Source organism: Juglans regia, chromosome 6 (genome assembly GCF_001411555.2).
Source record: "Juglans regia cultivar Chandler chromosome 6, Walnut 2.0, whole genome shotgun sequence".
NCBI classification, from domain to species: Eukaryota; Viridiplantae; Streptophyta; class Magnoliopsida; order Fagales; family Juglandaceae; genus Juglans; species Juglans regia.
This window is the reverse complement of record NC_049906.1, coordinates 10,974,809-11,046,897: the sequence shown is the minus strand read 5'-3', so window position 1 is coordinate 11,046,897 and position 72,089 is coordinate 10,974,809. Positions and strand designations below refer to the sequence as shown.

At 37.1% G+C, this 72,089-nt stretch overlaps 2 protein-coding genes and 1 pseudogene across 3 annotated transcripts; all 3 read right to left on the bottom strand.

Moving 5' to 3' along the window:
- Positions 1 to 14,675: 14,675 nt before the first annotated feature.
- On the bottom strand, positions 14,676 to 15,242 carry LOC109019464. Its single transcript, XM_019001750.2, has one exon. It carries the CDS (start codon positions 15,240 to 15,242, stop codon positions 14,676 to 14,678), a length of 567 nt encoding a protein of 188 aa, XP_018857295.1.
- Positions 15,243 to 28,816: 13,574 nt separating this feature from the next.
- On the bottom strand, positions 28,817 to 31,876 carry LOC109019465 (cytochrome P450 CYP82D47-like). 2 transcript variants are annotated; one of them, XM_035691261.1, is made up of 3 exons: positions 30,832 to 31,821; positions 29,801 to 30,426; positions 28,817 to 28,875 (listed from the first exon to the last, which is right to left on the bottom strand). In XM_035691261.1, exons 1-3 carry the CDS (start codon positions 31,783 to 31,785, stop codon positions 28,872 to 28,874), a joined length of 1,584 nt encoding a protein of 527 aa, XP_035547154.1. In that variant the 5' UTR covers positions 31,786 to 31,821; the 3' UTR covers positions 28,817 to 28,871. The 2 variants fall into 2 exon arrangements, with proteins under 2 accessions (XP_035547154.1, XP_018857297.1); XM_019001752.2 differs by lacking the exon at positions 28,817 to 28,875 and having other exon boundaries at positions 29,604 to 30,426; positions 30,832 to 31,876.
- A 25,219-nt stretch (positions 31,877 to 57,095) lies between these two features.
- LOC109018164 lies at positions 57,096 to 59,467 on the bottom strand (annotated as a pseudogene).
- Between the last annotated feature and the right edge of the window lie 12,622 nt (positions 59,468 to 72,089).

Below are 72,089 nucleotides of genomic sequence, written 5' to 3'. Positions count from 1 at the left end.
GAATATGAGTGGATGCACAATCTCAAACTTGGATTTGACCTTCTTTTTCATTGTCACTAAGCATCTCGAACATCTATAGACATCATCGCCTTGCTTTCGACTCCGATCTACCACCACTTCAAGTTGGGTAAGGTACCCTCAAACGTTAGCCTCATAACCACTATTTAATTCTCTTGACTCTTGTGTTGGCGGCCTATGGGAAGTTTGGCTTGTCCTTCTTTTGTATGTTGGAATTTGTAGTCGGGTGATTTTTGGTTGCTTGATGTTTGGAGGGTCCGTTTTTTGTAATATTGTTGTGGACAAAGGAGGGAATAGATGTAAAATATTTGATTTGGTGTTCTGATGAGTCAGGAGTATGGCTATAAATGGTGACGTGCATTGTGGTGAAAGTTAAAGGAGGCTGGGCTAATCTACTGGTGGAGTATTGCGTTTGGACCTTGTACTTGGACCATTGTAAATTTGAGGCACTATGATATACTATTTGTTTATGGGCAGTTTTTGGGCTCATGGATTTTGACTCTTATTAAGCTATAGTTTGGTTTATAGAATTGTTTTAGTTAGGTAGGTTTGGTTTTGGTTGGAGTTATTAACATGCATTTGATATTTTTGGATTAGGTTGTGACATTGCTACTATTCGTGTTCAAAGCTGAAGTGGTATATTGCAAAAGTCAGGTAAAGGTACTCCTATACTAGATTTTGCCTAAAATACGTTGAGGTTGATTTTTGAGAAAACTTGCATATTTTTGTTACGAAACCAACAATGGTTATTTTCTGCACTTTTCTTTAAATAAAATATTTTATCATGACTGGTGTAGACATGTACAAACCTCTCGCCCGATTCTTCCTCAGCCCAGCCCAGCCCGGCGCCGCCCAGCCTCACCGCCGCCACCAACGACCTCCTTTCACGCCGATAAACACCTTCTCACTACCGGCGAACCCCACGTAGTGCTGTCTCTCCTCCTACGGTAGCTCCACCGAAATGAGTTTTACCCATTTCTCTCCCGTGCACCGCCGTACGTGGCTACCCAGGCCATAGTACCTCCACCACCTCACACCGACAACCACCTCTCACAAACCCAGCCTGTAATGCCCCATTACCAGAGGTCCGGAGAGTTAACTCTTAATACCTCAAATCAACTTAAATAGTACAACTATAAAATTCAGAAAATCTAATAAAATATTAATCAATTTAATCAATCCAAATATCTAAGTTTCTCCATGGGGACAATAAAGAAAATCTCAATAACATAAGTTAAAAACTCTCCAAAACTCAAAATTATCCTTAACTCATCAAATTAAAATATCCGAAAAATAAAATCAGTTTACTAACTACGACTCTCAAATAAGCACTTGTACCCTCGGACACTTATTTCACTCTGATCATCACACCTGCTAAAACTTCATACTCTCGTTCTCCAGCTGAACTATCAAAATTATCTGAAAAATATATGGAGATAAGGGGTGAGTTATCAACAACTCAGTAAGCAGAGAACATATACCAGTGTGTAAACATGAGCAGTTACAGAAATCAGAATGCAGAACAAAACATTTTCATTTTTAGAGTGCCGAAGCAAAACATGTTATCAAAATATCAGAGCGAAGATTTAGAAATAATTTCGTTCAAAAATATTCTTTGGCATAGTATAAATGATGATGATCATCAGAACATCATATCAGAACAGAGGCCATGTATAACCCCCGTGGTAGGGTTATGCATCTGCGGATAGCCAAGCATAACATAAATCACTTTGTCACCAAGGTGTGCACTCAAAATAGAGACCGCTACTATAATCCGTGGCAGGGCCGTATCCACTATAATTACCCGTGGTTCGACCGTGTCCACTATTATAACCTGTGATTGGGCCGTATCCACTATTATAACCCGTGGTTGGGCCGTATGCCACTATTATCACCCGTGGTAGGGCCGTAACTGAACAGAGCGAAAATAGAATCAAATTCAGAATCAGAGAGTCATGCCAAAGGTTTTCAGAAATCACGTCTTATCCAAACAGAGTAAGTACTGAACAAAATTTTCAGAACAGAACAAAATCATATCACAACATAATTTATGCACAAATTTCATATTCGCTCTCTTTTTAAAAGTTTAGAAACAAAATGTCAAAAATAAGCTCATGTCTACACTAGTCATGACAGAAAATACTTTATTCTTAAACAGAATCTCATGAGTAATGCAGAACAAATAACTGAGGTAGTTCAAATTTCTTTTCATAATCAGATATGTATATTTTCCAAAAATAACCTTAGCTCATTTTATTTTAATGCAAAGTCTAGCATTGGAATCCCGCTTACCTGAACTTGTTAGCTGTTTCAAAATTCCTCAAAAATGTTGAACAATAACAATCGTCACCTATAAAAATAATCAAGTATTTCCCGTAAAATTCAAATCAACCACTTATTTCGATATTTAAGCCTAAGCTTATAAAATAACCTATTTTAATTCTTCAAAACCTAAAATCCTCATAACCCCAAAATATATCATCCCTTTCTAAATCACTGATATTCATTCGATAACTTCGACCAAAAACATTTAAAAGTCTAACTTATTTATTAATGAAAACAACTTATAAAGTTTAATACTAGATAATATAAATATCCCAAAATATTTTAAAGTAAACCATAACTATTTTTTAAATAGACTAAATCATATCTAAAGTGTAAAAACAACATTACTCCAATATTATTTACTCTTAAAATAAATCTTTACTTAAATAACATATTAAAATACTTAGGTGATTTTCTGTAATCATAATTATATAAGAGTGTACCAATACATAATAAAAATTTTAAAGCACATTAATATAACACTTAGTAAAAGGGCACTAATGTAATTTCCTTCATTTCTTTGAAAACCAATAAAAACCTACGGAAAACAAATAATTTGCATGGCAGGGGCTTACTCACGGAGGAATCATGCGGCTGACTGGGTAGGCAGTGGCGACGCGGCTGGAGAGCAGGCGTGCGGCGGACATTCTGTCAAGCTGGGTTAAGCATGAGAGAGGGAGAAAATGGAGAGTGAGAGAGCGAGGGCCACAACGTGCGGAAAGGAACGAAATCAGACTGTGAAACGGGAAGGAGCTGCGACGGAGCTGGGTGGCTCGGGGTGACATGAGGTGGCCGAAGGAACTCTCTGTGGAAGTGGTGTCGAAGTGGAGGGGTTGGTGCCGTGGGGTTGCTGGGTTAACTCAGGGGGAAAATAAGAACTTGCTCTGTTTTTGGATGGATAAAACAGAGTATGGGGCTTGGGCTTTGGTGTTGCTCATTTATGGTGGAGAGAGGGGCTACGATGCAACTGGGTGGTCTGATTCAGGCTTTGTTTTGGGCTGTGGTTGGGGCTGGATGGCTTTTCCAAGGTGGTCCCGTGGCTGACACTAGGATGAGGGGAACAAAGCACGCGATGCTTGAGAGATGGTGGTCAATGTCCGTGAAGCAGTGCTAGTTTTGGTTGTCCACGGAGCAGCAGCGTGGAAAAGGAGGCTTGAATGGAGGTTTGCGGCAATACTAACGCTTGGTTGATAAAGTTTACCTATGTATATAAGGTGAAGGGAAAAACCCTAGGGAGGAAAGACGTGCATGTGACTAGCGGAAAGAACTATACGCCATTTTCATTTTTTTCTTTTTTTTTAAACAACTACTCACAGCGTCTCTCTGATTACAGCAAACGGGCATGGGCAAGTGATCGGGTAGAGCCCATTTTAAATATTTGGGTCCACATTTTGGATAATAAGAAAATCATAAAAGAAATGGATTTTTGGACCTCGACTCATCCTTAAAAAAAATGTACTTGTCCTATAAATTTTACGAGTGAAGATCCACTTGTTCCATTAACAGATTTTAAAACTAATTATCAAACCTATTGAAAAAAATTTATATTCTACCTAAAATATCTTAGGTTCGAACTCTCTTCCACAAAATTTTACTCTCAATCCCAAATGGGATTTCCATAACTATAAACCCAAGGATTTTGTAAAGTGGGCTTGGCTGGCCTGGGTGTTACACAGCTACCACGAACCTCCCTTTCCCTCTTTGTCGCATAGAAGCACACAACCCATAAATGGGTCTCACACGGGTTTCTTCCCTTTCCACTGCCGTATGCCACCTCCTGGCCACCGCACCTCCACCAGAGCCTTCCCTGGCCACTGGCAACCTCCCCTTGCCATCCCCATGTCCAGCTGAACCACCTAGCTCCCCCACTCTCTCACAGACTCTCCCTCCACCTCAAGGCTTAGATCCACCGCCGTGGGCCGCCGTGGCGCCACCCAAAACTCCACCACACCTCCCTCAGCTCCTCCATGGCCAGCCATGACCAGCCAAGCTCCCCCTCCAATTGCATGCTTTGAGACACACGGGTTTCACTTGGAAACCCACGGCTTCGCCATGTTCTGCCACCCTAGCCACCATGAAGACCACCCTCAAACTCCCTTGGCCTCCCCTAGCCTAGTCCTAAGCCCAAGCTACCACTTTACGTGGTGGACAGCCATTGTGCGTGGCTAACCGCCACTGTACATGGCTAGATACTTCATGTTACGCCCATCACCGTCACCACGAGGCCACCATGAGCCCTTCCAAGACCACACCTAACTATCCAAATGCCCAAACAGCCACTGTACGTGGGTTAGCCGCCACATACGACCCTTCCGACATCATCGATTGTGACGGTCAACGAGCAATGCACGAGTTACCCCGACGATGGTATAACCCTCTCTCCCTTGTTAATTGTGTTATATATTAGTTGGTTGGTTGGTTAAGTTGTGGACTATGCTGTCAGTATTTGTGAAGTTCGCTATGTAGTATGGAGATGTGATGTGCTGTGTATGTGAAGTATTGAGCATAGTTGGGAACTGTGCTGTGTAGTGTTGTGAACTGTGCTGTGAAGTGTGGATTGGGAATGGAGTGTACTTTGTGTGGCATAGCATGTGTGAAGGGAGTACACATGGAGTGTACTCCATGTGATGGAGTGATGCATCATATGGCGTGTACGCCATAGTGGTGATGTGGCATAGCGTGTGTGAAGGGAGTACACGTGGAGTGTACTCCATGAGGTGAAGCGACACATCGTGTGGCGTGTCACAGAGATAAGATGGTTATGTGGTTGATGGGCGTAGAGCATGGTGAGTAGTGTCGAAAACTATGGAACAGTGTCTCGAAGTAGCTGTGATGTGGCCTGTAGTTTGAGGTGACAAGTGTCACCTGTAGTTAACTTATGGCTTGGAGTATGTGTGAAATGATAGAACAAGTATAAGAGTATGCAACAGAAGCATGACTGGGGAATGTCACAAAGTGACATGGTTACTGGTAGTCGTACTTGTGATGTGTAAGGAGTTAGTGTAGGAATGGCATAGCAGGAACGTGACGAGATGTCACGATGTGACAGGAGAACGTGAGGGACCGTACTCTTGATGAGTTAGGAGTGGCATAGAAATGACGTAGCAAGATGTCAGATGATGTGATAAGGTCACGGTGTGGCTTGGGAGTAGTCTTGAGTTATATAATGTGACATAAGGCGTAGTTGTGAATAGAGTCTTTTCTTGTTAAGTGTTGGGATGAACTGTCAAAATGGACGGGTAGAATGAAGAGTCATGCTAGCCAGGATAAGAGAATTTTGGTATCGAAGTATGGCGCTTGTCCCTACGAGCATGTGATCAACGTGCTATATGTTGGTCTTAGGTGATAAAGGGGTAAAGTATATGTGTAATTTGGTGAGACACGTGTCAGACGGATTCACCATATGCAATGGGTAATCTATCCTAAGGATGGTTACACTGTGCTTAAGCCTCAGAGTTAGCTTAGAGCCCATGTGGCATGTATGGATGGGAATGCGGATTTAGTGTGAGCTAATGTGCATGGACGTAGTGATGGGTGTATTGTCTTGGATTGGGATGCGTGACTCTATCGGGATTAATCATGCATCGAAATGTGGTCAATAGGAAGAGTAAAATGAAGGTCTTAGTGACTTAATCCTAAGGTGAATTATGGGTTCACTTTAGTGGATGGGCACTCGAGATAAGACCTTGAGTTTGGAAGATGTAGCGACTTTAAGTGGATCCCGAAGGTTTTAGCATAGTAAAGGGCTCGTAAGAGCACGAGATAGAAGGAGAGTGTTCCAAGTGAAGTGTAACTTATGTCTTCTAAGTTTAGTTGCTTATGCACTAGATAGAAAATGACGCTAAGGTTATGTGTATGCATGTAGGTTGCCATCTGACACGCACATGAATGGACTGCATGATATGAAAGTAGCATGGAGTCCAGGTAAATATTATATTCATACTCTTCTAGAGTTTTTTAAAAGATATGAAAAATAAAATGAAATGCTTTTCCTTTATGATACCTTCCGAAACGACACGAAAGATGTTTTATGAAAGCATGCTAAGTGTTCAAAGGTATATGTATGTATGGACCTCCTTGGCAGCCCCTTTTTACACAACTAAAGTATTAATTGTACGCATGTAAATGGATGACTATACGCACTATCTATTGTATGTATTTTCCACGAAAAGAGATGTTGAGGCTTATGCCTCATGCTTTACTTTAAACGTCGCGAAGTAAGTGTTTTAAAAGGTCCATATGAACTGATGTTTTAAGGATGCCATGAACTGATGCTTTAAATGATGCCATGAAAGATGATGTTTAAGCTCATGCTCTTAAATGATATTTTTCCATGAATGAACTGCTAAATGAAAAGGACTGAAAAGGAAATGACTGAACTGAAAGAAAGGATTGAACTTTTAATGTATGAAAATACGTAACGGCCACATGAATGGATGAAAAGGGTACCAAAAGAATGGGCAGATTGCAATGCTGGGTAAGTAGAACTGGTAGTGCACCTAGTGCTGCCCCCTAACGGAAAAGGGATTCCCAACCCGTGGCCAAGGGCGGAATTCGGGTCCAAAAGACCGCTAACTCCAACACACGGGATGTAACAGTGTGTATGGACTAATGAAAGTGATAGGAAAGAATGTATGAATGCATCGAACTCTTGAAGAAATGAAGGCACTGATGGGAGATACGTTTCACAAAAAGAAAACCCTTTTTAAAGAAAAATCCCTACTAGTGATGTTTTCAAATGAACGCATGTATGCATGTACGTATAGTATGTATGGAATGATGAATGCATGACTGAAAACCTATGTTATTATATTTTAACTATATGAAGTAATGTTTACTGAGTATTCAGCTCGTTTTAGTTTTTACGTGTGCCCCTCCCCCACAGGAACTGAATGAGCAATATGCGTCAGGATGGACACGGCCCATGGGGAAGAGCACGAAAGTCTACGTATGAGAGTTTAATTGTATGATAGGCCTTTTTATCTTAAGATTTATGTTTTCTGCTGTAAACCTCTTTTATTCTCAAAGCACATTTTATTATATAACATAGAGTCCTGCACCCTGGGTATAGAAGTAAAAAGTTTTAAATCGAACGGTAATTCCCGTCGTCTTTTCTAAAATCATTTTATAAAAAGTCACACCACAAGGACGGACGTTACAACAATATATCTGAAACCATCATACTAAGGGGGTAACATGTAAAAACACTTAAAAAAAAGTTTGGGGTGTTTTACGGAAAAATCAAAGACCAATTGCATGATGGCATTTTCATAATTACCAGGAATATCATGACCATAAATTTTAAAACTATACGTTAATAATTTCAAAGAGTGCAAGGTTTCTACTTGTTTCTAGGAAAATATAAAACACAACAAAAAGGAAATGTTAAACCAAAAGAGAAAGAGGTGCGACAGAGGCTCACCATGAGGGAAAAGGCCGTGGCAGAGCTGGGCGAGAGAGGGGGTGGTTGTCCTGACGATGGGACACTAAGAGAGAGAAATAGATGAGAACAGAGAGAAGGAAAGAGAGCACAAATCTGAGTGAGAGAGAGAGAGAGAGAGAGAGAGAGAGAGAGAGAGAGAGAGAGAGAGAGGAGGGAAAGAAAGAAGAAGGTAAAGAAAGAAAGAGAGCAAAACAGGGGGTGCAGCGCTGGAAAAAAAAAACATAAGGGATAGGGTTTTCACCACTTGTTTACAAAACGACGCCGTTTAGGGGGGATTTAATGGGCTGGGTTGAAGGCTCACGGGTTGGGCTAGGCCTAAAAGAATATAAAACACATTGAAACAGGCGAAAATAGAACAGTCCAACAAAAGAATAGGGCACAATAAAAATAAATACGAACCAAATAAAAACACTACAGCTCAATATTAATAAAATAAAATAATTAAAATCCAACAATAAGATTATTCATTAAAGCAAAGAGCAATTTAAATGTAAACAATAATTAATATCAAGAAAGCACATCAAAATAAATTTCACAACTTAAAAATTATAAAATAAATCCAACGAGAAATCTAATAAATTTTAAACAAGAGAACCAATATTTAAAATAATTAAAATAATCATTCAATTAAAAAAAATATACTAAAATACAGGGTATCACAATGAAACATCCAAACATTCAAATTGAAAAAAAAAAAAAAAAAATCAAAGTTCCAGGTTGTAAACCCGGGTTCTAAAGCAAAAAAGAAAGCTATGCACTCACTGAAACTTGAAAGTTGAGGCAAAACTGGAAAACACTCACCACTCTCACTTGGTTTCTAATCAAGGAAAGGATTGTGTAGTTTAGTTGATGTGCGTGTGAGAGAAGAGGTAGCAGAAGCGAAATGGAGGATGTGTGTGGCGAGAAGAAATGAAGAAAAGAAAGGGGAATGCTTTCGCTTTTGCAGACCACATATTTGAAGGGGAAAGGAGTGTTATTCGGCTTAAGCTTTGTCCATACTCAAGCAAATCTAAATTTATTGACAAGTGTAGGCTTATGATCAAATGTATGGTGAAGGATGGAACCATGTGTTCTTGGGCATTCAAATTCAAGGGTCTAGCAGCCGGTGACGTGGCATTCTTCTAGTGGCCCAATTGGCATAAAACAATCAAGAAAACATTTTATCGCACCAAAAATTTCTAAAAATTCCAACTAAACTAATTTTGTGATTCCATTTTGCCTAATTATGATCCTAAGTATTAAAAAAAAAAAAAATCCACGAAGTTTCGAGTTGACTTAAAGATCATAAATCGACTTTGTTATTGAGATGAAAGTCTAACTAGTTTAATCTATTAAATTTCCTAGATCTTCATATTAGATCAGCATATCCAAAATTAAAGAAAATTTCCTAATCTAATTTTCTTTTGGGTATTACCAAGACAAATTCTCTAAACATGTTCCCAAGACCCTTTCTCTTAATATATTCCTTAAATGTTTTTAGTGGTAACCCTTTAATGTGAATGGATCTGCGACCATGAACTTTGTATTAATATGTTCTATAGACACCTGTTGTTTTTTAACTTCTTTCTTAAAGGAAAAATATTTTTTCTCCATATGTTTAGCACCATTAGAGTATTGGTCGTTCTTGGAAAAAAGCACCACTTAGAATTATTACAAGAAATTCTGAGCGGCTTGGCAATAGTGCCAACAACTCCAAGTCTTGAGATAAAGTTCAAAAACCATAAACCATTAATTTTTGTCTCAAAATAGGCCACAAACTCTGCTTCCATCGTGGATGCAACAATGATGGTTTGTTTTGCACTTTTCCATGACTAAAAGGAGCATATAACCAAAAGTTGATTTTTTGCTATCAACACATCTAGCAAAAGTTTGAATTTGAGTAGCCAATCACCTCTAAGTGACTATACGTCTTAAAAGCCTGCATAAAATCCTTTGTTCCTTACACCTACCGCGACACCTGGTAACTTTCCAATGATCCATTCTAGGATTACTTTGGTATTTGCCCAACATACCAACTACAAAATTAGTGATTCTCTGGTGGAAATTTGTACATACATCAAACTTCTTACCGCATTAGTATAAGGAATTATTTCCGTATGTTTAAGTTCCAATTCATTTTGTGGACGTTGCATAAGACTAAGGGCAGGTTTGGGGGTGAGATAAAATACAAAATTCTTATCTCATCTCATCTCATTATTACACATTTTTTAAATCTCCATACAAAATGTAATAAATAATTTAACTTTTTCAAATCCTAATACACTTTTTTCAAATCTCAAAATAATAATAATAATATTAAAATATAATATTTTAAATTTTAAAATAAAATATAAAATTCTTATCTCACTCCGCAAACCTATCCTAAGAGTTTGTTTGGACATAGAGATGAGACACAAAATTATAACTAAAGAAGCGAAATTATCCACAAGTCAAACTATCTCCACATTATAGTGTTTAATAGATTCGTACAGTTATCCACCATGTCATGAAATCAAGAAACTTGAAACAAAATAAATAAAAATAAAATAGGGACTATTACCAAGGGATACAAGCAACAGGTTATGAGCAAATACCAACCTTGTTTTTCTCGCCCAACATACCTACCTATGTCCTTTCTTGCCCGACGTGCCCTATTACTCATCATTACTTGCTTAGTTTCTCCCCACATGCTTGAGGTTATGAGCAAATACCAACATTGTTGCTCGCGCATCATACGTTTCTCCCCACATGCTTGAGGTTACGAGGTTTGTTTTTGCTCGAACAGATTCTCACAACAATAACATAAGCCCTCTCACCAATATCTTTAATTTCAAAATTGTTAGAGAGAAATCTTATGGTTTTGTGCAATAAATCAAGACCACTAATGGCAAGCTATATATAGTCAATATATCAAATAAAAAATATAAATTAGCTCTCACTAACCTTTAGGTATATACAATTATCAATGATGTTTTCTTAAATCTTAACGAAATAATAGTATCATTAAACTTAAGATATCATTGTCTAGAAAATTAAACATGTCCCTATATTGCCTTCTTTAATTTGCAAACTATGTATTCTTTTTCCCTTGTGGAGAAGCCTTCGGATTGATCTATATAGACATTTTCTTCTAAACTTCTATTCTGAACAACAGTTTTTATATCCATTTAGTGTATTTCTAAATCAAAATGGGCTATTAAAGCCATGATAATTCTGAGTCATCCTGGGATACAGAAGAGAATGTCTCTTTATAATCAATGCCTCCTTTCTGACAATGAATTTGACTTTATGACGTTCAATGTTGCTTTTAAAGTCTCGATCAGTCTTGAAGACCTACTTACAACTGACTATTTATGTCCTTTAGGCAATTCAACTAATTCCCAAACTTAATTTTGGTCCATTGATTTCAACTTATCATTCATGGCGTCAAACAACTTATCAGAATTACTATTACTAATGACTTGTGAAAATGAAACCAAGTCTTACTTTTCCTTATATTATAATGTGTTTCTTATAAATAAACCACATAATCATCATAAATAGCATATCTACGCTCTCTTTGACACCTCCTTAAAGTTATTTTTTGTTGTTCTTCCATAAGTGGTTCGTTGGTGATAACCTCATCATAGTGATTGATAATCAATTTGTTATTTAATAGTGTCAAATGATTCTACAACTATAGGAACAATAATTTCTTTGGAAGTTACGTGTAGTGAGACTCGCACCCTAACTTGAACGTTTTATATTTTGTGATTGAGAACTCCCATTGATTTTACCATTCTTAATGAATTTGGTATTACCTGTTTCAAGAATTTTCGTCTTATGAGTATCCTCTATTTATGTGAGCTATATAAAGTTTCTTGAAATATTTCTTTTATTTATTTTTTCATCTCAACAACTAAAGAAAAAAAAAATTAACATAAGATTTCTTGATTAAATAGTAACATAACATTTAACCAAATGGTGTCCAAAAAAATACATCCAATAAAAAAATCAAACAACTTCATGAAACAGCTAAAAAACAAAAAAGTTCATGAAAAACTTGGAATGTTTGTTTGTTTGTTTGTTTTTTTTTTAAGGAAACTTCTCATTAATAATAGAACTTGATCAAATACAGAGTTTGTCTAATAAGACATTGCCTGAGATGATCCTAGGACCCTCCTCGATCATTACAACATCATTCTCACATAAAAAACTCAGCTTAGCTAGTTGATGAGCTACATAGTTACTAGTTGTGGGTGTAAACACCACCTTCCAATCAATTATTCTCTTAAGCATCAATCTAATATCATCAACAATTTGACCATACCAAAGCCAATTTTCATCCACACTGTTAACAACCTTCGTAACTAACTCTTGACACAATACCATTACTCTCCACAAGGCCATGCATTCCGCTAGCATTGGTTTTGACTAAAAGGTCCTTTTAGCACTAAGTGAAACCTATATCTCCCTTTCCCTATCACGTACAATGATCCCAATCCCCATCTTGTTACCTTCATCCACTGCAACATCCCAGTTGGCCTCAATAAAACCATCTTCATGTTTTTTCCACCTTTGGGTGATACTTGTCTCTGATCTAGTATACTTAACATCCTTCCCTTTGGTTTGAGCACATTTGAAGTCTTCCAGTAAATCATCAGTGCCTCGTATTATTCACCTTGGATCTTCCATTTTGCCTTCAAACAAATATTTGTTCCTCCAAGCCAAATCTTCCTCATTGTTATTGCTACCCAAGTTAATTTTGGTTCTGTGAGTTCCTTTGTGCATCTCTTCCATAGCTCCATAAATCAGTCCCGTTTAAATTCCACTTTTGTACTAGACTAGTTACATCCACCCATACATCATTAGCTGCAATACATCTCCACAACACGAGCCACTGATTCTTCCTCTCTTTGACAAACCAAACATAAAGGACTGTCAAGGATATGCTTTTTATGCATATTTAGTCTAGTTGGTAACACATTTTGGCATACTTTCCAAATAAAGCTCTTAATGGCTCTTGGAACCTCCAAGCTCCATAGTTTTTCCAACATTTATCAGCCCACCCTTTATAGAGGAATCCCACTACTACATTTTCCTCATATATAAAGCAACATAATATGCACTCCTCACTGTAAAACTCTCATTTGACTTATACCCTCAATATCCCTTATTTGCCCCTCCAAGTCTGTTTATCGGGATACTACAAACCTACTATGCTTCATCCTCCTTGAATATTTCTGCAATTAATTCTCCCTTCCAACTATTATCGTCTTCATTGATCAGTTCCTTAACTTGTGCCTCTTGGTCCACCCTTTTATCTTGGGATTGTACATAGAAAGTTGATGGAGTATGCATCCATTTTTGTCCCTAGATCTTGATGTCTTTACAATCACCAACCCTCCATCTTAGTCCCTCTTTCAACAACTCAATTCCAGACCAAAGGCTCCTCCATATCAAGGATGGTAGACCCAATTTTGCCTCCAATATAGATTTCTTCTTAAAGTATTTTTCTTGAAAAATCTAAGAAACCAAAGTTGATGGACATTGCACCATTCTCCAACATTGTTTTGCTAGCATAGCCTCATTGAAACACTCAAAATCTTTGAAACCCATGCCTCCCTCAGCTTTTGAAATTCCCATCTTTTCCCAACTCCTCCAATGGATCCTTCTCTCACCTTCCTTGCTTCCCCACCATAATTTCAAAATCAAGCTTGATATCTCATGACACAAAGTCTTTGACAGTCGAAAGACGCTCATAGTATAGGTTGGTATGGCTTGTAAAACTAACTTGATAAACACTTTCCTCCCAGCTTGGGAAAGAAAAGCAATTTTCCAACTTCTGATCTTCTGCCAAATATGATCTTGATGCCCGTAATTGTTTTAAACTTTGACCTTCCCACCAATGCAGGTAATATATTTTGTAGAATTTCTTGAAGCTTCATCCATTCAGAGACCCTTGCTTTACAAAATAAAATGTAGTCATCAGCAAACATAAGGTGATTAATATCATTACCACATCTTGTCACTAACACTCCTCTAATGTCACCCCTATTCTCAGCTTCATATATCATGAAGCTCAACCTTTGAACACAGAGGATGAACAAATAAGGTGATTAATATCATTACCACATCTTGTCACTAACACTCCTCTAATGTCACCCCTATTCTCAGGTTCATATATCATCAACTCAACCTTTGAACACAGAGGATGAACAAATAAGGTGACAGTGGGTCCCCTTGCCTCAAACCCCTAGTTGGATAAATAACATCTCGAGGATTCCCATTGATGAGCACAGAGTAAGCAACTGATCTTACACACTCCATAATCAGTTTGATCCACTTCCCTCTAAAACCTAATTTTTCCATAACAACCTCCAAATACTCCCATTCTACCCTATCGTATGCTTTGGACATATCCAGTTTCATTTCTAAGCTCCAACCTTGCCTCGCTTTCATGTCTTCATGGAGTGGAGCACTTCATAAGTAGTCATTACATTATCCTCTCCATTCAGGAAGCTAACATTGCTTTGCTACATTCATCTCCAAGAATGTTCCAATGAGTCTGAAAGAAGCATGCACCAAATCCATCCAGGTTAGGAGATTTAAAAGTTCCCATTTGTTGAATTGCATCATCAATCTTTGTTCTTGTGAATGCAGCTTCTAGCTTGTTATTCATCTCTATTCTAACTCTAGCTTCCATAGAATGCAAACAATCTTTAATTGCCTCTGTAGATGAGTCTGAAGAGGTATAAATCTTGTCAAAATATCCCTTGAATGCATCTACAATAGCTACAGCCTTTGTCAATAACCTTTCAAAATCAACTTTAATTTGTTTCATGGTATTCTTTTTCTTCCTTTGTGTTGCACATGCATGAAAACATCGATTATATCTATCACCTTCCTCATACCAATTGCATCTTGCTCTTTATTTCCAGTTAATGTCTTCTTGTTCCATTAGAACCCCCAACTTCGATTGTAATTGTTTCACCTCATTTATCACATGCTCATCTTCATTTTCTTGTAACTTCTTCATCTGATTAGAAAGATCTTTAGTTTCCTTCCCCCTATTCTTGTCCTTTTGTCTACTCCATCTACCAAGTGCCTTTTCACAACTCTCAAGAAGGCCCTTCACCTTATATATAAGATCAACATGGTTTCCACCAAAGTTCCAAGTTTCTTGTACAACGCGACCACAATCCTCCTCAAATTCCCATTTTGCCTCATACCTAAACAGCTTCACACAATTTCTGGCTTTCTCCTTTTTCTCACTAAACCACATCAAAATAGGTCTGTGGTTAGAACTTCTAGCCACCAATCCTTCTACCCCACAATTCTTGAACATGGTTGTCCATAGTGGATTAGCTACTGCCTTATCCAACCTTTCCTTTGTGTATGTTCCATCCCCATGTTTATTACTCCATGTGAACTTGTCCCCTTTACAACTAAGATCATAAAGGTGGCAGACCTCTAACACTTCTCTAAAACTGGTCATATGTGCTTCATTCCTTGGCCTTCCTCCATTTTTTTCATTATTGAGTAGAATTTCCTTAAAATCCCCTATTACACACCATGCATATTGAGAAGATGGATTTAAATATGCCAATAACTGTAACACCCCGTATTTTAGTATATTTTTATTGAATGATTATTTTTATTAATTCAAAAATTTATTTTCTTGTTTTAAAATTATCGGATTTTTAGTGGGTTTATTTTTATGATTTTTAATTTTGTGAAAATTAATTTGATGTGCTTTCTTAATATTAATTATTGTTATGCATTTAAATTGTTCTTCATTTTTAAAATTAATTTATTGTTGGACTTAATTATTTTATTTTCACTTTATCATTATGTTTAAATTATTTTATTTAAACTGCTGTTTTGAATTTATTTTCGTTGCATCATTTTTGTGACCCATGATGTGGGGATTGGATCTCATTTCTTTCTCTTGATTTTTTTCTTTCCTCCCTTTTTCTTTTCTTTTTCTTCATTTTCGTTACAAGAAGCCGCGGCACCTCTTGTGTTCGCACGCCGCCGTCGCGCCACCTCCAGCCACCATTTCTTCACCACTTCATCCTCGACCTCCTAGCAATACAATGCACCCAACCCCAGCTCCGATTCGCTACCGGTGAAGTACTTCCAACTCCATGTCCGATTTGGGCATTTTAGCACTTCAACCACCCTCTACACTACCACCCACGGCCAACCACCACCACCACTAGTTTCACTGACATCCCTAAGCCATTCCCTATCAATCTCGGGTCTTCGTTTGCACCCGTTCAAAAGTGGTTCTTTGAGACCCACGGCCACAGTGCATTTGACACTATTTTCTAGCTATGTTGCCACTAGGGCTGAGCACCGACTGTTTCGGAGTCGGAGGGCCCAACCTCCGACTCCGACTCCGACTTTGTCGAAGGTCGAATCCGACCTCCAACTCTGACTCTGCGATCTACATAATCCGCTCCGACTTTGTCGGAGTCGGAAATCCTGTCAATCATGCCATGTGCATAAACTTTTGTTTTTAACTTTTCTTTTCCAACATTTTATTGGCAACCAAACGGAGTCCTTACTCAGACCCATTAACCAAAAACAAGGCCCAACACACAAATCCCATCATCTATTTCTTTGACCCACATTTTTCCCATCAACCAAACGCAGTGCACATCAATCAATGATAATTATTATAATACAAAAACTTCCACAGTAAAAACTGAAGAAGCAACAAACATATGTTCCCCAATTCAGACAAGAGGAAAAATAAAAAATAAAAAGATTACGGATTTACGAAGTTGGGAGAAACCCTACTGACCTTTCAAGTAATTGATCATGCAAGCATGGAAGCCGTCTGCTTGAGAGGAGGGCTGCGAGAGAGAGGGGCTCTGCGAGAGGAGCGGCGAGTCGGCGACTGAGGAGAGAGGGTTGCGCCTGCTCGAGAGAGAGGGCTGCGAGGGTTTAGTGAGTCTTCGATTCAGTTGGGAATGGGGATTGGGGAACCCGCACCTCGGCACCTGACCTAATTAGTTCAAACTTCAGTCCCCAGGTCCCCAACGAGTAACGACTAACGACACCGTATTATGTATTGTAAAGTAGTATTAACTGTATTAAGTATAGTTACTAATTAATATGAATCTATTTTATATTATATATATATATATATATATATATGAAGATTCATAAAAAAAATATATGATATATATTATTATAAATGACTATTAAAAAAAAGGGCACCGTATACGAAATACTAGTAATACACTAATATACTAATAGTTATTAATACTAATAGTGATATTAATACTATATATAGTTATAGTTATAGTCATTTAGTATAACTATATTAGTATAAGTTGTAGTGATGTAGTATAACTTTATAATATATTAGTATAAGTTATAGTGATTTAGTATAGTTATAATACTACAAGTTATAACTATAGTCTATATTAGTATTAGAATTAGTTATAGTGATTAGAATAACTATATATTAGTATTTGCTATAATGATTTTAATTTAGTATAACTATATAATAATATTAGTATAAATATTATACTAACTATATCACTAATAGTGTTAGTATACTAATACTAGTATATCGCTATAGTTAATAGTACCCTATAGTAATATAACTATATTAGTATTATAACTATATTAGTATTACTTATAGTGATTTAAATTTTAGTATAACTATATTAGTATAAGTTATAGTGATTTAGTATAGTTATAATACTATAAGTTATTACTATAGTCTATATTAGTATTAGTATTAGTTATAGTGATTAGCATAATTATATATTAGTATTTGCTATAGTGATTTTAATTTAGTATAACTATATAATTAATAATAGTATTAGTATAAATATTATACTGACTATATCACTGATTGTATTAGTACACTAATGTCTAATACTAGTATATCACTGATTCACTATAGTTAATAGTATCATAATAGTAATATAGTATTAGTAATTGATACTACAGTAATTTATATAGTAATTTATATATAGGCTTAAAGTGGTTTACTAATTTATATATAGTAATTAATACTATTAGACTATTAGTAATTTATATGAATAATACTTTAGTTATTATACATTAGTATTATATGTTATTATAATTTTATATATTAGTGTTTATACATTAGTATTACAATATTACATGTCGATGTTATTACTCATCTTAGTGTTTATAGTATATTATATATACATTAGTTATTAGTATTATATGCTATTATATTTATACATTAGTAATTTAGTGTTACATGGTAGTAATATTGTAAATTTGTAATAGTATGATATTTACATATAGTCATATACTAAACTATTATTAGTCAATTTAGTTTATATATTATAGTATAAAAATATTATTTAACTAGTATATTATTGAGTTTAACTAACTATATAAGATATAATTGTATAAAATTTAAATAATTAATATATAGAAAAACACATCTTTTTATAAAATATGTATAAAATCGGAGGCGGAGTCGGAGGCGGAGTCGGAGGGCCACGTCGGAGGTGGATTCGGAGTCGGAGGCGGAGGCAGAGGCGGAGGGTCGGAGTCGGATCGGAGCGGAGTCGGAGTCGGTCCATCAATGGCTTCGACTCCGACTCCGACTCCGACTGCCAAGAGGAAAAAACCTTCGACTCCGACTCCGACAAGTCGGAGCCGGAGCGGAGTCAGAGCGGAGCCGGTGCGGAGTCGGATTCGGAGTCGGATTGTTTGATTTTTGCTCAGCCCTAGTTGCCACTTCTTGCAGTTTTGTGATCCCTCAGAAATTATTATATAGCACTGTAAGTATTTTTCCAAATAACTTTCGTGATTTAAATGTATTTTTGCACTAACTCATTTCACTGTGATCTGGTTGGTTTTTACTGGACTGAGTCCTAGGAGTAAATGGGTCTGATGGATTGGTGGATAAAGTTGTTTGTGTGTTTGGGCTGTGTTGAGTGTTGTTGGATGTTCGTTATTGAGATGTTACATGTACATTGCATCTTTGCACGCATGATCATGTTTGTAAAGAAAAGCGGTTTTCGTGTAATTGCATTCATGTTCATGTGTTATTGAAAACTGGGTTTTAATGTAAGAAATGGTTTTGGGTGCATGTGTATCACGACCCCAAGTTGATATGGGGCATTATCTTGGTGGAGCTCCTCTGGTCACTCGGGAGCGGAATATATTGAGTGACGTCCCCTAGATTGTCACTAGGCGACAATGGGATCGGACGAGATGGTCTCGTGCCGACTCCGTGGCCCCTCTACTGGTGGGGGCTAGAGGATGCTTGACCATGAATACGCTGGGCACGGAACTGGGCATCGCTACGAAACCAAGACGTGCGTATGGTCCCTAGGGGAGATCATGGTGCATATGGTAATAATGGTTTAATGGACTATTTTCTGGAAAAATAGCGTGTGTTGGATATGGATTTTATGTGAATCATTTTCTGGAAAAATGTTTTACGGATATTTTGGGCCAAATGGGATTTTGGCGTATATTGGAAAATATTCATTTTCGGGAAAAATGATGTTTTGAGAATAATGCACATTTCATCATATGCATGCATGTTGGTTACATTAATGCATTTTTATCTCGTGGTTGTTTGGTTTATACTTACCTGCGGTATCGTTTATGGTAATGCAGATTTTGATGCAGATGATGCTAAGGGCGAGCTTGAGGTCGTGTATTGGACTTGTATTATATTTATTTTGGATGATTGTATAACTCTTTTAAACCATTTTTACTGATGTTTAAATTGTGTTAACAATTTTGGTACTTAATAGACTTAAATTATCCACTCCGTTATTTTTGTACATTGTTACATGTACACATACTTGGCACTATCGTTGGGATGGGTGACCGTGTTGTCACCATCCGGGTGTCTCGATTCCCGTATTCTTGTACATGGGGATCGGGGGCGCCATAGGTGGTGTCAGAGCAGTTTGGCTCTGGGTAAAACCACATGTCCCATAGGTGAAGTACCAGATAGTTTTAAAAGTTGTTATTTGAAATTATTTAATTTAAAGTATGTTGCTTTTATTGGTTTTTATTTATTTTATTGTATACTACTTTGTTTGTTTATTTATTTTGTTTCATTGTATGTTATTTTATTTTATTTGTTTTGTTTTATGGTAGGTTATTTTATTTGTTTTAATTATTATATTGTGAACTACTTCATTGGTTTTATTCATTTTGTCGTATGTTATTTTATTTATGAAATTTTATTTTATTTTGTTTTGTTTTGTTTTGTTTGGAATTGAAAGGCGAGTTAAGGGTTGTGATATGCCAGGAAGATGGTACGACTAAGAATGTCATTGTTAGGCTTGAACATTTTGTGTAGTAGGCTTGAACTCTTGGTGATTGGTTTGTTTTAATTTCGAGGATTGAAAGGAGCGACATGGTCTGGGTGAACTCTTTAGAGTAGGAACTCAAGTTGCTACTAAGGAGGGGAATAGTTTTAAATTGTTTAGGATAATTGAGGTCTTAGGTTCCATAGAATTTATGTAATGAGTCTATTGTGTAGGAGGTTGTAAGTTCAACGAACTTCAAGGTTTGATTTATGAGAAGTTCATCTAAGGTTTGAGGCCCAATAGTTTTTAGGAAATAGGTTTATGGGATTTAAGGTGGTAGGTTCAACAAGCAATTAAGGGATTACTTAGATTAGAAGTTTTCGATCTTGCCGACCTTGATAAGCAATTTGAAAACATTTGGGATTTTAGAATTTACAAGTTTTATAAGGTGAATGTTGTAGATTTAAGGTCATCGATCTTGAGGATTTTGGGAAATGATTCTTATCTGATTTTTGGTTTTAGAATTGCAGAGTTGAAGTGCTGAATTAAAATAGGATTGATCAGAGTTGAGTTTCTGATATGAGAATTTTTCAGAAGAGAATTTCTTTGCGGATGGAAGGTAATTATCTAGTTTGTGTATTTTTTTAGGATTGAAGATGTTGATCTAGTTCGAAAAATTATTGTTTTTAGCTCGAGGTTACAGTGACAGGTTAAAGATTTAATCCATATCAATTTTAAGGATAATAGATGGTACGGATTTAGGAAATAATTCTTGTTGATTTCGAGGATATAAGTCTAGATGATGGAAATGGTAGTGATGGACCACTTGCATGTTTGGAAGCTTTTTGGTTTTGGCTAAGGGTGCGTGAGATCGATGCGTAATAGTGGTGTGTGTTGATGGAATTCGGAGAGTACAGGTCCTAGTCTCATTTTTTTTTGGCTTGGAAGAAGTGGCTTTGTGGGTGTTGTAGATGAGTCGATACGACAGTACTAAATTCAAGAGACCTTGGCTTTGAGTTTTTGATAAGTTGATTAGAGTGTACAATTGAAGTTGGTTACCCAATGGAATGATGGTTGGGAATAATTGTTGTGATTACCTTCAAGAATTAATTGTGACTTGAGGTTACCTAGAAATTTAAATTTTTAAGGCTATACTTTCCTTTGGAGATTGAGCGTCCATTTGGTTGAATTAAGGAAATTGTTAATTAACTTGAAGAGAGATTGATGGGTTGCCATGTATTGTGTATGATAAGATCTTCGAAGTTGAAGTTTAGGCATCAACAGTGGATAATATGATCAAGTATGTGAGTTAATAAAATATTAGGATCCATGGGTGTTGTGTAATGGCTTTTGGTGGATTGAAGATTTGAGCAGTATGGCTTGCCTTGAGGTTTAATAGTGATGTGCTATTGAAGGAACTAGTCGTGTTAATACTAGCTTATATGAGTAGAAATAGGTGGGCGAGTTACCAAGAAGGTTTTGATAATGTTTTGATGAAGTCAATGGTGGTTCGTAGTGAGTTTAGTCACTGCTAGATTAGATATTGTTCAGAATGTAGGTGATGAGCTTTTGGGTTTAGGTTGTCAGGTAGAAGTTTATAGGCGCTCTTATTGGTTCGCTAGGTTGGAATTGAGCCTTTTAAGGTATGTTCCTTATCGTAGATGAGACGGATGTATTTTGGGTTGAGGTTGCTTATTTTCAATTTGGGATGCTGAGGTTGGTTGCTATTGGTTTTCTGTCAATGATCATGGATGTATTTTTTGGAATTTGATTTTGATCAAGGCAGCAGGAGTTAATTGAGGAATTTGAGTTATAACTCGTGGTTTTGGGAAAGAGAGTATTTTTCTACCAAATTGTGATAAGAGTTTTTGGTTAGTAGGTATGGAGCCACCTTGTCCTCGATGATATTAGTTTTATGAGGACATAAATTTTATGCATGTAACGAATAATCAGAGTGTGCAGCAGAAGCGTGATATTTTTTGTTGTAGTTAGGAGTTGAAATTTTGTGCTGATTTTGAGGAATTATTGGTGATTTGGAATTTTGAGAACATACTTGTAATTGGAGATTAATCATTTGGTTGTGCAAAATTTGTTATTGATGGTTAACTTTGGAAGTGGCTATTAGGTTACTAAAGGTAGAATTCAAGGAAGGTTTAGAAGTTATAGTATAGGAATTGATTGAGGTTAGCACATATTATTGTATGGAGCTATTAATCATTAGAATTTATTGGATGTTGTATTAAGGTTCTTGAGGAAATGAGATTTTGGATAGCATAGTCATCCTGAATACTGGTCGTGAAGTGCCGCTGGGGGACTAATACGAGTATGTTGGATATCGCCATGTTTATTGATAAATGTGCCACGTGCCATCAAGTTAAGGCTGAGCATCAAAGACCTGCTAGTAGACTTCAACCTCTCCCTAATCCTGAGTGGAAGTGGGATGATATTTCTATAGATGTTGTTGTGGGTTTGCCGAGGACCCCTCGTGAGAATAACTCAATTTGGGTGATTGTTGATCGGTTGACCAAGAATGTCCATTTCTTGCCTATTAATAATAACGACTCTTTGGGTAAGTTGGCTCGGTTGTATGTCAAGGAGATGGTGCGTTTGCACGGAGTACCCAAGAGTATTGTGTTGGATCGGGACCTGCGGTTCACGTCCCATTTTTGGAAAAGTTTGCAGGCAGCTTTAGGCACTAAGTTGAAGTTTAGTACTGCATATCACCCTCAAACAGACGGTCAATCAAAGCGGACTATTCAGACTCTTGAGGATATGTTGTGGGCTTGTATCATGGAATTTAAGGAGAATTGGGAGAATCATCTGCCGCTAATTGAGTTTGCTTATAATAATAGCTTTCATTCCTCCATTCAGATGGCCCCGTATGAAGCTTTGTATGGAAGGAAGTGTAGATCACCCTTGTGTTGGGATGAAGTTGACGAGAGTAAATTAATTGGGCCTAAGATGATTCAAGAAATTAAAGATCAAGCTCGGTTTATAAGGACTAAAATGGCGGAAGCACAAGTCGCCAGAAGAGTTATGCAGATACAAGAAGAAGAGACTTATCCTTTGAAGTAGGTGATTGGGTTCATCTCAAAGTCTCTCCTATGAAATGTGTTAAGCGCTTTGGTAAGAAGAGGAAAACTTAGTTCGAGGTATGTTGGCCCTTTTCAGATAGTAGAGAAAGTTGGGTTTGTCGCTTATAGAGTTGCATTGCTGGACTATTTTGGGGAAGTTCATGATGTGTTCCATGTGTCATCGTTCAAGAAGAGTTTTGGACAACACAAGCCACATTTTGTTGACCCTAGACGCATTCAACTTCAGCCAAACTTTACTTATGAAGTTGCTCCGACGCAGATTGTGGATTGAAAAGAGCAAAGGTTAAGGTCCAAGACAATACTTTTGGTGAAAGTGTCATGGGGTGATCCATTGGCTCAAGATTTCTCTTGGGAGAGAGAAGCCGACATGAGGGAGCAATATCCATATTTGTTTGATTGATTCTGGCGGTATGTTCTTAAGTCTGCTCTTAGTTGAATCTTATTCCTGTCTTAGCTTTAATGTTTGACCTTACTAATTTTGAGGACATAATTTTATTTAAGTAGGGGAGGATGTAACACCCCGTATTTTAGTGTATTTTTATTGAAGGATTATTTTTATTAATTCAAAAATTTATTCTCTTGTTTTAAAATTGTCGAATTTTTAGTGGGCTTATTTTTATGATTTTTAATTTTGTGAAAATTAATTTGATATGTTTTCTTAATATTAATTATTGTTATGCATTTAAATTGTTCTTCATTTTTAAAATTAATTTATTGTTGGACTTAATTATTTTCTTTTCACTTTATCATTACGTTTAAATTATTTTATTTAAACTGCTGTTTTGAATTTATTTTCGTTGGATTATTTTTGTGACTCAAGATGTGGGAATTGAATCTCATTTCTTTCTCTTGATTTTTTTCTTTCCTCCTTTTTTCTTTTCTTTTCTTTTTCTTCATTTTCTTCTCCCTCTGCTTCTCACCCACGCGACGCCCCCTCCCTCTCTCTCCCCGTGCGTTTTCTCCTTCTCCACCCAGCCATCGCCGCGCGCCGCTGTGTCTGACACCGCCCCTCCCATCAGTTCCCCCATCAGCCAGCGACCACCACTCTTCAATCTTAGCCTCTCTTGTGCCGTCGTTTGTCCCCATGCTCAACGCGAAGGCGGCACCTCTTGTGTTCGCACACCGCCGTCGCGCCACTTCCGGCCACCATTTTTTCACCACTTTATCCTCAACCTCCTAGCAACCCAATGCACCCAACCCCAGCTTCGATCCACCACCAATGAAGTACTTCCAACTCCATTTCCGACTTGGGCATTTTTGCACTTCAACCACCGTCTAAGCCATCACCCACGGCCAACCACCACCACCACCACTACCACTGGTTTCACCGACATTCCTAAGTCCTTCCCTATCAATCTTGGGTCTTCGTTTGCACTCGTTCAAAAGTGGATCTTTGAGACCCACGGCCACAGTGCATTTGGCACTGTTCTGTAGCTGTGTTGCCACTTTTTGCAGTTTCGTGATCCCTCGAAAATTATTATATAGCACTGTAAGTATTTTTCCAAATAAATTTCGTGATTTAAATGTATTTTTACACTAACTCATTTCACTGTGATCTGGTTGGTTTTTGCTGGACTGAGTCTGAGGAGTAAAGGGGTCGGATGGATTGGTGGATGAAGTTGTTTGTATGTTTGGGTTGTGTTGAGTGTTGTTGGATGTTGGTTATTGAGATGTTTCATATACATTGCATCTTTGCACGCATGATCATGTTTGTAAAGAATACTGGGTTTTTGTGTAATTGCATTCATGTTCATGTGTTATTGAAAACTGGGTTTTCATGTAGGAAATAGTTTTGTGTGCATGTGTATCACGACCCCAAGCCGATATGGGGCATTATCTCAGTGAAGCTCCTCTGATTACTCGGAAGCAGAATATACTGAGTGACGTCGCCTGGGCTATTGCTGGGCGACAATGGGATCGGACGAGACGGTCTCGTGCCGACTCCGTGGCCCCTCTGCTGGCGGGGGGGCTAGAGGATGCTTGGCCATGAATGCGTTGGGCACGGAACTGGGCGTCGCTACGAAGCTAGGACGTGCGGAAGGTCCCTAGGGGAGATCATGGTGCATATGGTAATAATGGATTAATGGACTATTTTCTGGAAAAATTGCGTGTGTTGGATATGGATTTTATGTGAATCATTTTCTGGAAAAATGTTTTACAGATATTTTGGGCCAAATGAGATTTTGGCGTGTGTTGGAAAATATTCATTTTCGAGAAAAATGATGTTTTGAGAATAATGCACATTTCATCACATGCATGCATGTTGGTTGCATTAATGCATTTTTATCTCGTGGTTATTTGGTTTATACTTACCTGCGGTACCGTTTATGGTAACGCAGATCTAGATGCAAATGATGCTGAGGGCGAGCCTGAGCATTCGGCTCTGCCAGAGGAGTGATCTAGGATCACTCGTTCATGTATTGGACTTGTATTATATTTCTTTTGAATGATTGTATAACTCTTTTAAACCACTTTTACTGGTGTTTAAATTGTGTTAACAATTCTGGTACTTTGTAGACTTAAATTATCCGCTGCGTTGTTTTTGTACACTGTTACATATACACACACTTGACACTATCGTTGGGATGCGTGACCGTGTTGTCACCATCCGGGTGTCACGATTCCTGTGTTCTTGTACATGGGGATCGGGGCCGCCACAATAACTCCCAAGTTTCTGACCTTCTACCTGCATTTGGTTGACCATAGAAACCTGTCAATAGCCATTTTGAGCTAGCTTCCTCATCTGTAATCCAGACACTTATATGTCTAACTGAGTAATTAACAATTTGAACCGTACATTATGATCTCCCCAGGAGTATTAAACCTCCACTTCTACCCTTTGCATCTACCACAAAACACCCCTCATACCCCATCCTTCACTTCAATTTGCTAAACTGGTAGCACATAATTTTGTCTCCATTAAGAAAGCAAAGTTGGGTCTCTTTTCCTTCACCATTAGGAAAGGGTCTTGAACTGTCTGAGGGTTCTCAAGCCCTCGGAAGTCCTAATTTAAGAGAATCATTGGGCTTGGTAGGGCTGACTAGCAGGCACAACCAATTCAAAATTTGTTTTCTCAGCAGCATTTTCACAAATAGTTCTTGCTTGATTTGCATTATTGTGTCTACGTATAGAGTTCTCATCCTCTTCACATGACTTTTTAACATTGAGACATCTTGTACCATCACTTGATCCCTTGCCTTTTCCTCTTGCTCGACTTTTCCAGCTTTGACTTTGTTGACCATTATTAAGACAAAACCCCCGTTCTATATTATCTGCCTCAACACACTACTCCTCACAGTACCTCTTATTTTCAGCATACCCGACTTCAGTTGTGACTTCCAGCCCAACATCAACATTCTCACTTTGAATTGGGCCTACTTTCATTAAGCCCACCACCACATCCTATTTATTATTAATAAAATTATCACATGGATATTCTTTGCTGAAATCATTCAACTTGCTTTGGTAAGAATCCGGTTCCCCCGTATTTTCTCCACCCGCACTATCCTGCTCAGCCATATCTTTATCCTTATTGAAATTCAAATTCTCGTAACATGCTCCCCTCTCCACATCTTTCCTTTTATCCACCGCCTCCCCAGACGTCGTTGGTGCTACTCTGGTGCCAATGACCTGCATTGGGGATGGTGACTTCCAATAAGTCTCTACTGATTCTTTTTCATTTTTGTTATAGCTCCCACCTATATGTTTGTTGGGAAACTTCTTCTGTGTAGCTTCTACTCGTAACCAAGAGCCAAATTGAGACTTTAACCCTGCTTCCAATGGGGGCTTCCATCCATCACTAGGGCATACAATCGATGCATGCACAATTCGTCCACAGTTAAAACATATTTTAGGGAGTTTTTCATACCTCAGAGGAATCCACACTCGATTACCCTGCTCATTGACATGAATGCATCCTCATGCAATCGCCTTAGCATGACATAATTCCACTTTCAGCCGAAGAAATCTCCCCCAACGCACACCATCTTCAGGGACATCAACTTCGAGGAGTTTTCCGATCGAATTACCAATAAGTGTGATCTACATTCCTTATTCATAAATGCCATTGGAAAATGATGAAGTTGCACCCACAATTGTTCATGATCAAAACTCATCATTTGCGGCTGAGTGTAACCATCAAAAGGCTTCAGAACAAGCATATAGTTATTGAATAGCCATGGTCGCCCCAATCAATTTCTGTTTATCAGCTTCCATATCAAACGTAATGAAAAAATTATTCTGTTGATATTCTATGAAGGATGCCGCTTTTCTAATTTTCCATACTTTCCCCATGGTCGAACTGAAAACATCTCTTCTTATACCTCTTTCCGACCACCTTCCCGACCACACTTCGTTCCCCTTTCCTCTTTTCCTCTTCTGGGACTTCACCATCCAACACAATCGTTTCACTCTCTTCCTCCGTTAATCTCATATTCTCCCACTTTTCTTCAAGTTCTTCCATCCTGTCACCACTCAGATCACCACCACATTTAACTTGGAAAGGTTGTTGAATAAAACATTTGTCACCTATGACATATAATTAATGGGCTCGACCCTGTATCTACGAGAAGGTGAAATATCACATAATCATATTTGTAGCCTCTTGTAAAGTAAACCCAATTTTAAGCATAAATAAAATAATATGTATTTATAAAAAATTATACACGGGTATTTATGTCAATTTAAAATCGATCTCGTTTTCTCAATTAAAGGGATAGAAAATTTTAAAGTATCTAATTCCTTCTAGATTATTTTTCACTCTATCCAATGACTTTTTGTTGTCTATTTTCCATCATGTTTTGAATTGCCTTAAAACTTTCCCACCATTCACTAAGATTTCTTCCCCATCTCTACTGTTTGTTGATCATTTCTCCATGTTCAAATTCCATGTAAATGTTGTCATCCTCCTCACATACAATTTGAGTGTTGCGAATTAAAGTTTTGATAAATGTCGGAGTGTAAATTGGATTTGGATTACATATGATTTTCTATCCAAATCATAGAGACACAAAATGAGTCCTATAGTATTTATTGAACATTTAATTTATTCATGATCATTTTATATCTTTATCTTTCTCCCGCTCTAAATTTTAGAATTTAATTTAAAAATATAGAAAATATAAATTCAGTTCAGCAAGTTATCAAGTCAAAATTAATTCCTAATTTATAGTTGTTTGCTAAAATGTGAAAATTATACACGGCTAGAGGTGAAGCCCAGCTTGTCGCATTGAAGCCCATTTGCAGTACCGAAAACAAAATGTTGGCTGAAATGTTAAAAGCCCAACTTGTCGCAAAAAAGCCCATATGCAGTACCCAGGGACCTTGGATAAATTTCGGGAGTTGTGTTTCGGCTTTTATCTAATGTTCAATGTATGTATTGTAGCACCTTTCGGCTGGGATCATTTGTCCGCTTTTAGACGTGCGTGAGTAAAGACGAATTTGGTTTCAACGTCCCCCCGACGTAACAGATATAATGATGATGTCACTAAAAAGAGTCTTGAACTTGAAAAATGATAGTCTTATAACTATTTTATAATTCTATATAAAACAGAGGGCAGTTTTGTAATATTAAAATTTATTTTTAATAGAGTGGCACGAGGTCATCAAGAGTAATGATATACTACATACAATTATTTTACAACTATTTTACAAATCATTTTCAAACAATCATTGAAATCATGTCAGCCAATTAAAAATATGCCAAAAAAATAATAATAATCTGCACTTAGAGAAAATAACAATGATAGTGATTTAGCTTTTATATAGTCGTTGATAATTTCAACTTTTATGATGCGGTGTCCCCATGCGCATTTATAATTTAACTAAGACTTTCAAAGAGCAGGTTTGAAGGTTGAGATGAGAATTTTATATTTTATTTGAGAACTTAAAATATTATGTTTTAGTATTATTATTATCTTGAAATTTGAAAAAGGTGAATTGAAATTTGAAAAAGTTGAATTTTTTTATTATATTTTGTATGAAGATTTGAAAAATGTATAATGATAAGATAAGATGAGAATTTTGTGTCTCATCTCATCCCCCAAACCTGCCTAAGGTTATCTAACACGCATAAAAAACTTCATACATTTCCAACTATTGCTCGTTAAGGAGATTAATATGTCAATTAAGTTATTCCTAATGAAATCATGTTAGTTAATTAAAAATAAAATTTAATATTATAAAACTACCCTTTGGTAGAGTTATAAATAGTTGTAAGATATTTGTAAGGTTATTATTTTCGAAATTAGTTATTTGAAAATGACTTGAAAAATAGTTGTAAGATATATAGGTGAACTTATTCCATATATCATTTGTGGAGACCAATAAGTAATTGTATAGGATGGAGGGATCATTTTAATACAGAGTCCTTAACCCTAAAGATCTTTATGGAACCTTTTTCAACTTCAGGATCTGTTTGGAAAAATATCAAATTCAAAGGACGTGTACAATAAATTTTTCAAAAAAGAAATTACTAAACTTTAATTATGAAATTGTGGTACAAGATCCATATATAAGATAGGTACGTACTTTTACAAGCGAATACGCCGAAATAAAAATAAAAACAAGAACAAAAAAAAAAAAGATAATTTAATATACGCATATATAATCCTTGTGCATGAACATCATTAAGAAACTGATCCTTGGCAATATTGTAGCTATTTAACATATACTCAAATGATCATTCATATGCTGACGAAGGAAGGCGTGGAGTGAGATGGACTTCAAGTGGGGTGGTTTTCAGGGATGTAAGTCCGACCTTCTCAGTCATGTCTACTGGTTCATCTGCTGGTACTGTCGTAATCTCAAAGGCATGCAAGAAGTTAGCAAGTGTGAGCTGCATAACTTGTAGTGCAAACGAGATTCCTGGACAAACTCTCCTCCCGCTACCAAATGGTATAAACTCAAAATGCTGGCCCTTAAAGTCAACATCTTTGTGGGTTGTAAGAAACCTTTCTGGGCGAAATTCGGTTGGATCTGACCACACTTGGGGATCTCTATGAATCTTTGATAGATTAACAAGAAGACGAGTGCCCGCTGGGATGTGGTAACCAGCCAAAGTGCAATCCTCAAGGGACTCGTGCGGCACAGAAAGTGGCCCAGCAGGATATAAACGCATTGTTTCTTTGATGACAGCTTGAAGATAGACTAGGTTTTTCACATCTGATTCCATCACTAACCTATCTCTACCAACCTGGAGGTCTAATTCTAGTTGGGCTTTCTTAAGAGCCTCTCGGTTATTAAGAAGTAGACAGAGTGCCCATGTCATTGTCACCGTTGTTGTATCTGTACCAGCTAAGATGAGGGTCTGCAAAAGTCCCAGCATGTATGTATATGTTACTTATAATTTGACCATAAACTTAAAAAGAACTAAACGAAAGTATTCCCCTCAAAAGATTAAAAAAAAAAAAAGTGCATTAGTGCCAATGATAAATACTTGCAATTTCGGCCTCTCACTTTTGAGGTTTGTTTTGTTTTTTTTTTCCAAATTCATTGAAAATTTGGGGAGGATACTCTCTGTAGTTACCATAACAAGAGAGCTGGATTCTTTTTGAAGATGTGAAAAAATTCTCTGATTGTATGTTAAACTCTAGTGGATAATTAAAAGAAGAAGGAAAAAAAAGGATACTCGTGATCAGTCTACTTCAATAAATATAAAGCAAAGCAATCTTAGTACCCTACATCAGCTTAAATAGGGTTATCAAAAGCATACCAGACAAGTAGCCTTGGTGATTGTATCACCATCATAACTGGAAATCTCCTCACTGTCATCGACAATAGACAACATCACATCCATAAAGTCTTGATGTTCCTTCTTTACCTCCCCATAAATTCTTCTTTGCTTGTGTTCTTCTAGCCATCCTTCGAGCTCATGATCTAATTTTTTTGCTATTTTCTTCATTGCCTTCTCGTAGCCACCCAAGTCCAACCATCTTAGATATGGAAGTACATCTGATGCTACAAATGTCCCAGTCAGCACAAAGAAATCTCTCATCGCATTTCGAGATTGATCATTTCCTTCATTCTCATCCTTGGTTACAGCCCAAGCTAATCGTTTCTTTATAACCATCATAAACACAATGTTTAGGGTTACATAGCCAAACCATCTTCTCATCTCCACTAATGCGTTGTTGTTCTTGGGCAACAACTCATAGATCTCTTTTATGGCCGTGTTTACCTCTGACTCTCGGATGTGTTTGAACATCTCGATACGGTGATTTGAGAGGACCTCAAGAGTGACTATTCTTCGAACATGACGCCAATAGGAACCATATGGGCTGAAACCGAACATGGCATAGTTGTAACCCATGAGTTCTATCGCCAAAGCTTTTGGACGGCTGGCAAAGACTTTATCGTTGGTAGTGAAACACTCATTAGCCATCTTTGAACTGCTTACTACTATAGCTCTACGCATGCCCAACTTGATACTGAAGATTGGTCCGTTCTTGTCGGCCATGTCACCTAGGATTATATGGGCAGGTTGCGTCCCTCCTAATAGGTGGAGGTGGCCGATTATAGGCCATGCACCACCTGCTTTTGGTGGGAGTATCTTTTGGGGGGCAGCTTTTTGAGTTCTCCTCCATATCCAAAATAGAAATAAGAAAAAGAGCAATAGGGCAAGTATGATGGCCATAAAAGCAATGAAAGAAAAGAATCCGAAAAGCATGGTTGCTTTGGTTGTCGATGGGGGTTTATAGAGATAAGGGCATGCATCCTTTTTAAGTCATTTGTGTAGGCCAAGGTCGACAAACACCGTTTCCAAAAAAGAAAATTCCGAAAAGGTTCCAGATAATGTTTGATTGGTAGCCAATGTTTGGCTTACAGCCTTACACGATGAATTATTGTTCAAAAACGCAAAGAATGGTGATTGACATGACATTACTAGTTAATGGGGCCAATCTTTGACAATAGTACGGTAGGCTGGTCTAGCAAGTTGCACGGAAGAGACATCATAGCCCACTTGCACATCGCTTTCTTAGATTTCCATTATTCTGAAGCTCGTGAATTTAAGAAGTGTTTCTCTTAATTATATTTTATTATAATAATTTTTTAAATTATTATATAAAATATAATAAATATTTTAATATTTTAAAATTTCAATTCAATTTTTTTAATTTTTAAAATAATAATAATATTAAAAAAATAATATTTTAAAATTATTTTATCTAATCTAGAGAGATGGAAGCAGCCAAAAGCCTGCAATAAATAGGAAGCAATTCCGAGCCTAGAGAGAGTTGCAATAAATAGAAGCGACCATCAAAAGATGGAAGCGGATATTTTGAGACACTGATCTTGCTGTCATGAAGGGAAGAAAGTGTACGTAATTAGCTCTCGCATTAGCACATTTAACAAAAAATATCAAACGCACTTTTTAATTTATTTAAAATAAAAAATGTTTTAACATGTAACATTAAAACAATTTAATTTTTTTATTAAAAATTTTTAAAACTATTTAAACATTTTTTAAAATTATTACTGCAATTCCAAACCCTAAGTCTAAAGTCTAAACTTTAAAAATCATTATATGTGGTTGTATATATAGTCAACACTTGAAATAAATCGTATAAATTAAGATCTTAAATCGCCGCCATTATTTTCATATAGTCGACACTTGAAGTGACTTTTCTCATAGATTATTTTTGTTAGGAAAAGTCTCATAAATCGTCGTCATTAACTTTTTCTAACGATTTATACCTCGCTATATGTTCGTCGGTATTATTTCTCCACTTCTAATCTGTCCCAACGAAAGTAAAAAATTGCTGCTAAAAGGTTTTCTTTTCGGTGATTGTTTTTGGCCGCAAATTCCAAAGAAAATGCTACAAATACTCATTCGATTTGCCTATTAAATTGTTGGAAGAATTTTTTGAGGCGAATCATAGTGGTCGCAAAATTTAATAAATTGCCGCTAATGATCAGATATATTCGAATTGCCTAATAAAATCGCTGGAAAAACTTTTTGCAGCAAATAGTAGTCACTGTAAATACTATGAAATCGCCAGTAAAAAGCATTTCTAACAATATAAGATCGCCATAAATAAGTTTAATATACGAAAAAAATATTTCCAGCGAATTTTACTCGCCGGAAAAGATATTTCACAAAATAAAATAAAAATTCAGAAAATTAATTCTGATGAACTATAGTCAAGCTATACTTCATATTAGAGACCATTATATATAATATATGTATATATAATTGTAAGATAAAATTAGTATATGAACTAAGCCGTAAAACTAGAAATTTCATGCACCGATCAAAAATACTCCTTAGTGAAAGAAAAAACTAAAAAATATTGAAATCAGATCTACAAGTGATAGTGAAGAGACAATAGAAGCCTACCGAGTCGTCTTCAGATTGTGTAACGTAATCTTCATCCATATCCGCAGTTTTGAATAATTATGAAGTGGTAGCAACTAGTTTTCAACACAAGGTTCCAAAATTTCCATATTAAGTAAATCACCATTTGAACTAACCTACTAAGATACATCACCTACATGCAAAAATAAATTATTGTAGGAGGAATCATGACATCACTTGTTCATGAGTATTCCACTAGCATGAAGATCGCGTCCAGCTTTACTTTAGCAATGCCATAAATCAACCTCCATCCCATTCATGGAAGTGTGTTGTTGCTATCTTTTTAGGTGCTAGACGTGAGCTAAGAGAGGGGAAAATGATGGAGTTTTTTTTTTTTTTTTTGAAACATAAGTAATTTCCATTCATCTAATCCAGTGGAAAACAAGAGGGAAGAACCCCCATAGTTACAATATCATCATGGATGGAAAGAGCTTCTTTTGCTAACAAGTGAGCCATTGTATTGCCATTTCTCCTAACATGAGAAACCTCCCACTTGGCAAAATTTTGAAGGATCAGTTTTGCCTCACTAACATACATACTGACACTATTACACCCTTCTATATCACTTCGTAGTGCATTGATGACCTGCAAAGAATCGCCTTCAACAACAACTTGGGATAGGCCAAGTTCCACTCCAAACTGAACAGCTTTGAGAGCTCCAAAGGCCTCTGCTAGAAGTGGATCGGGGAAGAGGATTTTGTTAGTCTGCTTGGTAGCAATGGTATAACCAATGCTGTCCCGAACAGTTACTCCCACTCCAATTACACCATTTACTTTGTCTACTGCACTGTCCCAATTTAGCTTGATCCAGTTTGATGGAGGAGCCTGCCAATCCTCTACTTGTGTATTAGTTTGCCCTCGAGCCAATCTTGATTCCTCCTCAACCAACATATCCAATGTTCCTCTCGCTTCCCTCACTACTGCATTCGGGTGTGCAAAGGTGCCTTCAAAGAGGAATTTGTTTCTTCTCCACCAGATCTTCCTGGCCACTACTGCAAACTCTTGGATGATTCTACTGTCCATAGCCTGAAGTAAGTCTTCTAGTAGTTGGATCATGGTCACGTGAGGTTGATGGCATTTTTGTAAGCTTTTTGAGCATTGGCTCCAAACATCTTTAGCTGATTCACATCTCCATAGTGCATGAGCTGAGTCTTCTGCCTCCAAGTAACATATTGGACAGAGAGGGTTCTCAACTAATCTCTTCTTATAAAGATTTGAATTAGTTGGAAGGGCCTCGAGACATGATCTCCACAGTAGTACTTTGTCCCCGGGTTGCACTTTTAATTGCCATAGCTGTTTCCAGACTTCTGTGGAAGAGGAACTACTTGATGCTTGACTGGACTGGAAGTGAGTTCTCTCTATCTCCTTGTGGTACGCACTTCTGACTGAGAACCTACCATCTTTTGTGCCTTGCCATACTAGCTTGTCTCTGCTGTTAAGAAGGCTGATGGGAGTTTTAAGGATAATCTCAGCTTCTCTTTGGTTAAATAGCGGTCTCACCATAGTACTCCTCCATTGCTTGGTGTGAGGGTCAATTAGGCTAGAGACAGGTGCATTAATTTCCAACCCACTGGCATTGCTTTGAGCTCTGCTGGGATTTGGATAGAGGATCCATTTATTCTTCCAGATTTTCACTTGATTCCCATTTCCTATTCTCCAATATGACCCTGCTTCAATCAGTGATCTTGCTGACAGAAAGCTTCTCCATATATATGAGGGTTTCGCACCTAGCTTTGCTTCTAGAAAAGTGGATTTAGGGAAGTACTTGGCCTTCATTACCTGAGCAGCCAAAGAGTCTGGATGTTGGATTAGTCTCCAGCACTGTTTTGCTAGCATAGCTATGTTAGAGGCCTCAAAGTCTCGAAATCCCATCCCCCTACAGCTTTTGCTCTTCCCATCCTCTTCCAAGATATCCAGTGAATTTTGTTCTCATTGTTTTGATGTCCCCACCAAAAGTTGTTAATCACAGTGTTGATATCTTTGAGCAAGGTTTTGGGCAACTTGAAAACAACCATTGTGTATGTTGGAAGTGCCTGAAGCACAGCTTTGATGAAGACCTCCTTCCCAGCTTGTGATAGTAATTTCACTCTGTGATTGCTGATTTTTGATCTAATATTGTCTAGGATGCCTTTAAAGGTCATGTACTTGAGCCTTCCCACCACTGAAGGTAATCCCAAATATTTCTCATAAGTCGAGCTATGTCTCAAACCAGCAATGGACAGAATATACTACTGTGTGATTCTGGCTGTGTTCTTGCTGAAAATTATAGAAGTTTTTTCCAGATTGAGCCTTTGGCCTGAGCATGATTCATACTTCCTCAGCAGTCCAAAAAGTCTGCCCCATTCTATAGCATTTGCCTTGCAAAATAGGAGACAATCATCAGCAAAAAATAGATGTGAGACTCTTACTTGGCCTCTAGCAATAGGTACCCCATGTATCCAACCCTCACCTTCAGCTTTTTTCAGAAGACAACTAAGGGCCTCAGCACACATAATAAAAAGATAAGGTGATAGAGGATCACCTTGTCTTATCCCTCTAGAAGGATGAAAATGTTCTTGAGGTTTTCCATTAACTAGAAGGGCATATGAAACAGTTTCAATGCAATTCATCACTAAGTCTATCCATTTACTACAGAAGCCCATTCTGCACATCACAGCTTTGATGAATCTCCACTCTAGCCTATCGTAGGCTTTACTCATATCGAGTTTCAGAGCCATATACCCCTCCTTGCCTGTCATTTTAGATTTCATCGTATGCAAGGCTTCAAAAGCCACTATTACATTGTCAGTGATGAGTCTATTTGGTACAAATGCAGACTGGGATTTGAAAATGATGAGAGGCAAGATTGATTTAAGCCTGTTTGCTATCATTTTAGATATAATCTTATAAATTACATTGCACAGGGAAATGGGTCTGAATTCAGTGACTTTGGTGGGGTTTCTTTTCTTGGGAATTAGAGCAATGAAGGTGTTGTTCACATCTGAGATGTTACCATTAGAGTTCAGCACCTGCAATATGCCTTCACTAACCTGTTTGCCAATGAGGGGCCATTGCTTCTGATAAAAAATGGCAGGAAATCCATCCGGGCCAGGAGAGCTGAGGCCCTCCATTTGAAATAGGGCTTCTTCAATTTCTTGTTGAGTGTAAACCCTTGTGATAGTGGCATTCATTTCCTTTGTGACTCGGGGCTCCATAGAATTCAGAACTTCAGAGAAGTCTCCTGGTGAAGATGTTGAGAAAAGGCTTTTAAAGTAATCTTGGAAGAGTGAACTTATGCCTTCTGTGGTATACACTTCCTGCCCTTCTTCATTCACTAACTTTTTGATGTTGTTGTTTCTTCTTCTAAATGAAGCACTTTGGTGAAAGAATCTGGTATTTCTGTCACCTTCTCTCAACCACTTCTGCTTAGCTCTTTGCTTCCATCTGAGATTATCTTCCTCCAACTGGTTGATTATAGCCTTCTGAATCTGCTTAACTTGCTCATTAAGGTGGCCCTTGTTCTTTTTTTGAAGGTCATCCAAAAGTGTCATATTCTTTGATAATTGTTGTTGAGAGTTGCCCTTCATTCTTTTATCCCATTGCAGAAGTTTTTGTTTGCATTTGTTTAGCCCCTCTTTAAGAGCAGTCACTTTGTTCCCTGAGTCTTTGTTGTTTCGCCAGATTTCCTCCATCAGGTGTTGATAACCATCTCTCATGGCCCAATGTGCTTCAAATCGAAATGGTCTGTCTCTATGGGTCCTATGATCCTGACTCCCCTCAAACCTGACAAGCAGTGGGCAATGGTCTGAACACAGGGTAGAAAGGGTGCAAACATTTGAATATGGGTAGCTCTCACTCCAAATGGAATTGCAAAAGGCTCTGTCCAATCTTTCTTTGGTGAAGGCTCCACCACTTCTTCCATTATTCCAAGTGAATTTGTTACCTATCAAGTCCATATCACATAGACCACAAGCATCAACCGCAGCTCTAAATTCATCAATTTGATTTTTGGGTCTTAAGGCTCCTCCCCATTTTTCATTAAAATTGAGTATTTCATTAAAGTCCCCAACACACACCCACCCTATTAGACTTCCTGGATTAATAGCTTAGAGAAGCTGCCAGTTTTCCTTCCTTCTACTAGTATTAGGATTGCCATAAAATCCAGTCAGTAACCACTCCTTTCCCCCCTTAACCCCCTTCACCATAAGGGAGATATGGTGCTGAGTGTAAGTGTGCACTTCGGCTTCCACTTCATCTCTCCAGAGGAATGCAAGACCACCCTTCCTGCCCTTACAGTCAATTACAAAGCTGTTATCTAACTTAAGACTCTTCTTGAGGCTTTCAATTCTGTTTCTACTGCACTTTGTTTCCATAAGGAACACAAATGCTGGGGACTTTTTAAGCACCAGAAGGTGCAATTCATGAACTGTCTGGGGGTTCCCAAGCCCCCGACAGTTCCAACTGAGGCAATTCATTTGTCTTGGTGGGGCTGTTCCACAGCCTCCACCATTTCAAGTTAAGGATAGACCAGTTGGTCATCTTTTTCAGTTTTAACCTTTTTTGTTAAGAACTGATCCACACTAGCTAGTGGGCGACTTCTGTTTCTTTTGTTACCTGTATGGAAAGCTGGTGCAGACCCTTTATCCAATGAGCCTCTCCCTATGCATATGTCTCGTGCCCTCCTCTTCCAGCTGGCAGTTTTCTTGACTTTATCAAGAGCTTTAACTTGGTTGGAAACATACTGGTTAAAGTCCTGAACTTGTTGCAAGAGGTCAGTCGAGGTTTCTGTGCTCCTTGAAGTTCTTCTGTCAGAGTTGATGTCACATCTGGTCTCTTTAGAAACAGTCTTTCCCTTACTTACTCCTGACTCCACCACTCCCAACTTCTCCCTATTCTCCACGTCTTGGCCTAAAAGTGCAGTATTTGGGTGTTTTAGTCTTCCCTTTTCTCTGTCATCAGCTTGAGGCTTTGACTTTAGCATGTCCCCTAGTACCTGCTCCTTTCCTTTCCCTTCACCTTTTCCCTCGATAGTATCAGTTTTCTTTGAGAGTTCCTGACACCTTTCCATGAATTCTGCTTTGCTACTGTTGTCTTCCTCCTTGGCCTCTTTCCCCTTCCACCATGACCATGGTTCAGGCTTGGTTGAACGATCAAGGCTTTCACCATATTTCTTGAAAAGCAGCTCATTCTCCCTTACTATAGGTGCCCTTAACCATGCCCCATATTGGCTCTTCCCTTCCCTGCCCTCTTGGTTTGAGCATAAGTTCTTAACATGTCTGATCACTCCACATTTGAAGCAGAGGGAAGGCAGTCTCTCATACTTGAAATACACCTATGTTTTCTTCCCATCAACATTAATAAACAGACCCCTTAGGAGAGTTTTGGTGATATCAAGTTCCACCCTTATTCTCAAGAACTTGCCCCACCCAATGCCTCTGTCATCTACATGGACTTTGATAAACCTTCCCAAGCTGTTTCCTATCTGGATTCCAACCTCTTGATTCATGCAGTCGAATGTCAGGTTGTAGACTTGTATCCAGAATTCCTCTTTGCTGAAGCTTACTTCATTAATGGACACTGACCCGTTGAAAGGCTGAATGCATAAAAGCCACCTATCAAAAGACCACGGCCTGCCATTGATCACCCTGTCCAAATCCTTTTTACTTTGGAACTCAATCAGATACTTATTAGTCCCAACTTCTGAGAACTGGAGCCAGCTATCACATTTCCATATTTTTGACATACTGCTCTTGAAAGCTTCCCTGTTGATGAATTTCTCTGCCACTATCATAACCAGTAGGCAGAAGTGGTTTGTTCTCATTGTAGTTATTGTTGGCTGGAGAGCAACCCCTTCTTTTTCTTCCTTTGTGAGAGTTAATCTCTCCCACTGCTTTGACATTTCCTCCTCCATGCTCGTCACACTCAGACCAGCAAAAGCTAGCCTCAGACTCACTCTAGCTAGAGAGAAAACTCACTCCCAAGTGAGACTCCCCTGCAGAATGGAGTTTTAATCTACACTGAACTTAGTCTTCTTACAAATGAAATTTAAGCCAAAGTTCCAGCCTTGTAGAGTGAAGATATAAGCTAAAAATGAAGGGGAAACTGCTGCAGCACAAATAGAACACATCACAAATTTCCTGATGTACTTTGAGCTCTAACAAGTTGGTTTAATCCTATTTACAGATCATATTTTCCTTCCTTATGATTATCCACTCAAATACACAAGATATAGAAGAAATATGTGAGAAAAGGAAGGTGAAACTCGCAACATAAATTCTGGACAGCAGCAGATATTCAAAGAAAAGCTAAACATGGTTGTTGTTGTGTGTATTGTGCAGGCTGCTGCTCTTGCCTATTACTTGAATTTCCACAAAAACAGAATACATAGATTATTTACCTCAGACTGTAGCAGTTGAGATTCAATAAATTTTCTGTAGGTCTCCAATGGAACAGAATAGAAGAGGCACTCTTGCCAGTTGATAAACAGATCAGAAGCTACAAGATACATCACTCAAACTGAACACATCCAAGCTTGCATCATATCCAAGTACTAAAGGACAAAACATCTAAAACTTAAGTAGTTTACATGCCTTTTAAAGGTAGTTACAAGGATCAGATCTATATTATTGGAACAGGAAATTGAAAACTACATGTTATTGTGACACAACCTACACTGAACAATTATTAAGGCTCTTAGTAGTTTAAAAGTAAAGTGGTCTTCAATGGCCATCAAACATAGTTTTGTTTGGTTATGTGAAAGAGGACCAAACATGAGAGATTGGCCTCTAATACCAAGTAGACACATCCAATGAAGCTCCTTTCACATGATTCCAAGTGTAAATCCCCAAATACTGTTGCATTACAAGCTTATATTATCAAAGCCTAGCTGATGCTTCCTGTTGTTCTACCCAACTCGATCTAGCTCATGGCCAACTAAAAAGTAGTACATTTTGACATTGCAACAGTATTCTCGTCTTCTACATTATACTCTAGCCAAAACATTTCCCTAGTTTAGCTTATAAAGCTATTGATCATCTATGGCATATGTAACTCCTAGGCTCCTAAATCGATTGATAGATATATACATAGAATCCCATGCCATGCCTCCCATCGCATTAAACAAGACCTGTTGATAGATATATATAACAATACAGCGGTTCCTTAGTTTTGTTGACAAGACCTACATGCACCTCTTTCACTTTGAATCATGCAAAAAAAGAAACAAATACATAGATAATAAATTACAAATAGCTAAATAGAAAGCTGTTATTGGTTCAGCAATGGAGAGACATCTCAACAATCATACAATATCCCTTTGTTATAAGCTTTTTGGATTCGTAACAGATAAAAGTGAGTAAAAAATATAATATATATCTGAAAACCTAGCTAGGCTCTTTTTTCATGCATATGTTTTGAAAAGGTCATAATGAGTAATTAATTGAAGTGCTATTCGTAAAGGAAAAATGGATTTGATGTGTAACACGGGGATGGGTTGCCCAGACACTAAGACTCGCTTTACCTCTTGTACATGTTTTTTCTTTTAAAGGGAATATTGACTGATTAAGAAAGATGATTAGCCATTATTTGCCTGCTAATTAAAAAACAGATTTTGGATGATTGCCTTATTGATCACTTGGTGTGTAAGGAACCTATTTTCTTTGTAATTAGCACAATGAAAGGATAAGTTGTACGTGCTCCATATATATTATTAAAAACAAGCTGGAATAATAAAAACTAGTTCTTATTTATTTTTTTCTGTGATGATCAGAGACTGAGACAAACTAATAGATAATACAAAATAAATGCAAAACAAATCAGTACTTAGCACATTAAAGAAGATGCACAGGTGATTAATTGGCCACCTTATGCCAATCACTATCAATATTAGGAAGACCAGTTTTAATAAAACACCAGTCATGAGATGGAGAAAGGAACATTCTATATGTAACGCCCCGTCCCCAAGGGTCCAGAGAGTTAACTCATATAACTTGATAATCAATTCTAACAAGACTAGAATACTTCCAAATTCAAGAATATATATTTTCTCAAACCTCAAATCAAACGTAAATACTTCAATTAAATAAACCATATGAACTCATCTATCCAATTTTCAATCCAACAACTCAAATAAAACCAACTCTTCTTCATATCTCAAATAACAAACTAGAAATAATGAAACATTAACATAAGTCTCCATAAACTGTCTAAATCCGTTGAAGCAAACTTAAGAAATATAAATAACTTCTAACATCAACACTAATACCACGAGATACCCAACAACCATTCACTACTAATCTTCTCCATAAACTCTAATACTGATCCTCAGTTGAACCATCAATGTCATCTGAAATATTATGGATATAAGGGGGTGAGTTATCAACAACTCAGTAAGCAGAGAGCATATACTAGCATGTAAACATGAGCATTTATAACATTTGATAAGCAGAACAAAACATTTACTTTCAGAATGCAGAAACAAAACTTTGTACAAAAGCATTAGAGGGAAATTTCCAGAAAAATAAACTTATTCCAAAAAGAAAATCTGTTGGCATTTCCAAACTGAAACATTATAATTAAATCATCTCTTAGCATCACATCGAGACAATACTATATTTAACCCCCGTGGTGGGGTTATAACCCACCATTATACCCGTGGTTGGGCCATATTCCATGTTTCACCCCCGTGGTAGGGTTATAAACCACCATTATACCCGTGTCTGGGTCATATTCCATGTTTCACCCCCGTGGTAGGGTTATAAACCACCATTATACCCATGGCTGGGCCTTAACAGAAACAGAACAGATTTCATTGAAAATCCGATTACAATCATATACAGAATCAGAACTTCATGCCAAGGTTTTCAGATGACTCATCATATCAAAACAAAATACTTAATTGCTTTAGATCACTTCACATGTTCGACTAAACAGAATCAACATATTTTCATTGGCTCATAACAAAACTTTTAAAATTTCTTATTCGCTCTTTTGCATAGTTCAGAAATAAAGTGCATAAAACTAACTCATGTCTACACCAATCATGATAGAAAAACACTTTCTCTTATATTGAATTTATGCATATGCAGAATAAACATCTGAGGTTGTTTTCAGATCATTTCTTTTCAAAAAACAAACATGTTTATTTTCAAAGTCAACATCATTTTATTTCTTTTATGCAAAACTAGTATATGAACCCCACTTACCTGGACAACTTAGCTTTTCAGAATTTTCCTAAAAAAATGTCGAGTCGAATATAAATCGTCACCTATAAAAATAATCACATAATTTCTATAAGTTTTCAACCAATCACGGATTTCGATATTTAATACTAAACTTCTAAAATAACCTATTTTAATATCTCATAACTTAAAACCCTCGTAATCCCAAAATATATCATCACTTCCTAAAAATCTCCAATATTCACCATGACCATCGTCAAACTCAAAAAACCAATATTCAAACCCGAAACAGCCAACAAATTTCATAGCATAAACCAATCTCACACAAACAACTCCATCATCAATTCCAACCGACCCCCCTTATTCCTCGGACTCAGTCCGACACAACCAACAAATTCACAGTAAATATGAATTAGCGTAGAAATACATTTAAATCTCAAAAGTTCTTTGGGAAAAATACTTACAATGCTATAATATAATTTTTGAAGGATCACGGAGGTGCTAGAAGCAGCAACGCAGTAACAAAACAGTGCGAAATGCATTGTGGCCGTGGGTCTCAGAAACCCACTTTTGAACGGGTGTAAACGAAGACCCGAGATTGATGGGGTAGGGCCTAGGGATGTCGGTGAAGTTAGTGGTGGTGGTGGTTGGCCGTGGGTGGCAGCGTGGGCGGCGGTTGAAGGCCAAAAAGCACGAATCGGAGATGGAGATAGATGGGCTTCACCGGTGACAGATCGGAGCCAAGGATGGGTGCATTAGGTTGCTAGGAGGTCGATGATGAAGTGGTGAATAGATGGTGGCCGATGGTGGCGTGACGGCGGCACACGAGCACAAGGAACACCGCGGCATAGTGTTGCGCGTGGGGGCAAACGGCGACGCGAGAGGGGTTGAGATTGGAGGGAGGTGGTTGCCGAAGGGTGGGGAAGGCCGTGGGCTGGGCGGTGTCACCAGACGGAGGCGCATGGCGGCGGGCTGGGGGAGAGGAGGATCGGACGGAGAGAGAGAGAGGGGCTGGGTCACGCGCGGGAGGGAGCAGTTCCGGAAAAGGAAAAGAAAAAAAAAAGAAGAAGAAAAAGAGAAAAGAGAAAAAGAAAGTGGAAAAGAAAAATGAAGGGAAATAAATGAGGTCTAAAACTCACAACTTGAGTCACAAAATTTCAACGAAAAATTATTTCAACACAACAATTTTAAATAAAATAAATTTAAACACAGTGACTAAGTAAAATAAAATAATTAAATCCAACAATACAATAATTTTAAAACCCACAAACTAATTTAAATTAAGAGAAATTTAAATGCATAACAATTATTAATATTAAGGAAATATGTCAAATTTAATTTTCACAAATTAAAAATCATAAAAAAAAATAAACCCACTAAAATCTGAAAATTTAAAACAAGATAATCAAATTTTAAATTAATAACAAATAATCCTTCAATTAAAAAAAATACACTAAAAAAAAAGACGGGGTGTTACACTATAATTAATTGGCACAACTTATATTGCGTTCTTTTTCTTTTGCTCCGTATTCAACACAAATGTTTTATAAATAGGTTGATTAGTACCATCACCTCTTTTTTTCTTCACCAACCTGCACTATATAATATGATCTCTGATCAATTAAAATATCACTATTGACTCTGAAACAAAAATGCATATTTCGACCCATGATCAAAAGCTAGAGATGATCAGAAGCTACAAAATAAAAAAAAATCAATGGATATATAGGACAATATTTTCATAAGTCTTGTGGCCATAACTTACAGAGATGAGAGAAACAGAGAGATGAGGGAGAGATCGAGGGGTATCAAGGCTGGAAGAGGGAGAAACTCAAAGGGGGGACGTGAGAGAGATTCTTGCATGGCTGAGAGGAAATCGACGCCGGTGGTTGGGCTTGCGCCGGCGCACGACGGCAAGGAAGGGGAGAAAACAGAGAAATAGAGAGGGAGTAGAGTAAGGGTTGGGGCGCAACGGGGGACAGAGAGAAAGGAGAGGGAGAGGGATGAGGGGTTCGACGACGACGTCGTGGTGCTGACGACGACGGTAGTGCATGTAACACCCAGACCCAGCCAAGCGCCATTTTTTAAATATCTTTTGGCCAATGCGTATGAAAAACCCAATTGAGTGTTCGAGTATTTTTTTGGAATAGACTACGGGCTTAAAATCTTTGTTTTGGAGGTTTATGATTTTTCTTTGGTGTTGATAATTAGGTTAAAAATCTTTTTATGGGTCCAGAAAATTTTTGGACTACTAGTTGAATTAATTTTTGGAAGTTGAGTCGAGGCCTATAATTCACTAAAAAAAGCCAAGCCCGTGTTACCTTATTTCAGACTCCACGTTCTACACGGTTTGACGTCTGTTTTATCCCTCTGCATGCACGCCACTTTCTCCCTTCTCTAGGGTTTTATTTTGGTCTTCCATTCACCTATTTATACCTCCTGTTAGCCCTCAATATTTTACACGTTTTAAGCATCCTCAAGCCTAGACTAAGTTGCTGCTTCTCCTCCTCATCACAGAAGATTAAACTGAGGCTTCCACTCTGTTGTTGCTAGCGAGGCCAGCCTGAGACGACTAGTGGCACAACCGTGGTGCTGCTGCGTTAGAAAGCCAACTCCTTGCATCTTTGCCACCCAAACTCCTTAAGAGTTCACCATTCCAGCCGCTTCACCACCTTTAAGTAGCCATAACCCAGCCACTGCAACTCCACGCACGGAAACCAACAGGTAACTATAACGCGAGAGGACACAAGGAGCCATCACACTCTATTTTTGACCCCCCAAAACAGAGTAAGATCTCCTTGTTCCCCCAGTTTTTCAGCCCCATTACAGGATGGGAAACCACCCAGCCAACCACAAATCACCGTCCGAACACTCTTCGTCAGCCATCATCAGCACGGTAAGCCCATGCCGAATCTACCCCTACTTCTCACATATTTTTCCCTCACGTTTTGCTCCCTCTCACTGTGTTTCTCTATCTCTCATCAATGGGTCTCTCTCTCATCACTCTATCTCTTTGTACTCAGCTGCCCAGCCGCCTTCCACCTCCCTACTCTTCGCACAACTCCTTACCGCACGGTGAGCATGCTTCTACTACGTGGTTTAATAAGGAAGCTTATAATGTTTAAGTTCTGTTGTGCCGTGCCTTCCCATGATAGCCCATGCACTTTAAGTCGATTTACTAAAACACCCTATCTTAGATGAGTGCTATATTAAATCTAGTTTTGTTGTACGAGGACTTTAGTTTTTATATTTATATATATAGAATAAACAAAGCTTTGAAGTATATTATTGAAGTATGAATTTCATATGGGAATAGTAAGTACAAAATTTTATTGCTTTTTAAACCCCTTTAAACAGATACTAATTAAGCCTATTTTTTAATTATAGGATATTTTTGCTTGATGTACTTTAATAGATTTTATATAATTATGTTATCCAATTTTATATTGTATAGTTGGACCTCAATAGTAAATAAGTTGGAATTTAATGTTTTAGTCGGAGAATTTAAGTGGATATTAATGGATTTGGAATTTAATGTTTTGTTATAAAAAGAAATTTGAACTAACTCAGTTATTTGTTCTGCATTACTCATGCGATTCTATTTAAGAATAAAGTTTTTTTTTTTTACATGACTGGTGTAGACATGAGCTATTTTGGTATTTTGTTTCTGAATTGTGTAAGAGAGAGCGAATATGAAATTTTGTGCATAAATTATGTTTTTGTGATCTAATTTTGTTATGTTCTGAAGATGTTTTGTACTCTGATATGATATGATGTGATTTTTGAAAATCTGTGGCATAACATTCTTTTTCTATTTTTGTTCCATTCTAACCTTACAACTGGTGTAAAACTGTGGGCTCTGTTAGGGTTGGTACTAACTTTTGCGTTTCCGGTGCACCCACTTTGAAAGCAAAGTGGTTTTCTACGTGGTCTTTCCTGTGTGCACACTCAGGGCTCCGAGAATAATAAGGAGAAAATTCACATTTTGTTTCTACTCGGTTGGCCGCCGGGATTTGTACAACCCTACCACGGGGGTTAAATATGGTCTCTATTTTGATATCATAAAATAAGATGTGATGTTTCAGTTTATGCTATGCCCATTGGATTTTGATTATGAATATTTTGAACTTTCGCTTTGATATTTTTTATAATAGTTTGATTCTACTTTCTGAAAGAAAATATTTTATTCTATATTCTGAAAGAAAGTATTTTGTTCACATTCTGAACTCTATAAATACTCATGTTTACACACTATTATATGTTCTCTGCTCACTGAATTGTTGATAATTCACCCCTTATCTCCAAACATCGTTCAGATAATTTTGATGGTTCAACTGGAGAGCAAGAGTAGGAAGTTTTAGTAAGGTGTGATGATCGTAGATGAATAAGTGCCCGAGAGTACAAGTACTTATTTGAGAGTCATAGTTAGTAAATTGATTATTTTCAGATATTTGGATGTGTTGGGTTAAGGATATTTTTAGAATCTTTGGGGAGTTTTTAATTTATGTTATTGAGAATTTCTTCTTTGTTGTCGCTATGAAGAAATATAGATATTTTGACTGAGCAAATGAACTAATATTTTATGGAGTTTTTTGGATTTTATAGTTCTGATATTGGAGTTGGTATTAAGTAATAAAGGCTAACTCTCCAGACTTCCAGGATCGAGGAGTTACAGTGCGGGCTTGCTGGGGGTTCACATGAGGGGACGGCACAGGTGGGAGAGAAACAGGGAAAGAGAGGAGAGAAAGAAAGGGATTCCATGCGTTTTGGTGCCCGCCGGGGGGAGGGTTCTAAGGCCACTCCTTCCCCGCCCATGCAAGGGTGGGTAATTTTTTCCTGTACCCCACCCCCATCCACGTCGGGGTAGGGTACCCCGTCCGCTTGCCAGGGTACAGGGGTGGGTAATTTTTTCCCATGCCGCGTCTCAACTCAATTATCTGGGCCCAAAATGGCCCAGAATATGTTTTTGGGCCACTTTAGGCCTAGAATCCGTTTTTGGACCATTTTGGGCCCAGAATTTAACAAAAAAAAATTGTTTAAAAACTGAAATATATATATATATATATATAACTATTAACTATATAGTAAGTTTCAACTATTAACTAATTAAGTAATAATCATCACTAAGATACTATGGTATTGCAATTTACAATTATACAAATTAAGAGAACTAATAAAACTATTACAATATTACAAACTCCTATAAAAATACTAAATATTAAAAATTGAACTATTAACTATTGTAGCAACATTACACTTAATTGTAAATTAACAAAATCATAACTTTTCAATTTGATCGATTTGGGGTGGCGCTGTGGCAGTGAGTTCACTAAGTAGTGAGTTGTGTCGACTGCTGTGAAACTGAAAATCATGATCATAAAAGTAAACCTGAAATATTAATAAGTTAAAAATAAAACAAATTAGAATTATATAGTTATAAAGATGAAACAAAAATTTTAAAAATTAAAATACAAAATATTAAAAGTACTAACTAAGATGAGATTGAGATTGGGCCATTGGAATTTGGGATGAAGATGAGGCAGATGAGCATAGATCAGTCATTAGGATTTGGCATATGTATATTGAGAATATAAAAGCTAAAAAACATACAAGCAAAATAATTAGATATTAAAATATTATATAAAATTATAAATGCAAAAACCAATTAAGGGACAAATTGTGCAAACCATGGCAATGGTGGGTCCAATACAAAGTCATACTGCATCGAAGGTAGCAGTAGACACCATCTCATGTATCACTATAACAATTAAATTTGAAATGAAATTAATTAATATCAATCAAATGAAAATAAATTAATTAATAAGAAATTAGAAAATAAAATTAAAATAAATACCAAATCCATGCTAATCACCACCCTCCTCCTCGACGTCGACTTCCTCATACTCAAGAACATTTGGAACATGAATTGGAATTCCCTTGATCCAATTCTGCGTGCAAATCAAAACCTCTACAGTGGTAAAAGCTAATAAACTCTGAAATGAAACTAATAAACACCCTCCGGTGCTGAAGGCCGACTCTGAGGCTATGGTGCTAATATGGATGGCCAAAAGACTGTAGGCTATCTCTCCAAGTATCGATACAACCCTATGGGCTATCTCTCCAAGGACTATTTGTTTATGGGTAGTTTTTGGGCTCATGGATTTTGGATCTTATTAAGCCATAGTTTGGTTTATAGAATATTTTTAGTTAGGTAGGTTTTGTATTGGTTGGAGTTATTAACATGCTTTCAATATTTTTGGATTAGGTTGTGACATTGCTACTCTTCGGTTCAAAACTCAGGTGGTATACCGCAAAAGTTAGGTAAACGATACTTCTATACTAGATTTTGCCTAAAATACATTGATGTTGATTTTTTAGAAAACTTGCATATTTTTGTTACAAAACCAACTATGGATATTTTCTGCGCTTTTCTTTGTATCTGAGAAATAAAATATGATATTTTATCATGACTGGGGTAGACATGTGCAATTGTTTTGTACTCTATTTCTTTGTTGCATAAAATGTGAATATGAAGTCTGAGATTTTATCTGAACATACGATATTACCTATTGAGTACATTTTTTTGTTCTTGCATTGTATTTGTAAACCCTGAGGCAAAAGATTCTATTATGCTTTTGGATGCAGGCCCTCCCACAGGTATATGAAACAATGATTGGATTTTGTTATTTGGCAGAATAATATCCTTTTGTATTCATCGTATATAAATAGAATTACAACATATATTCAGTTTACATTTGATAAGATTTGCTAACAAGTAACAACTCTTGGAGAAGAACACATTGTTACATATAAGACTTATCAACTAAGATAGAAACCATGTAACGAAAGAAGTTTATCTAGATAAGTTTTAATTCCTGCTGTAGATAACTCTTTCTCACTGGATTGTGGTTGACTAGAACACTTAAACTCAAGGTGACTATATCTCTAAGCACTGCTGTGTTGTTTCTTTAACGGTATATAATGTGGCCAGTTTTCTGACCTAGACATGAGTGTAAAATGGTGGCTTCTATTCTGACCTTGCCATAAGTGCAAAATGATGGCCACTATTTTGACTTTGCCACATGTGTGAAAATTTTGGCATATGCTTTCAGTGCACCCACTTTGATTACAAAGTGATTTACGTTATGCTTAGCTAACAACAAATATGCACAACCCTACCATGGGGTAAACATGACGATATTTTGAATGCACTTACTTTGATGACAAAGTGATTTATGTTATACTTGGCTAATCCTAGATATGCACGATCCTGCCAGGGGATAAACATGACATATGTTTATGTGGACTATATATGGCTTCTTGAAATGTTTCTTTTGTTTTTTTATCTCAACAAGTAAAGAAATAAAATATTAACATAAAAACTATTGATTAAATAGTAGCAAGATCATTAAACCAAATGGTGTTCAAGAAAAAGCATCCAATAAAAAAATAAACAACTTCATGAAACGGCTAAAAAAAGGTTTATGAAAAACTTGGAAAGATTATTGAATGAAACATTTGTCACCTACGACATATAATTAATGGGCTCGACCTTGTATCTGTGAGAAGGTAAAATATCACGTAATCATATTTGTAACCCTCTTGCATAATAAACCTAATTTGAAGCATATATAAAATAATGTGTATTTAGATAAAATTATACACGGGTATTTATGACAATCTTCACAATGAGGATCCTAGCACACCCATCGGCAAGAATGCTCTTACCTGTGCTCCAAAACCGTTAGTATTCATTCAAAGTCATTGACTATTTTTCATCAATCTAGGGACTCCACTCCTTTATTACTCACTCCAGAGTAGATAAAGGAGTTTCACTAGTATAATGCCACATCCTAGCTTGCATTCATAAGAAAACATATTTAATGCATAACTTATGCTTCATGGGAAGTAAATATGCTTCATGAGAGATGAGATTATATCATGACATGAATATTTCGGATATAAATAGAACTTTAGAACATAAACATTAATCTTGATGCAGCGTTCATCAATAAACATACTATCACAAACCATAAGAAAGTTTTAAGCTAACTTACAAACTTATCCTTTGCTTAAGACAAAAACCTCCAAATGCTGAAATAAATGCACACTAAGGTTAGAGGCTACCTAATTAATTAACCACAAAAATTCATATACAAACTTTTGGACTTCCAAAAATCGTAGAGTTGCGATTCAGCCCCTCAACTCTAGAAAATTGCATTTTAAATCTATTAATTTTCAATAACCGCATTTCGGCCCCAACATTTTCCAAAATTCACAAAATAGAAATAAATTCCATGGCAAGTCCATTTCTGGCCTCAAAATAACTTTTTTCATACAACAAACAAATAGTAAAACCGAAACATGTATAAAACTTTATGTTGCATCCTATGCTCTAACCTTTTGAATCTCAAGTAAAAATCATAAAACAAATAAATGTGTCCCCTTTTCTTACTTAATCAGGTTGTACACACATCAAGCAACCCAATAAAAATCAAATCTTTATCAATTTTAAAGCTGAAACCAATCATACTAATAATATAGGGGCTAACCGAAACACAACCTCATCACCAGTTGTTTACTAACTTCTTTTTGACTTGTACAAAAAGTGACATATTTACACATTATACTCAAGTTAGAGGCTCAAATGGAAGTCAAACTCATGACAAAGCTCCTATAACAACCAAACACATGATTCATAAACCACTCTCCAAAGTTTGCTAATTGAAACCATTTACCAACAAAATCATCATCAAGCAGCCATTTTACTACCAGAGAATACTTCCAATGACTAGCTAACATACATAGGATTCAAATACAGAAAACAAGAAAGAAAGTTATACAGTCACCAAAATTTGAAAGTTAAAGCAAAACTGGTAAACACTCACCACTCTCTCTCAATTTATAATCAAGGAAAAGATTGTGTAGTTAATTTGGTGTGTGTATGAGTGAAGAGGTAGCAGAAGATAAATGGAGGGTGAGAGTGGAGAGATAAAATGAAGAAAAGAAAGGAGAATGCCCTCGATTGTGCAGACCATACATTTGAAGGGGAAATGAGTGTTACTCGGTTTAAGCTTTTTGCATACTCAAGCAAAAGCAAATTTAAATTTATTGACAAGTGTAGGCTTAAGATCAAATAAATGGTGAGGATGGAACCACGTGTGGTTGGGCGTTCAAATTCAAGGGTCTACCGACCGATGACATGGCACATTTGTGTGAAATGTGGCACTCTTCCAGTCATGGCCCACTTGGCATCCAAAAATCACAAGATTTTTATTGTACTATAAATTTCTAAAAATTATAAGTAAACTAATAGTGTTATTCCTTTTTGTCTAGTTATAATCCTAATTATGAAGCTTCTTGGGAGCTTGAGGAAAAGATATGGGTCAAGTATTCACAGTTATTTGAGGGGTAAGTGTTGTTGTCTCATATCAAAAGTGAGTACGTTTTGGATACAAAATGTTCATATGATCCCTTGCTCACTATGTAAGGACCCTGATACTTGAAAATGCTGAGGACGAAATTTTCATAAAGGGGAGGGATGTGAAACCCAGCCTACTCGTAGGAAAAAAAAAAGTGGTGCAGTGCACCCTTTTGACCCAAGGGTTTTGTTTTACCTCTTCATCTCCCCCCCTCCCCCCCCTCTCCCCAACACCCACACACACACACACACTCTCTCTCTCATTCTGCGATGTCCTTCTCTTTCGTGGGATGCTTCATGGGACCACCCTCCGATCTTGCCCCTGTCGTCGATATGGGTAAGCCACTTTGACCATCACCATTTTGATCTTGGCACAGGTGTGAAATTGTTTTATCTGTTTTGAGTGTACCCACTTTGGTAACAAAGTGATTTACGTTCTGTTTGACTAACTGCAAATATGTACAACCTTGATGTGAGGGTAAACATGACTGTTTTGAATGCATTAACTTTGATGACATAGTGATTTATAGTATGTTTGGCTAGTCGTAGATATGCACGACCCAGCAAGGAGGTAAACATAGCCTCTATTTATGCTTTTATATTTTATCTCTCGCTCTAAAATTAGAATTTAATTAAAAAATCTAGAAAACATTAATTCAGTTAAGGAAGTTATCAAGTCAAAATTTATTCCTAATTTATAGTTGCTGTTTGCTAAAATATGTTTATTATACACAGCTAAAAGTGAAGCCCAGCTTGACGCATCGAAGCCCATTTACAGTACCGAAATCAAAATGTCGGCTGAAATTAATGTTAAAAGCCCAGCTTGTCGCATAAAAGCTACCAAGAGACGTAGAATAAATTTCAGGAGTTCAGTTTCGGCTTTTATCTAGTGTTCAATGTATGTATTGTAGGACCTTTCGGCTGGGGATCATTTGTCAGCTTATAGAGGTGCGTGGGTAGATTCATTTCGCGAGTTCTGTAACTTCTGTTTCGGCTTTTATCTAGCGTTCAATGTATGTATTGTAGGACCTTTCGGCTAGGATCATTTGTCAGCTTATAGAGATGCGTGGGTAGATTCATTTCGCGAGTTCTGTAATTTCTGTTTCGGCTTTTATCTAGTGTTCAATGTATGTATTGTAGGACCTTTCGGCTGGGGATCATTTGTCAGCTTATAGAGGTGCGTGGGTAGATTCATTTCGCGAGTTCTGTAATTTCTGTTTCGGCTTTTATCTAGTGTTCAATGTATGTATTGTAGGACCTTTCGGCTGGGGATCATTTGTCAGCTTATAGAGATGCGTGGGTTGTAATATCCCGTATTTTAGTATAATTTTTTTAATTGAAAGATGATTTTTTATTAATTTAAAAATTTATTCTTTTGTTTTAAAATTGGTTAGATGTTTAGTGGGTTTATTTTTATGATTTTAATTTTGTGGGAATTATTTTGAAGTGCTTTCTTATAATTGATTATTGTAATACATTTAAATTGTTTTTCATATTTAATTAACTTATTGTTGGGTTTAATTATTTATTTTCATTTTAATCACTACGTTTGAATTATTTTATTTTACTTGTTGTTTTGAAATCATTTCTATTGAATCATTTTTGTGATCCAAGATGTGGGAATTGGACCTAATTTATTTCCCTCAATTTTCTCTTTCCTCACTTTTTCTTTTCTTCTTTTCTTTTTATTTCTTTTATTTCTTTCCTTCTCCCTGGTTCTCCCCGCACGCACGTCTCTCCCTCTCTCTTTTCTCCATTTGTGCATTGTCCCCAAGCCTGCCGCCGTACGCCGACGGTGACCGACACCGCCCCTCCCTCTCACCTCCCCTTCGACCGGCGATCACCCCCTGTGATTTCAGCCCCTAACTCGCCACCGATAGCCCCCACGCACCACACCAAGCCGCGACACTCCTTGCACCACTGAGTCGCCGTCGCGCCACCTCCGGCCACCATCTTCTCACCACATCATCCTCGACCTCCTAGCAACTCAATGGACCCAATCCCATCTCCGATCTGTCATCGGTGAAGCCGCACCATCAATATTTCCGTTTTGGGTATTTTAGCCTTCGACCGCCCTCTACGTCGCTACCTGCTACCAACCACCACCACCACTAGTTTCACGGACATCCCTAAGCCCTACCCTATCAATCTCGGGTCTTCGTTTACACCCGTTCAAAAGTGAGTTTTTGAGACTCACGACCACAGTGCATTTGACACTGTTTTGTTGCTGCGTTGCCGCTTCTAGCACCTCCGTGATCTTTCAAAAATTATATTATAGCATTGTAAGTATTTTTCCCAAAGAACTTTTGAGATTTAAATGTATTTCTACGCTAATTCATATTTACTGTGAATTCGTTGGTTGTGCCGGATTGAGTCCAAGGAGTAAGGGGTCGTTTGGATTGGATGATAGAGTTGTTTGTGTGAGATTGGTTTATGCTATGAAATTTGTTGGCTATTTCGAGTTTAAATATTGGTGTTTTGAGTTTGACGTTGGTCATGGTGAATATTGGTGATTTTTAGGAAGTAATGATATATTTTGGGATTATGAGGGTTTTAAGTTTTCAGATATTAAAATAGATTATTTTAGAAGTTTAGGCTTAAATATCGGAATCCGTGTTTGATTGAAAACTTACTGAAATTATGTGATTATTTTTATAGATGACGATTTATTTTCGACTCTACATTTTTTAGGAAAATTCTGAAAAACTAAGTTGTTCAGGTAAGCGGGGTTCTTATGCTAGGTTTTATACATGTTAATAAGACTAAGGTTGACTATATGAAAACTTGCATATTTTGTGATGTAATGGGAACTTGGGAAAAATAAAGATCAACCTCGGTCGCTTATCTGCATTATTCATCAAATCTTTATGAAAAAGGAAAAATATGTTATGACATGCATTGTGTAGACATGAGCTAAATTCTATCATGTGGTTTCTGAATCTGAAAAAGTGAGCGATATTGAGAATATGGAAAATTGTGCTTTTATTTGGAAAGATGTTCTGGCTTTTGTTGTCAGTGTGTGTAAACTGTCTGATTCTATTTTGGTACTCTGTATTATTTTGATATAACATCCGAAAACCTTTGGCATGTTGTACTGGTAATTGTATTTGACTCTGTCTCTGCTTTGCTCTGTTCTGTTTGGGTTGGTACCAACTTCTCTGTCTCTGAGTGCACTCACTTTGAAAACAAAGTGATTTTATTGTGGTTTTTCCTGTGTGCACACTCGGGGCTCCGAGAAGAATAAAGGAAAGATTTCACCTCTGTCTCTGCCTGGTTTGGCCACTGGGGTTAGCACAACCCTACCACGGGGGTGAAACATGGTCTCTGCTCTGTTTGATGCTCTGTTTTGATCTGATGATGATACTCAGTTTATATTTTGCCAAAGTATTACGGGTTTTACTTGTCTTAAAACCATCGCTCCATTATTTTTGGAAAACATGTTTTGTTCTGTATGGTAACTCTGTAAAATATTTTGTTCTACATATTGTACTTGGTAAATGCTCATGTTTGCACACTAGCATATGTCCTCTGCTTACTGAGTTGTTGATAATTCACCCCTATCTTCATAATATTTTTCAGATGATGTGGAGAGTCCAACTGGAGACCTGGATTAGATTGGTGAGCATGATTAAGCTGAGGAGAGGATGTTAGAAGAATTAATTCTGATGTCCTTTAGTTTTAATGTCTTTTAGATTTAATTATATCTTGGGCTTGGGTTTAGTAAGACTTATGAAATTATTAGTTTGGTTTGTTATGACTACCAGGAGATTGTGTACTCTTTAGTTTATTTTTGTTGCAGTAATGACTACGTGGAGTTTTCAATGTGGTTATTTAGAGTACATGAGATTGAATTTTGCTAATAAAGTTTTGGTATTTTATTTTACTTGTGTTGGAAAATATATTCTTAAGTCACAGGTAGTAATTCTCCAGGCTAACCGGGTTTGGGGTGTTACATGGATAGATTCATTTCGCGAGTTCTGTAACTTATGTTTCGGCTTTTATCAAGTGTTCAATGTATGTATTGTAGGACCTTTCGGCTGGGGATCATTTGTCAGCTTATAGAGATGCGTGGGTAGATTCATTTCGCGAGTTCTGTAACTTCTGTTTCGGCTTTTATCTAGTGTTCAATGTACGTATTGTAGGACCTTTCGGCTAGGATCATTTGTCAGCTTATAGAGATGCGTGGGTAGATTCATTTCGCGAGTTCGATCTGTAACTTATGTTTGGGCTTTCTAGTTTCTACGTCCCCCAACGTAACAGATATAATGATGATGCCACTAAAAAGAGTCTTTAACTTAGGAAATGATAGTCTTACAACTAATTCATAATTCTATATAAAATGGAAGGTAATTTTATAATATTAAAATTTATTTTTAATAGAGTGACACGAGTTCATCAAGAGTAACTATTTTACAACTCATTTTTAAATAACCAATGAAATCATGCCAGTCCATTAAAAACATGCCAAAAAAAAATAATGATAATGTGCACTTAGAGAAAATAACATGCACCTTGCGTTATTATCAATAAAGTAAAATAGTGGTTTAGTTTTATATAATTTAACTAAAGACCTTTCAAAGGTTTTTATAATAATGATAATCTTAAGGTTATCTAACACGCATAAGTTACTAATTCTAGGAGAACAATTCCAATTTGCATACATTATATGGTTACACATAGTGTAGTGCAACGTATCCCTTACTTTTTTTTTTTTTTTTTTTTTAATTTCCTATAGGATGGAGGGACCATTTTAATAGAGACCTTAACCCTATGAAACCTTTTTCAACTTCAGGATCAGTTGAGAAAAATATCAAATTCGAAGGACATGTACGATAAATTTTCCAAAAAAGAAATTACTATACTTTAATTATGAAATTGTGGTAGAACATCCCTTAATATGCTTAAGATAGTTACGTACTTTGACAAGCGAACACGCCAAAAAAAAAAAAAAACAAGAACAAGCGAACATGCCAAAGCATTTCAAAATATATATCCTTGTGCATGAAGATCATTACGAAACTCCTTAACAATATTGTACCAATTTAACATATACTCAAATGATCATGCATATGCTGAGGAAGGAAGGCGTCGGTGAGATGGACTTCAAGTGGGGTGGCTTTCAGGGATGTAAGTCCGACTCTCTCAGTCATGTCTACTGGTTCATCTGCTGGTACTGTCGTAATCTCAAAGGCATGCAAGAAGTTAGCAAGTGTGAGTTGCATAACATGTAGTGCAAATGAGATTCCTGGACAAAATCTCCTCCCGCTGCCAAATGGTATGAACTCAAAATGCTGGCCCTTAAAGTCAACATCTTTGTAGCTTGTAAGGAATCTTTCTGGTCCTTACATAGAAATTCTGTTGGATCTGCCCACACTTGGGGATCTCTATGAATCTTTGATAGATTAACAAGAAGACGGGTGCCCGTTGGGATGTGGTAACTAGCCAAAGTGCAATCCTCAAGAGACTCATGCGGCAGAGAAAGTGGCGCAGCGGGATATAAACGCATTGTTTCCTTGATGACAGCATGAAGATAGACTAGGTTTTTGACGTCTGATTCCATCACTAACCTATCTATACCAATCAGGAGGTCTAATTCTTGTTGGGCTTTCTTAAGAGCCACTTGGTTATTAAGAAGTAGAGAGAGCGCCCATGTCATTGTCACCGTCGTTGTATCTGTACCACCAAAGATGAGGCCCTGCAAAAGTCTCAGCATGTTATATGTATATGCTATTTATAATTTTACCATATTAAACTAAAGTAGAACTCAACGAAACTATTCCCCTCAAAAGATTAAAAAAGAGCAAAGCCTATATTAATAAATACTTGCAATTTCCTCTCGCTTCTGCGGTTTGGTTTATTTTGTTTTGTATTTTTTTCTTCAAGTTTTTGATGAGTGCTCTCTTCAAGCCTGGGCTTATATTTTGTGTTTAAAAGAGAAACAATTTTTTTTTTTAATATCAAAATGATTTATTTTTTGTGGACGAGTATTAGTAATATTAGATATAATCTTAGGGAATGCAATTTCCGTATATTCATTTTGAAAAATAGTGGGTCACCAATAATTTTTTTTTTTTCGTATCGGACCTAGCCAAATTTATCCATTTTTCTTTGAAATGGAGTACTGCGCGAGAGTTATAAATCCTAGATTTGCTTTGGTGGACCGCTAGCATATATTTGGGCAGATTTTAGGAACAAGACGGAAGTTTTCAAAACCCTAGCCCAAGCTGGCACGAAAATCTACTATTTTCTTTTTGCAAACAAGAACCAACAAATTCACTGAAAATTTGGGGAGGTTACCATAACAAGAGAGCTGGATTCTTTTTTAATATGTGAAAAAATTCCCTGATTGTATGTTAAACTCCAGTTAATAATTTAATGAAGTAAAAAGAAGGATACTTGTGATCAGTCAACTTCAATAAATATAAAGCAAAGCAATCTTAGTACTCTACATCAGCTTAAATAGGGTTATCAAAAGCATACTAGACAAGTAGCCTTGATGATTGTATCATCATCATAATTAGAAATCTCCTCACTGTCAACGACAGTAGACAACATCACATCCATAAAGTCTTGATGTCCTTTTTTTATCTCCCCAGAAATTCTTCTTTGCTTGTGTTCTTCTAGCCATCCTTCGACCTCATGATCTATTTTTTTTTGTTGTTTTCTTCATTGCCTTCTCGTACCCACCCAAGTCCAACCATCTTAGATATGGAAGTACATCTGACGCTACAAATGTCCCACTCAACACAACGAAATCTCTCATCGCATTTCGAAATTGATCATTTCCTTCATCCTCATCCTTGGTTACAGCCCAAGCAAATCGCTTCTTTATAACCATCATAAACACAACGTTTAGGGTTACATAACCGAACCATCTTCTCATCTCCACTAATGCGTTGTTGTTCTTGGTCGACAACTCGTATATCTCTTTGATGGCCGTATTTACCTCTGACTCTCGGATGTGTTTGAACATCTCGATACGGTGATTTGAGAGGAGCTCAAGAGTGACTATTCTTCGAACATGACGCCAATAGGAACCATATGGTCCCAAACCAAACATGGCATAGTTGTAAGCCATGAGTTCTGTCGCCAAAGCTTTTGGACGGTTGGCAAAGACTTTATCGTTGGTAGTGAAACACTCTTTAGCTATCTTTGAACTGCTTACTACTATAGCTCTATGCATGCCCAAGTTGATACTGAAGATTGGTCCGTTCTTGTCAGCCATGTCACCTAGGGTTATATGGGCAGGTTGCGTCCCTCCTAATAGGTGGAGGTGGCCGATTATAGGCCATGCACCACCTGCTTTTGGTGGGAGCATCTTTTGAGGGGCAGCCTTTTGGGTTCTCCTCCATATCCACAATAGAAATAAGAAAAAGAGAAATAGGGCAAGTATGCTAGCCATAAAAGCAGTGAAGGACAGAAACCCAAAGCGTAATTGATTTGGTTGTCGATGGGGGTTTATATAAGGGCATACTTCTTTTTGAGTCCTTTGTGTAGGTCAAGGTTCGACAAACACCGTTTCCATAAAGCAAAAATCCGATAAAGTTTCAGATCTTGTTTGCTTCCTAGCAAATTCTCTATCATTCACAGTACATTGACGAAACGGAAAGCCATCCTATTACAAGAAAAATGACAATTTATAATGAATTATTTATAACAAAAATAATTATTTATGAGTAAAATAAATTTATTTTAATAAAAAATAATCATTTTTATATGAAATAATTTATCATCAATAAATAATTTTTTTTATAGAATTTTGGATATGAATTAGCAATAAAAATATTCAAAAAGAAAACTGATCATAAGACAATCATAATTTAATAATTTATAACGTGCGATGAACGAGGAGCATTGTATGTGGCTGTATAATCGACCCATGAAATAAATCGTATAAACTAAGAGTTATGATAATGAGACACGGTACTTGCGCGCTGGCATCTATATCAAGTGGTCTATCTCCAAGTCCACTTCGCTTACAGTCTCTAGTGATGTCATGCATGATAGTGGAGTGTCATTTTCACCCTTAATCTCAATTGCGGGTAACTTCGTCTTGTTGAGACTATATATATATATATATATATATATATATATATATATATATATATATATATATCCCCAAGCCCTACGATACAGCCCTACGTACGATACATAGTGTCTATCTGGCTTTTCCCATAATTTTTATCAAAATATTAGGCCTTGAATTGTATAAGTATAGAAACAGAGCTTAAAATTCAATGAATGTGACAAAATTTATCAAAAAAAAAAAAAATTGAATGTGACAAAAGAAACTTGTCCTCTTGTCTTTAGAAAATTTTGCCTTCATCTACATTTTTTTAACCCGTGGATAAGATAAGATATGATATAAATAAATTATTTAATATTGTTATTTTATCATTACTTTTACTACAACAAATTTAATTTTTTTAGACAACTTTTTTGAGAGAATTGAAATTCATCTCAAAAATTATTTTTAGAGACAAAATTGATGGTTTGTTTCAGAATTTCTCAAAAGTATGAGGGTCCTACGTGCACAAGGGGACATACCACTAATGATGTTAAGTGGAAAGAAAGATAAGGGACACTCTATTGGTTTGGTGAAGAAAATAGTTGTGGAGGCTGCAAAGTGCAACTAGTCCAACATGTAGGAGAGAGCAAGCACCTTGCAGAACTCTTGACAGATACATCCCAACGCGAGGTGGAGATGAGTGTCTCGCCTCATGGTAGGCAAGCTAGAAAAGTCGCCAACCTTGAAGGCGAGACTGGTGGCTTTGATGAGATAAGAGCTACTCGCCAAAGGTGATCAACAATCTAAGAAATACAAGAGTAGAATGTGAGCTTTCCAAAACAATATGGAAAATGCTTAGAAGAGTAGCAGTATAGTACACAAGCCCACACTCCACCTGAAGGGTCACTTCCGGAGTGGGTCTGCATAAGGGGTCACGGCTCGTGAAAATGATTGATCAAGCATAGAATTTCACCTTGGGGAGCACTAGTACCATTTTGAAAAGACAGCTGGGATCCTTAGGATGTGCATCGACTACCGATAACTGAATAAGGTGACAACAAAAAATAGGTATTCATTGCCAATAAAAGATGATTTATTTGTTCAGCTACAAACAGCAATAGTGTTTTTTTAAGATTGAACTTAGGCCAAGATATCAAAATTTGAGGATTAAAGTAGGAAACATACCAAAGACCACCTTTTGGACTAGGTATAACCATTATGAGTTCAGCCTGTTGGGTTAGCTAAAGCCCCAGCGGCTTTTAGGGGCATCATAAATAGTGTTTCGACCATTCTTGGACTTACTTGTAGTGCTCTTTATTATTGACATCTTAGTGTATTCCAGATGTGCCGAAGATCATGAAAACCACTTAAAATTGGTGAAGGAAATGCTCAAGGGCCATTAGTTGTTCGCCAACCTCAATAAGTGCGAGTTTTGGCTAGATGAAGTGAAGTTTCTCGGTCATGTGATATCCAAGGAAGGAGTCACGGTCGACTCAAGTAAGATTGATAATATGAACCCGTGGGAATAGAATCTCTTGAACCCACAATCAATTTGAAAACTCACCAAGAAAGCCAAAATCGAGTCAATGGATGGAGAATCTAGACCCGATGAAAACTCGTTTCAAGAACCTAGATTATATTAAAATCTAGACCCGTTGAAGAACCCGTTTCAATAACCCATATTACAAAGGAGGAATGCCACAAAGGTTGTGATTTACTTTTGATAAGTTGAAAAGTCCAATTAAGAACAAGAGGAGATAAACTCAATTCACAATGAATAAATTTATCAAATTTTAAAAAACTAATTTAAATGAGGCTATAAAGAGTATTTAAACCAAAACCTAATTAAAACCCTAGCAATAATAATTCCCCATCTTCCAAAAATACCCTTGAGTGAATAGTACTGCGGCTACAGTACGACGCTACAATAACTCGCTACAGTACCCCTTTAAAACCCTAGTTTGCTATAGTACTTCTTGAAAACCTAGTTCAACAAAATAATAAATTTCGCAACATGCCATTGACTAGGCCCCCCTTTAAGTCCTTCTCATAATTAAACCCAATAATTCTAAACTAATAAAATTAGTCATTTAAATGAATTAAACAAGTTAAAAACCTTCAAGGGCTCAAAGCCTTTAAGTCATATTGTTGCCCTCTTCCATAGCTTATCAAATTAATCAAAACTGGATCTTCATCATTCAAGTCCATCCTGAGTGTTGGAGTCTTGCTAGCTTCATTTCAAGTGGATTATGCCAAACCTTGCATTGCCTCCTTGATCTTTTTGGCTCTTGACTTTGTAAATGACCCATATGGAACTTGCAAAATATCTTTAAGACTAGGTCTATCTTGGTGCCCTTCATTCCCCCTCTCCTCAAAAGGATTCGACCTCGAATCTCCACCTGGATCGAAGGAAAAAAGTTTAGTAACATTGAAAATAGGAGAAACATGATACTTACCTGAAAGATCCACTTTATATGCATTTTCATTAATTTTCTCAAGAATTTGAAAATATCCATGCAAGCTACTCCTATCATCAACAAGCAAAAACATCATAGGTGAAGGAGTAAGTGGATTAAAACCATAAACAATTTCAAACGGAGAATATGAAGTAGTAGTATGCATGGTCCTAATATATGCAAACCCTATAAATGGCAAACAATCCTCTCAAGTTTTTAAATTCTTATTAACAACAGTGCGTAAAAGCTGAGTTAAAATCCTATTAACTTTTTCAGTCTGACCATCAGTTTGTAGATGACAAGTAGTGGAAAATAAGAGCTTAGTACTACCCAATTTCCCCCACAACACCTTCCAAAAGTAGCTAAGGAATTTAACATCTTTATCAGAAACAATACTCCTAAGTGCACCATGGAGTCGCATTATCCCCCTGAAAAACAAGTCAGCTATATTTGTGGCATCACCTGTTTTATGGCATGGAATGAAATTTACCATCTTACAAAATCTATCCACTACCACAAAAATAGAATCTCTACTCCTTTTTGTCCTAGACAGCCCCAAAACAAATTCCATAGATATGTCTACCCATGGCTCACTAGGAACGGGTAAGGGTGTATACAACCCATCTGGCAAAACCCTAAATTTGACCTTTCTACATGTAATGCACCTGCCACAAATGCGATTGACATCTCTCTTCATCTTAAACCAAAAGAAATGTTCATGCAAAATGTTTAAAATTTTTTTGACATCAAAATGACCACTCCAATTATATGCAAACTCAATGAAAGGCAAATGATAGTCCCGCAAACGTTTATGCAACAAGTCAATGTATGGCAAATGATACTCCCATAAACGTTCATTTGACACATTTAAAATCTTCTTTACACCAAAATAATCACTTCAATTATATGCAAACTCAATGAAAGGCAAATGATACTCCCACAAACGTTTATGCAACACGTTTAAATTCCTTTTTACACCATAATGACCCAACAAACCACATTCATGCACTAGTATCTCACGCATAACACTAGTAGGCTCACAAATTTTATTCTCTCTAAACAACCAATCTAGTCTATAGAACTTACTAAACGATATTTTCTCATGTACTCCATACACACTTGCAAAGTCATCGTCATTAGCATGCAATTTCTTATCATATTCAAATCTCAATAACTTTGCATTTAAAATAAAGATAAGGACATGCTTTCTTGCTAATGCATTAACCACAAAATTTTCCTCACCATGTGTGTATTTGATTTCATGAGGACAAGTCTCAATACAGTCTTCCCACTTAGCATGTATTCTAGTAATCAACTTACCTTACCCCTTCAAGTGTGTCAAGAGCTTATGTTCTTTAAAGAAAGGTCGGATAAGAATTGAAGCACCTGGCACAAAATCATTGTAGTGCTCTATCTCCACAATAGGTGGCAATCCACTAAACACACCGCTAGGAAACACGACCTCATATCCTTGTAATAAAGAGACAACAATACTAGGCAAAGATATGTCAAGCTCGTTAGTATTAAGACTCACCTTAGCATAAAAATTCACTTTTCTCTTTGTTTTTCTCCTACTTTCTTCACTCTCTCATTTCTTTCCACTCTCTTTTTCTTTTCCGTCTCTATTTTCCTTTCACTCTTTTTTTTCTTTTCACTCTCTATTTTTTTGTTACTCTATTTTTCTTCATTTTTTTGAACGCTCGACCTCACAATTATTTTCCAATTCATTCTCTCTTTTCCTTGAGGTCTCATCCTCATCCACATCTCTTTTCTCTCTCAATTTTCTCTCTCTCTCCTTTTCAACCTCACTATTCCATTTTTTCTCAATCTCACATTCACTCTTATTTTTTAGCTCAATGTCACTTTTACTCTTGCTTTTTAGCACAATCTCTTTTTCACTTTTTCTTTTTTGATCACTCTCACTCTCACTCTTTCTTTTTTGATCACTCTCATTTTCACTTTTTGTTTTTCATCACTCTCACTTTCACTCTTTCTTTTTTATCGCTCTCATTTTTACTCTTTTTTTTTTAGCAACATCACTTTTCAATTTTAATTGGTCCCCATGGACCTGTGTTGGAGTTAAAGGAGCAAGTTTGATTATTTTTCCATCATTTTCAAAATTGTATAGGTTCCTTAACCCATCATGGATCACCTTCCTATCATACTGCCACGGCTTCCCCAACAAAATATGGCCAGCATGCATAGACACAAGATCACAAAGCACCATATATTGGTATTTCCCAATTGAAAAAGAGACTAGCATTTGCTTATTTACCCTAAACTCCTCACAATCACTCAATCACTGCAACTTGTATGGTCTAGGGTGTTTCAAGGTAGGTAAATTCAATTTCTCAACTAAAGTAGTGCTAGCCAAATTAATACAACTCCTCACATCAATGATAATACTACATACCATGTTGTTGATGTGGCATCTAGTATGAAAAATGTTCTCGCTCTGCTGCTCTGTTTCATCCATCTTAATTTTTGTATCGAGTACACGCCTGCCAACAAGAGAATCACCATACTCTTCATTCTCATACCTATTTTCATCACTAGACTGACGTCACCTCCTATCTCTCCTGCCCTGTAGATTTCTAATTTCTGCATCTTGATGATCCATCTTATCCCTCACTTCACCCAATACCAAGTTCACACGCTCAAACTGTCGTTGCATGGCTTGCAACACAAAAGATGAGTTATCTGCCATCCCCTTTGGTGATGAGCTACTCCGATGAGACATTATAAGGTGCTGCACAAAAGAATATTAGTGGTAAAAAAGAAAACCTCACACACTCTTTTTCTTGTTTACACTCTAATAATAGCACTCCACTTGTGTTTCACTCTTAATTGGCTTTTTCCCGATAATAGTCTCACACTCTCTTGCCTTTTACCTCAAGAGTTTTTCCACTCAAGTTCTTTAAGAACTAATTGAACTCAATCAAGACAAAACAACCTTGTTTTATCCCAACTAGTAATTAGGTCCAAAAAACAAGAACAAGAGAAACACGAAAGAATGAAAAGAGCGACATGTGAATCAAGGAAATTATATGAATGAAATAGTAACTATAAGACAAGATATCAACTAGAATAATGTATACAGTCCCTTTGATGATAAGGCTCAAGAAAAATTTTGGATTTTTTTTTTTCGACAATTTTTTGTGGGTGATTTTTTTTTCACTTCTTTTCTCTAATTCAATCACAAATATCAATATTCAATTGTGAAAATCATGCAATTGAATTCAAGCACACAAGAATGGACAATGAAGTAGAAGATAAATAATGGAACGGCACTCCAAGCAATTGAAAAACTTAGAGATGCAAGAAACCCTAGAATTTTGAAACCCTAGGTGATGTAAATTTTAGCCAAAACAAAAATTCTAAAAACTTCGGTAGCCTACTTTTTTTTTTCATTTTTTTTTTTTGGCAACCCTAGAACAATGAAGCCATAAAATTCAATTTGATGATGCAATAATTAAAAGATAGAATCAGATCTGATTGGAAACCTTGCTCTGAATACCAAATGATATGAACCTGCGGGAATTGAATCCATTGAACCCACAATCAATTTGAAAACTTTCTAAGAAAGTCAAAATCAAGTCAATGGATGGAGAATCTAGACCCGATGAGAACTCGTTTCAAGAACCTAAATTATATTAAAATTTAGAATCGTTGAAGAACCCATCTCAATAACCCAGATTACAAAGGAGGAATGCCACAAAGATTGAGATTTACCTTTGATAAGTTCAAAAGTTCAATTAAGAACAAGATGAGATAAACTCAACTTACAATGAAAAAATTCATCAAATTTAAAAAAAAAACTCATTAAAATGAGACTATAAAGAGTATTTAAACCAAAACCGAATTAAAACCCTAGTTAAAATAATGCCCCATCTTCCAAAAATACCCCTGAGTGAATAGTACTGCGGCTACAGTATGTCGCTACCGTAACTCGCTACAGTACTCCTTTGAAACCCTAGTTCGCTACAGTACTTCTTGAAATCCTAGTTCAACAAAATAATAAATTTTCCAACATGTCCTTGACTAGGCCCCCTTTAAGTCATTCTCATAATTAAACCCAATAATTCTAAACTAATAAAATTAGTCATTTAAATGAATTAAACAAGTTGAAGGTCTTTAAGGGCCCAAAGCCTTTAAGTCATGTTGTTGCCCTCTTCCATAGCTTATCAAATTAATCAAAACTGGATCTTCATCTTTCAAGTCCATCTTGAGTGTTGGAGTCTTGCTAGCTTCATCTCAAGTGGATTATGACAATCCTTGCATTGCCTCCTTTATTTTTTTGGCTCTTGACCTTGTAATTGACCCATCTGGAATTAGCAAAAGATCTTTAAGGCTAGGTCTATCTTGGTGCCCATCAATTGAGGTGATACTAGGATGGCAACAACCAACCTCTGTGCAAGAGGTGAGAAGTTTCCTAGGAGTTGCCAGCTATTATTGGAGGTTTGTGGAATGATTCTCTAGATTGTCGAGTCCACTCACTGCGTTAACCAGGAAAAATGTTAAATTTTTCTGTATTGACAAGTGTGAATAAAGCTTTGAATAGCTAAAGAGGAGGTTAACTAAGGACCCTATTCCAACCTTACCCCAGTCTCGTAAGTCATTTGTGGTATTTAGTAACGTGTCGAAGTATGGCCTAGGTTGCGTCCGATGCAGGAAGGTAAGGTGGTACCTTATTTTTTTAGACAGCTGAAGGACCACGAGAGTAACTACCCAACTCACAACATGGAGTTGGCAACAATTGTGTTTCCTTTAAAGATATGAAATCACTCTCTATACAGGGAAGAATGCGAGATAGATCACAAGAGTCTTAAAGCATCTGTTTACCTAGAAGAACCTTAACATGAGACAATAAAGGTGGTTGGACGTTATTAATGACTATCAGTGTGAAATTAAGTATTACCCGGAAAGAGCCAATTTAGTTGCTAATGCCTTAATTCGTAAGTCGAAGATGAGAGACGTGAGAGAACTCTTAGAGCTGTACTCACTCTTGAAAGGAATGAGACACTTGATGATAAAGGACTGACCACATGAAGAGATTCTCACTATCCTGTAATAGATTAGGGTATGCAATTTTGATAAGGTGAAGGACTAGCAAGAAAGTGACACGAAATTATTGAGGATCCAAATGGAAGTCTGTAGTGGCAAAGGGCCTATGCATTTAAGCTTGAGCAAGGATGGCACCTTGCTGCTTAGAGGGAGGAAGATAGTTCTGGCTAATTCGAAAACTTTTTAACGGATAATAGTCGAAGCTCATTCCTCGTCATACTCGTTACACCCTTGAGGAACGAAGATGTTTCGAGATCCTAAGAGGAGATTCTAGTGGGAAGGAATGAAGCAAGATATTGTCCACTTCATCGAGAGGAGTGCTACGTGTCAAAGGGTAAAGACGAAGCACCAAAGGTCAGTTGGGAATCTACAACCTTTACTTATTCCTTAATGGAAATGAGAAGATATCGCCATGGATTTTGTGTTTGGATTGCCCAGAACCCCTAGTGTGGAAAGGATGCCATATGGATGATCGTAAATCGGTTAACCAAGAGTGCTCATTTGTTACTAGTCACCATTACAATCACAATAGGTAAACACTCCCGACTATACAGAAGGGAGATAAGTTAGATTAAATGGAGTCCCTAAGACCATAGTATCAGACCTAGATCCGAGATTTAACCTCCAACTTTGGAAGAGTTTACAAAAGCTAATGAGCACTAAATTGATGGACAATCGGAAAGGATTATCCTAATGTTGGAGGATATGTTGAGAGTCTTTGTATTGGATTTTAAGGGATCATGGGAAAATCATCTCCCACTCATTGCGTTTGCACACAATAATAGTTAGTAGGCAACTATTTAAATGGCCCTTTATGAGGCACTGTAAGGGAGGAAGTTTGGATTGCTAATATGTTGGGATGAGGTGGGTGAAACTCAGGTGATAGGCCAAAAATTAGGTCAAGCTTATATGCACAAGGATGGCCACAACTCAGAGTAGGTAAAAGAGCTACACCAATAATAGGAGAAGGGAGTTGACCTTTGTTGATGGTATTTGCATGTATCTCAAGGTATCACCTATGAACAGTGTTAAGAGGTTTGGGCTAAAGGAAAAACTAAGCCCAAGATATATTGTACTGTACCAAGTAATGGGAGACGTTGGACCACTAGTTTACCTAGTGGCATTACCCACAGAATATGAGTGGATGCACAATCTCAAACTTGGATTTGACCTTCTTTTTCATTGTCACTAAGCATCTCGAACATCTATAGACATCATCGCCTCGCTTTCGACTCCGATCTACCACCACTTCAAGTTGGGTAAGGTACCCTCAAACTTTAGCCTCGTAACCACTATTTAATTCTCTTGACTATTGTGTTGGCTGCCTATGGGAAGTTTGGCTTGTCCTTCTTTTGTCTGTTGGAATTTGTAGTCGGGTGATTTTTGGTTGCTTGATGTTTGGAGGGTCCGTTTTTTGTAATATTGTTGTGGACAAAGGAGGGAATAGATGTAAAATATTTGATTTGGTGTTCTGATGAGTTGGGAGTATGGCTATAAATGGTGACGTGCATTGTGGCGAAAGTTAAAGGAGGCTGGGCTAATCTATTGGTGGAGTATTGTGTTTGGACCTTGTACTTGGACCATTGTAAATTTGAGGCACTATGATAGACTATTTGTTTATGGGCAGTTTTTGGGCTCATGGATTTTGACTCTTATTAAGCTATAGTTTGGTTTATAGAATTGTTTTAGTTAGGTAGGTTTGGTTTTGGTTGGAGTTATTAACATGCGTTTGATATTTTTGGATTAGGTTGTGACATTGCTACTGTTCGTGTTCAAGGCTGAAGTGGTATATTGCAAAAGTTAGGTAAAGGTACTCCTATACTAGATTTTGCCTAAAATACGCTGAGGTTGATTTTGCCTAAAATGGTTATTTTCTGCACTTTTCTTTAAATAAAATATTTTATTATGACTGGTGTAGACATGTACAAACCCCTCGCCCGATTCTTCCTCAGCCCAGCCCAGCCCAGCGCCGCCCAGCCTCACCGCCGCCACCAACGACCTCCTTTCATGCTGATAAACACCTTCTCACCACCGGTGAACCCCATGTAGTCCTCTCTCTCCTCCTACGGTAGCTCCACCGAAATGAGTTTTACCCATTTCTCTCTCGTGCACCGCCATACACGACTACCCAGGCCATAGTACCTCCACCACCTCACACCGACAACCACCTCTCACAAACCCAGCCTGTAACGCCCCGTTACCGGAAGTCCGAAGAGTTAACTCTTAATACCTCAAATAAACTTAAATAGTACAACTATAAAATCCAGAAAATCCAATAAAATATTAATCAATTTAATCAATCCAAATATCTAAGTTCCTCCATGGGGACAATAAAGAAAATCTTAATAACATAAATTAAAAACTCAAAATTATCCTTAACTCATCAAATCAAAATACCCGAAAAATAAAATCAGTTTACTAACTACGACTCTCAAATAAGCACTTGTACCCTCGGGCACTTATTCCACTCTAATCATCACACCTGCTAAAACTTCTTACTCTCGTTCTCCAACTGAACCATTAAAATTATCTGAAAAATATATGGAGATAAGGGTGAGTTATCAACAACTCAATAAGCAGAGAACATATGCCAATGTGTAAACATTAGCAGTTACAGAAATCAGAATGCAGAACAAAACATTTTCATTTTCAGAGTGCGGAAGCAAAACATGTTATCAAAATATCAGAGCGAAAATTTAGAAATAATTTCATTCAAAAATATTCTTTGGCATAGCATAAATGATGATGATCATCATCAGAACATCATATCAGAACAGAAGCCATGTATAACCCCCGTGGTAGGGTTGTACATCTGCGGATAGCCAAGCAGAACATAAATCATTTTGTCACCAAGGTGTGCACTCAAAACAGAGACCACTATTATTACCCGTGGCTGGGCCGTGTCCACTATTATTACCCGTGGTTGGGCCGTATCCACTATTATAACCCGTGGTTGGGCCGTATGTCACTATTATTACCCGTGGCAGGGCCGTAACTGAACAAAGTGGAAATAGAATCAAATTCGGAATCAGAGAGTCATGCCAAAGGTTTTCAGAAATCACGTCTTATCCAAACAGAGTATTGAACAAAATCTTCAGAACAGAACAAAATCATATCACAACATAATTTATGCACAAATTTCATATTCGCTCTCTTTTTCAAAATTCAGAAACAAAATGTCAAAAATAAGCTCATGTCTACACTAGTCATGACAGAAAATACTTTCTTCTTAAACAGAATCTCATGAGTAATGCAGAACAAATAAATGAGGTAGTTCAAATTTCATTTCATAATCAGATATGTATATTTTCCAAAAATAACCTCAGCTCATTTTATTTTAATGTAAAGTCTAGCATAGGAATCCCGCTTACCTGAACTTGTTAGGTTTTTCAGAATTCCTCAAAAATGTCGAACAATAACAATCGTCACCTATAAAAATAATCAAGTATTTCCCGTAAATTTTTGATCAACCACTTATTTCGATATTTAAGCCTAAGCTTATAAAATAACCTATTTTAATTCCTCAAAACCTAAAATTCTCATAACCCCAAAATATATCATCCCTTTCTAAAATCGCTGATATCCATTTGATAACTTCGACTAAAAACATTTAAAAGTCTAACTTATTTATTAATGAAAACAACTTATAAAGTTTAATACTAGATAATATAATTGTCCCAAAATATTTTAAAGTAAACCATAACTATTTTTTAAATAGACTAAATCATATCTAAAGTGTAAAAACAACATTACTCCAATATTATTTACTCTTAAAAGAAATCTTTACTTAAAAGTGTACCAATACATAATAAAAATTTTAAGCACATTAGTATCACACTTAGTAAAAGGGCACTAATGTAATTTCCTTCATTTCTTTGAAAACCAATAAAAACCTATGGAAAACAAATAATTTGCATGGCAAGGGCTTACTCACGGAGGAATCATGCGGCAGCGTGCGATGGCTGGACTGGGTAGGCAGTGACGACGCGGCTGGAGAGCAGGTGTGCAGCGGACAAGCTGGGTTAAGCACGAGAGAGGGAGAAAATGGAGAGTGAGAGAGCGAGGGCCACAGTGTGCGGAAAGGAATGAAATTAGTTTGTGAGACGGGAAGGAGGCTTCCGACGGAGGCTCATCGAGAGAAGTGGAGCTGCGACGGAGCTGGGTGGCTCGAGGTGATGTGAGGTGGCTGACGGAACTCTCTGTGGAAGTAGCGTCGAAGTGGAGGGGCTGGTGCCGTGGGGTTGTTGGGTTAACTTAGGGGGAAAATAATTCCCATGTTTCAGTGTGGCAGATCGGAGGAGCACTTGCAGTGGTTTCTGTCGTGTAGCAAGGCTGAAAGCAAAGGTGCACGGGGAGAGTGAGAGGCCGGTAGAGGGAAGTTCAGTGGAGGACTTAAGCAAGAACTTGCTTTGTTTTTGGATGGATGAAACAGAGTATGGGGCTTGGGCTTTGGTTTTGCTCATTTACAGTGGAGAGAAGGGCTACGATGCAACTGGGTGGTCTGATTC

Excerpts from the sequence above, each read along its gene's own strand:
- LOC109019464 (XM_019001750.2), bottom strand. The coding sequence starts at position 15,242 with ATGACCAGTTTTAGAGAAGTGTTAGAGGTCTGCCACCTTTATGATCTT.
- LOC109019465 (XM_035691261.1), bottom strand. The coding sequence starts at position 31,785 with ATGCTTTTCGGATTCTTTTCTTTCATTGCTTTTATGGCCATCATACTT. Across the intron at positions 30,427-30,831 it reads TCACCAAGGCTACTTGTCTG|ACCCTCATCTTAGCTGGTAC; the intron begins GTATGCTTTTGA and ends GGACTTTTGCAG.